The 72,089-nt window shown below is 43.9% G+C and overlaps 3 protein-coding genes and 3 long non-coding RNA genes across 8 annotated transcripts in view; 5 read left to right on the top strand and 1 right to left on the bottom strand.

The window, feature by feature from the left end:
* The window catches only part of LOC140582730 (uncharacterized), a 1,637-nt gene extending 1,573 nt beyond the window's left edge, over window positions 1–64 (top strand). The window contains exon 5 of the mRNA XM_072707043.1: window positions 1–64. This exon is cut by the window's left edge and continues 553 nt beyond it. Coding sequence (XP_072563144.1) covers window positions 1–64 — 64 coding nt within the window.
* A 24,926-nt stretch (window positions 65–24,990) lies between these two features.
* Window positions 24,991–25,780, top strand: LOC140582691 (uncharacterized). Its single transcript, XR_011985507.1, has 3 exons — window positions 24,991–25,103; window positions 25,262–25,361; window positions 25,581–25,780. It is a non-coding gene; the product is annotated as an uncharacterized lncRNA (long non-coding RNA).
* Window positions 25,781–36,152: 10,372 nt separating this feature from the next.
* LOC140583020 (uncharacterized) lies at window positions 36,153–39,334 on the bottom strand. The gene is made up of 3 exons (XM_072707604.1): window positions 39,048–39,334; window positions 37,906–38,479; window positions 36,153–36,455 (listed from the first exon to the last, which is right to left on the bottom strand). Exons 2-3 carry the CDS (start codon window positions 38,476–38,478, stop codon window positions 36,207–36,209), a joined length of 822 nt encoding a protein of 273 aa, XP_072563705.1. The 5' UTR covers window position 38,479; window positions 39,048–39,334; the 3' UTR covers window positions 36,153–36,206.
* Window positions 39,335–46,248: 6,914 nt separating this feature from the next.
* On the top strand, window positions 46,249–49,442 carry LOC111859748 (zinc finger protein 862-like). 3 transcript variants are annotated; one of them, XM_072707285.1, is made up of 2 exons: window positions 46,249–47,777; window positions 47,930–49,442. In XM_072707285.1, the coding sequence occupies exon 2, from the start codon at window positions 47,942–47,944 to the stop codon at window positions 49,238–49,240; it is 1,299 nt and encodes a 432-aa protein (XP_072563386.1). In that variant the 5' UTR covers window positions 46,249–47,777; window positions 47,930–47,941; the 3' UTR covers window positions 49,241–49,442. The 3 variants fall into 3 exon arrangements, with proteins under 3 accessions (XP_072563386.1, XP_072563387.1, XP_023698486.2); XM_072707286.1 differs by having other exon boundaries at window positions 46,249–47,593; window positions 47,674–49,442; XM_023842718.2 differs by having other exon boundaries at window positions 46,249–47,593.
* A 16,454-nt stretch (window positions 49,443–65,896) lies between these two features.
* LOC140582854 (uncharacterized) lies at window positions 65,897–71,719 on the top strand. The gene is made up of 4 exons (XR_011985643.1): window positions 65,897–66,565; window positions 66,938–67,081; window positions 71,468–71,575; window positions 71,656–71,719. It is a non-coding gene; the product is annotated as an uncharacterized lncRNA (long non-coding RNA).
* LOC140582853 (uncharacterized) overlaps window positions 71,719–72,089 on the top strand; it is a 1,279-nt gene continuing 908 nt past the window's right edge. The window contains exons 1-2 of the long non-coding RNA XR_011985642.1: window positions 71,719–71,854; window positions 71,940–72,008. This is a non-coding gene — a long non-coding RNA (uncharacterized lncRNA). The remainder of the gene's footprint in view (window positions 71,855–71,939; window positions 72,009–72,089) is intronic.

Here is a 72,089-nt window from a genome sequence, read left to right on the forward strand (position 1 = left end):
ATTTGACTACGGGGTCAAGAAGAGATCCTTTGCTGGCGAGGGACTGGACCTGGACTGGATATGACAAATGCTATGATGCATGCGCAGGATCACGTAGTACAAGGCACAGGACTTCAGGTGATGTATTTCTAAAATAACATGATATTTAAAATGACTGGAGTATGTGTTCATAGTCTAATCTCTCTCTCTCTCCCCCTTTTTCTCTCATGCGCCAAATTTGGCTGGATCTTCAAGAACACTATTGCTGCAGCAACTGAACTTACCGTGGGACTAAAGAAAATTCATAAAGAAAATTCATAGTCCATTAAAATGTAATTATGTAATTCCATGTGAGTGATTTACTTTCTTGTAAAAATTTCCATTGTTTTCCCTGTAAATTTTCCTACAATAAAGCAAGTGTACTATGCACAAACAAACAAAAAGCTCCCTGTTGCTTTTCTTGCTATTAAGGCTCTGCCCCCTTCCCGGACCAGGGGCCTCGCAGCCGCTGGCCGGATCTGGGACTTTGGGCGAAGCTCCCCTCTGAAATATATATATATATGAGAACCACACAACACACTTTGATTCTTACCAAACTAGCTGTTCCAGTATTGGAGGGATAGGGATGGAGACGTTGTCCGTCAGGTCATCAGTGGCAGTGGGATCATGTGGAACGTCGGGCACATTATGCAACGGTGTCCCTGTTTTTATATATATACAAAAGACCCACTCCTGACATGGGGAGATAGTGATGAAAAATAAATATAGCTAAGGGAAAATATATAGATCGTATGAACCGAGATCTATATATATACAAATGACCCACTCCTGACATGGACTTTTTTATACTGTTAATATATATCTATATATAAGTATATATCAGTGTTTATATCAGCCTCCCTGGTAAGGTCTATTTGGGGGTTCTGGAGAGGAGGGTCCGCCGGATTGTCGAAACGCGGATTCAGGAGGAGCAGTGCGGTTTTCGCCCCGGCCGTGGGACAGTGGACCAGCTCTATACTCTCCGCAGGGTTCTGGAGGGTTCATGGGAGTTTGCCCAACCAGTCTACATGTGTTTTGTGGACTTGGAGAAGGCATTCGACCGTGTCCCTCGGGGAGTCCTGTGGGGGGTGCTCCGGGAGTATGGGGTGCCGGGCTTCCTTTTAAGGGCTGTTCGGTCCCTGTATGACCGGTGCCAGAGTCTGGTCCGCATGAGCGGCAATAAGTCGGACTTGTTTCCGGTGAGGGTTGGACTCCGTCAGGGCTGTCCTTTGTCACCGATTCTGTTCATAACTTTTATGGACAGAATTTCTAGGTGCATCCAGGGCGTTGAGGGTGTCCGGTTTGGTGACCTCAGGATTAGGTCTCTGCTTTTTGCAGATGATGTGGTCCTGTTGGCCTCATCGGACCGTGACCTTCGGCTCTCGCTGGGACAGTTCGCAGCTGAGTGTGAAGCGGCTGGGATGAGAATCAGCACCTCCAAATCCGAGACCATGGTCCTCAGCCGGAAAAGGGTAGAATGCTCTCTCCGGGTCGGGGATGGGATCCTTCCGCAAGTGGAGGAGTTTAAGTATCTCGGGGTCTTGTTCACGAGTGGGGGGACGATGGAGCGGGAGGTCGACAGGCGGATCGGTGCGGCATCCGCAGTGATGCGGGCGCTGCATCGGTCTGTCATGGTGAAGAAGGAGCTGAGCCAAAAGGCAAAGCTCTCGATTTACCAGTCGATCTACGTTCCTACCCTCACCTATGGTCACGAGCTGTAGGTAGTGACCAAAAGAACGAGATCGCGAGTGCAAGCGGCCGAAATGAGTTTCCTCCGCAGGGTGGCTGGGCTCTCCCTTAGAGATAGGGTGAGGAGCTCGGTCATTCGGGAGGGACTCAGAGTAGAGCCGCTGCTCCTCCGCATTGAGAGGAGTCAGATGAGGTGGCTCGGGCATCTGATTAGGATGCCTCCTGGGCGCCTCCCTGGTGAGGTGTTCCGGGCATGTCCCACTGGGAGGAGGCCCCGGGGAAGACCCAGGACACGCTGGAGGGACTATGTCTCTCGGCTGCCCTGGGAACGCCTCGGGATTCCCCCAGAGGAGCTGGAGGAAGTGGCCGGGGAGAGGGAAGTCTGGGTTTCCCTGCTCAGACTGCTGCCCCCGCGACCCAACCTCGGATAAGCGGGAGAAAATGGATGGATGGATGGAAATTACCCACTCCTGACATGGACTTTTTTATACTGTTAATATATATCTATATATAAATATATATCAGTGTTTATATCAGTATAAATGTTGTATATAACATGTATGAATAAAATTTTTGTTTTAATTTCAGAATTAAAGGGCACAGTTAAGAGATGTGTTAATGCTTGTATGGGTCAGGCCAAAGCTACACCTTCTAAAGAGAAACACTAAAACGTCAATTAGTCTGTAAAGATGGCCGAAATCCAAAATGGAGCATGTCAGGCAATCATATTCGTCTCGATAGTGATGAAAAATAGCCATGCAGGACTCTTCCGAGGCCTGTGTTAAATTATGATCTTCCATATTAATCTAGGGATTGAAAAACTATGATTTCAGCTCATATTCAGTCTCCAGCAGATATCACTGCAAGAACACAGTTATAGACATTTAGTCATTACACACATCTCAATCTCTTACCCTCAGTTTCAGTGCATTCTTGTCCCCCAACAGACTGTGACGGCACCTATCAGGCAGCTCCAGCAGAAGTGTTAATTGGGCATTCAGTCAAACAATAGAAATGGCCAGCCCTCCCACATAGCCATAGCTGACAGGAATCATGCAGAGAAACAACCGAGAGACACACTGTGGCACAGCAGTCATGTCGTTTAAATTTGTCCCTGCTAGTTTATTTTCTCAGTTACTATATCAGAAATGTTGAGTGCAGCTTTGTAGTACAGATCACATCTTGGGCAGATCAAAGCATATGACTCTGTGGGCCACAGAAACAGAAAATGCCTGGCATTGGTTTAAACTATTTGTACTGATATGTAAAAAGTTTAAAGGAATTTAAAAAATAAAGTCAACAATGCTAGAGAATGTCTCCTAATTTGAAAGACGCCTGTTTCTTCCTACAAGTCAAGGGATTACGAAAAAAGAGGAAGTCACAAAGAATATTTTTTTTGGTCTTTTTTTGTTTTGGTATGAATTCATGACTTTTTTTAAAAAAGAATTTATGGAACTATTTCATTATATTATTCATACATTTTATTTTGTACCTTTGTGAACTTTAAAACATACAGGACTCTTTCGAGGCCCTGTAATGAGAATGACTCACTTTAAATCCTTCAACGAGGATCCATTGGAGGGCAAGTCTGGTGCCAGCAGCCGCGGTAATTCCAGCTCCAATAGCGTATATTAAAGTTGCTGCAGTTAAAAAGCTCGTAGTTGGATCTCGGGATCGGGCTGGTGGTCCGCCGCGAGACGAGCTACCGCCTGTCCCGGCCCCTGCCGGTCGGCGCCCCCTCGATGCTCTTAACTGAGTGTCCCGTGGGGTCCGAAGCGTTTACTTTGAGAAAATCAGAGTGTTCAAAGCAGGCCCGGTCGCCTGAATGCTGCAGCTAGGAATAATGGAATAGGACTCCGGTTCTATTTCGTGGGTTTCCTGATCCGGGGCCATGATTAAGCGGGACGGCCGGGGGCATTCGTATTGCGCCGCTAGAGGTGAAATTCTTGGACCGGCGCAAGACGCACATGTATCAAAATCACATTTAAAATTAGATTTAAAAACATATATTAAATGACATCAGGAATTATATTTCACTGCTTGCAAGATTCACCATGGATGTTTATATATAATATCGGGACCACCACCGACTACCCCGGGAGCCTGGACTTCCATCTGCGCTTCACGCAGTCCAGCACGACCAAGTCCGTCACCAGCACTTACTCCTTGGACCTGAACAAGCTCTTCTGTCAGCTGGCCAAGACCTCCGGCCAAGATTGTACAGCCCAGCCGTCAGGGGACAGGATGGGGGACAGCCAAGACGGACCGGTGAGGTGGCCGATTATTCAGGCGTTAGACTGCGACGGCTGACAAGGAAGCAGTCGTGGAATGTGGTGCTGGCCAGTAAGCTGCTGAAGAAGCTGGCAGGTGACTCAAGGTAGGCATGTTTTCTGTTTGTCAACACACTTACCAACATCAAGACACACAACCAAAGCCCTCACCACTGAACACTAACCTTAACCTTTTGTGTTTTTTATTTTTAATTTTTTTTTATCTCAGCGCTGACTCTGCAGAGGAAGGACCCAGCTGTTCTGCCCGTGGCGCCGCGCAGGAAAAGTAACGTTCCCAGTGCAGCCAAGGACTGGAGACCAGTGGGTTTGGTGGACACTGCCATGGACTCTAGCCACATCCAGGAGCTCATCCACAACCAGAAGTGGAAGGCACTTGTGGCGATGGACATTGCGGGGAAGGGGAAGGGAGTCTGCACACACACATAAATTACCCATGTAATTTGCAGCTAAGGGAAAACATAGATCTTATAAACAGAGATCGATATATATATATATATATATATATGTGTGTGTTTATATCAGTATAAATGTTGTATATAACGTGTATAAATAAAGTATGTGAGATGTGTTAATGCTTGTATGGTTCAGGCTAAAGACTAAAACAACAGTTAGTCTGTAAAGACGGCCGAAATCCAAAATGGAGTGCTGAATGGAGTGCCGAACGGAGCGCCGAATGCAGCGCCGAACGGAGTGCGTCTGCTAAATAAATAAAGTTTGACGGGATCACAAACATTTCCTATCAGTTTGCTAGACCTGGTATCAGTGTGACTAAGCAGGTTCCACCATGGTTCCTTTTATTATGCCTTTCTGTTGACTGTAGCTGAACACAGCTTAGGTGTCCATGAGAATTTTAAATAAATTTAAAGGGAAATACCAAAAGAAAGATTTGGTCCCCCAGAATGAGCCACACGGGACATTTACACATAAAATTACAGCACAGGAGCCTAAACACATGTCCCTGGCTGCTCTTGAGTTAGAGCAATGTATCAAAATGTTAATAGCGTTACAGAGTCAGCCTGCTCCTGCCAGGGCTATTGTTTCGTTGAAGGCTGTTTCACACCTCTGCGGGCCACAGAAACAGTCCCCAGCAGACTGCGAAAGGCATATTCAAAGCAATCACATTGGACATTGGACATTGACACGAGAATTTTAAATAAATTTAAAGGAAAATACCAAAAAAAAAAATAATAATTTAAATGGAGTGCTGAAGGCACTCATATTCATCTCGATAGTGATGGAAAATAGCCATGCAGGACTCTTTCGAGGTCTTTCGATCATGATGTTAAAAAATGATCTTCCATATTAATCTAGGGATTGAAAAACTATGATTTCAGCTCATATTCAGTCTCCAGCAGATATCACTGCAAGAACACAGTTATAGATATTTAGTCATTACACACATCTCAATCTCTTACCCTCAGTTTCAGTGCATTCTTGTCCCCCAACAGACCGGGAAGGCACCTATCAGGCAGCTCCAGCAGAAGTGTTAATTGGGCACTCAGTCAAACAATAGAAATGGCCAGCCCTCCCACATAGCCATAGCTGACAGGAATCATGCAGAGAGACAACAGAAAACTGTATGAGACTTGGGGAAGAAATTGGGATGTACAATGACTGCATTTAATTGATGAGTGTGTTTTTGTTGTAATTTTGATACATTAAATGGTCGTTCATCGAATGTCTGCCCTATCAACTTTTGATGGTATTATAAGTGCCTACCATGGTGACCACGGGTAACGGGGAATCAGGGTTCGATTCCGGAGAGGGAGCCTGAGAAACGGCTCCCACATCCAAGGAAGGCAGCAGGCGCGCAAATTACCCACTCCTGACACGGGGAGGTAGTGACGAAAAATAACCACACAGGACTCTTTCGAGGCCCTGTAATGTGTGATTATCCGTTTTATGTTTCTGTTTTATGTTAAATAGATGTGCAATAAAATTACAGTTTTCTATTAAAAAGCCGGTATACTCGTTTTTGGATATTGTTTAATGCCTTGTAATATCTTTGAATCCTTTGAATCACTTTGCCTTTCCAATGGTTTGCGGCCCGTGGCGGTAGGAAACGTGCAAAAATATTCCTAGAGACATGGGATCATTTTTGGCTTACTCTGGGTGTCGGAGAGAGTGATCAGCCCCCCCCGGCCACTGGCCCACAGAGTATGAGACACGCGCTGTTTTACTTGCAAGGGTGCACACCGCAGTGTAGCTACAAGGGTGTGGCACCACGAGAGGGTTTATTTATACTTTAAGGTGATCAGGTTACATTGTGGGTGTGAACAACATTTCGAGTGGGATAGAATGGGATGTGGAAGTGGGAGTGGAAATAATAACAACAGAACGTACAGCAGAGGTGGGCTCGTCTGCTGCACGTGATAGAAAATTACTACTAAACACTTACACAGTTGCCATATAAAACAAGTTATACATTCATAAGAATACACATGAGTGATAATATATACACAATCTCAACCTAACAGTCCCTCCTGTTTATCATGAACCGTGTATTCTACATCCACCATCCACATCTTGTCTAAACATTTTCTGTGGGCGGCATCACTAAACAACGGCGTCATCATGTTCTTCATCAGCGAGGAACTCTTGTTGGCTCAGGTTAGTGTATGCTACAACAAAAGAATTAACAACCATTCTGCTAATCACAGCTTTACAACATGGTACAATACAAATGGAAAGAATACAAAGAAAAATCAAACATGTGATAACCATTATTGCAAGAAATTTGAGTAGTCCGAGCCAGCCCCCTTGAAATAGCCAATCAAACCAGGATGTGCTAGGGTGAAAGTCCACGGCTAGGACTCTCCGCAGATCCCTGAGATAGTTCATGGCTTCAGTCATATTAGGGGAATGGACATTGTCCAGAATGTATGTACAAGTATTGTTCAATAAAACACAAACACCTCCTTGGGCCGCTGTTAACATATCGAGCACCATACGGTTTTGAACCACCATTTGCCTCGTGACATCCAATTGTGCATTTTGTTGTTCATTAATTACAATAGAATTATTAATAAAGAGCCCTAAACGATACTCTATGGTTTCCAGTCGTAAAGTGTTCTTTGCTACTCCGACCCAGGGGAACAGTGCTAATAAAACCTTCTGGTCTGTGGACCAATGTTTGAACTCTGGGGTCACATCAGTTCCCCAGACGCTGTCATGTGGCTGTAGTGCTGGTGCGGTAGAAGGTCGTCTGCGAGTGGAACCTGAAACAGAACTGGTTGATACAATAAAGGTATGATCTGAAATGAAGATGGGCGCGCAAACCCCATACCAATTGGGTGGCAGCACAAAGTAGGCACGACTACCACATAACCAGGCTACACCTTGCACCCAATAGGACCCATTGCTGGGGCCTGACATGTTGACTGGTGCACCTTCACCTGAAACAGCGATTTGGTCACAGTTCGTGGTGTTACCTAAAGGACGTGTACCATACATCTGGTCATAACACATTGTATGGTTAAATGTTCCTGGGTCCTTGTTCATGAAAACAGAGAATGGAAATGAGGAAGTGGATTTAGTGACATTGAAGTCGATCCAGAACAGAAGATTACAAGTACCATTAATAAGCCCTCGGGCATAGGGATTCGTATTATTAATAGTGATACCAAAATGCTGATATCCAACCCCTCCAAACGAAGAAGCACATTTAGCCTGGGATTTATTCATGGGCTTAGCAAATATTGCGGGACCTTCCGCATGTGTGGGCATATGTGAGCATATGTAACAGTTAGAAACATTGGACTTCGTAACTGTGTCGTGTACGTAGCGATACCAGTAATTTTGCATATAGGGATGTGAGTGGTCAGTTGTAAGAGGTCTCAGGTGGGAGCCATCGTGCGTCCACCTGGGGACGCGGCGAGTGTTATCCGATGCGGACCTCGTCCACAAAAGCAACCCGCTGACTACAGTCAGGAGGATCAGAAGCCATTGTATAAGAAACCGCTTACAGTCAGCCATTCTAAAAGTGAGTGCAGATCAGTTGGTTTCTTCACCGGGTTGAGACGTCGGCACCCTATTGGTTGCCGCGCCTTTGTAGCGGACTTCCACTGCTACTCCGTCGGTTGTACTGGCTCCTGTAAGGGTTTAATGAGCTTGCAGTGACTCCTGTGAATCCACGATGGTCGCTCCGCTATCTTCACGGCTGTCGGGGTCGTGAGGAGCACTTGATATGGGCCGTCCCACCTGGGAGAGCTCCAGTCCTTCCGAAGGAGGACCTTGACGAGAACCCAATCTCCAGGTTTGAGGTTGTCCTGTAATTATGCTTACAACAGATAAGGCATGATCTACAAAGGTTCTTTGCATAATCAGAAAAATTTATAGTATAGAATTGTTGATGTATTATATGTACCATCCCTCCTGTTGAGACATGGGTATTCCCGTGGCTCACCAATACCGCTGTTTTGTATAAATTTTTTGTCTGGTGTCAATGAATTGAGTAGGAGATGGGGATTTGGGACATCTGGTGCTGCATGTTGCACGATGTCATTGATTGGTCTCAGATCCTGTACCATTCTCCATTTACCCGTATTCGCTTTTTGCACTGGGAAAATAGGGGTATTACACGTGGACTCTGGCGCCCCCCTCAGTATCCCTGATGCCAGCATGTCCTGCACTACTGGGGCTATGCCTTGTTCAGCTTCAGGCTTTAATGGGTACTGGCGTACCACTGGGCGGTGATCTGATCTCAGGGTCACTTTGTAAGGAGGGAACCCTTTAATCAATCCTACATCCGTAGGGGAGTTGGACCACAATCCCTCAGGGATGTAGCTCAGTTCTGGGTCCTCCGTTGCCTCGGCTGATAATAAATCTTGTCATTCAGGTTCGTCTAAATGTGTTACAGATGTGACTTTAATTCTCCATCCGAGGGGGAACCTCCAAACCCCTGTGCTTTTATCATGTTTCCAATCTGAATTTGGGTCAGGCTGGTAATATGTAGATCTATAAGAGGCATCTTCCACAAAATACCCAAGATCTTGCCATCTACCCTGGAGTGGCTTTGATAGTGACACATGAGGTACCTTTTCCCTGAATAAATTTTGTTGTTTGGGACCCAATAACACTGAGGCTGCAGCGTAGCCAGTTGTGGGATTAACATACAGATACTGCAATGTGACCTGGGGTGGTCCCATAGCGTGAAACTGCCGATCATATCGGTAGTCGGGGCCAGGTCTGGGTTTGTACCACATGGTCACATGGAGGCCATCGTCGGGCATAAATTGAACCTTATCTGCTTCCTGCTTTACTCTAGTTTTCCTTAGTAATTCCCGAGCTTGTGGTGTCTGGCCTAGGTCTAGAGACCAGTAATACTGCGGAACTGACGATCCATGGACCACTAAAGCATGCCTGTCTATTATTGCTTTCATGCCTATGGGTGTGGTAACAACGCTTATGCCCATCTGGACCATAAGGTCTCTTTCTAGTAGGTTTACTGGGCATGACGGGCTCACCAGAACTTGAACCTCACACCCTGTCCCTGTCTCTTCATCTTTTACCGTTATGGGATTAGTTAATTGATGGGTCTCAGATTGCCCTCCGGCCGTTCTCACATATACTGTTGAAGTAGAGAACGTTGCTTTTGGCGGAGTTGTAGTTAATACTGTTCTACAGACTCCCATGTCACACAAACAATCATATGTCTTTTCATTTATAATAAACCGCCGCCTAGGCAGTTCTGCAGGCTGTTTAAGCGCTATCAGCTGACACACCGCTTGAAGGTCAACCTCCTCCTCCTCCCTATCTAGTGAGGGCCCTAGCGGGGTGGAGAAAGTGGTGCCTGCAACTTCTCAGCTTGGCGTCACTGATCATTCTCTGTGGAATTTGGATTATCTATGCGCTTAGTTTTACAATGCCTGGCTATATGTCCTGGTCTCCCACACCTCCAGCAGTTGTTATCATACTGAGGCGAGTTTCCTGACCTACCACCTCTTCCTCGACCTCCACCTCTTTAACCGCCCCTGCCCTGGGGGTTTGAATAAACTACTGCGATTGTATCGCCAGAGGCTGCGAAGGTTGCTTCTTTTTGTTTCTGTGCCTTTTGTGCATGCTGGGCGTACTCTATAGCTTGCTGCACTGAGCCTGTATTCTGATGGACCCAATACTTATCTATATACCGTTTAAGTTCAGGCCTTAGACCGTCAAGAAATGCCCTTTTTAATTGTTGTTGGTATACTCCGGCCTCATCATTATCTGGGGAAATGCCTGAATTACTTCTGAAAACTGGTCTCAATCTGTCTAGGAAGTCTTCTGGCTCTTCCCCTTCTTTCTGACTGCATTGTGAGATTTTACCATAATCTGCTCTCCTCGTAAATCTTTCTCTGACTCTTTCTTCTAGCTGCCTTAGGCTATGTCTCAGGGCAGTTGAATCATGCGGGAGGGGTGTTCTGTCATACGCATGCCCTGTGAAATCTCCTGCAACTCTGCCCCATTTGTGAGTAAACAGTTGCCTCAGGCACTGGAACATTTCTCTCCCATTTAAGCGGAAGCTGCTTTGAAGTTCCTACACCTTCTTCTACAGGGGGTATCCCTTTTAAAGCAGCTGTCCTATCCTCAGCTGTCCAGGGTCTGTACACTAACATTGTTTCGGGACCTGTTCCGTCCTGCCCCCTATCAGGATTCGCAACTTCCACCATGGGGCATTGAAACTCTGGGGTTGATGCCCCGTCTTCACTACTGGGGTGAAATTTAGTTTTATATGACTCTAAGTCTTTCACTGGTTACAGTGAAGAATCCTTACTCCGGGTCACCATTGGATGGAAAGGAGATTCTGGTGCCAATGACACTAATGGAGCAGAATGTGTTATCAGTGTTTTAGGCGCTGCTATCTGCTTATCTTTTAGTGCTACTCCCGGTGTCTGCTGCGACAGCGTGGGAGTGGCAGATGTTTCTTGTCTATGTGGGGCCTTTGCTACATTTTCCTCATCAGGAGTAACTAGTACTGCGGCCGCAAGCTTTTCTTTCCTTTTACCTTTCTTTTCCTGTCTAGTTGCGTCTCTTAACCTACTTTGTTCCAACCATTTTCCTGACATTCTATACTCCTTCTTCCGTCTGTCCAACTTTCCGCTATTCTTAGTGCGCAACATTTCTAGTTTTAAATCACTCTGTAGCTTAAGAATGTCTGGCGTATGGAGGCTTCCTCCAAACCCATGTTTTCTTTTCCACCTTTTGTTACTTATAGTCCCTGCTCCTTCCACATATCCTTCCATAAACTTTTCATCTCCCTCTAAGGATGGCTGTTTACTTTGCCCCTTCCCCATCCTTTTACTTGTCGATTGTTATTACTACAAGGGTCCTGAGCAGAAATTCTCTGGCATGAGATTAGGGAGAGGACACTAACACGGCCTTCTACTGCACACTATCTGTGCAGCGGTGTCAGTTTTCAGGGATGAAACCCGTCCTTGATCTCCCAATCGCCAGTACGTCTTTCTTCCCAGGCAAAGAAACAAAGGACTAGTAGAATCAGCCTAGGATTCTATAAATCACTTAGTCCTCCACATTCACACAAACATTCATACCCGGTTGATTACGGCCAACTCTAGCCTTTGTCAATTAACAGGTCAATTAAATTCTAATTCAACTATTTCCTTTCGGCGAAATATAACCAAATTTAGACTATTTCCTTACGGCGAAATATAACCAATTTAGACTATTTCCTTTCGGCGAAATATAACCAAACTATTTCCTTTCGGCGAAATATAACCAAACGTCTCACCTCTGGGGTCAGTCACGACGGTCGGGGTCCGTCAGGCATCACCAGGTGTCGAGCGCAGTTCTAACCACCGGCCTGGTCACGAATTCTCACGTTCCAGGACTTTCTCGACCCGTCTTAGACGAGCGGCTGTCGACAGACTTCGGTGTCGCTCCTCTCGGCGCCCTGGTGATGTCCTCAGGATTCCCGATCCTCACGGATCACTGGTTTATGGATCCGGCTCGAAGGACCAAGTTTTATGTCGGAGAGAGTGATCAGCCCCCCCCGGCTGCTGGCCCACAGAGTATGAGACACGCGCTGTTTTACTTGCAAGGGTGCACACCGCAGTGTAGCTACAAGGGTGTGGCACCACGAGAGGGTTTATTTATACTTTAAGCTGATCAGGTTACATTGTGGGTGTGAACAACATTTCAAGTGGGATAGAATGGGATGTGGAAGTGGGAGTGGAAATAGGAACAACAGAACGTACAGCAGAGGTGGGCTCGTCTGCTGCACGTGATAGAAAATTACTGTTAAGCACTTACACAGTTGCCATATAAAACAAGCTATACATTCATAAGAATACACGAGTGATAATATATACACAATCTCAACCCAACATAATTAATACCACTTTTGTTTTCACTGTAAAAATAATTCCCATGGTTGTTCATATTCTCATTCTTACTTAATATTTACTTTTTAATAATATATATAACGAACCGAATCAAGCTTAATCAAGATAGGTGATCTATCACTTTAACGATCCCCAAAATTAACCTCCTGGACCGGACAAATACAAATTAACGAATGATTAAACATTATATGCGTCTCTTTTTGTATGTTTTCTAAATAAGACCGCGTGCCCATACCCAACTGTAATAGCGATTAAAGCGATCTATTCTTTTAGTATTTATGTTAAAGCAAGACATTTATTTTATTACTGTTGTGGGATTAATCTTTGGAAACACTTAAATTTAATAAGCACAAAAACACATGACATAAACACGATTGTATTTTGTGTTTTACGGCTTTTTTGGAGGTCACCGACTCCGCTGTTTTGAGAATTACTGACTGTCTCGTTCGAATTCGTGATTCCCCCCGCTCCCTCGCGTACCCCCTACAGCCTCTTGCGTACCCCAGAGGGTATGCGTACCCTAGTTTGGGAACCGCTGCACTAGAGCTTTCATTGATCATTTCATTTTTTTTTTCATAAAATTAATATTTTAATATATATAAAATATTTCTCATCTGGATTGCATACGATAATTAGGGTATATATACAAACGTATGACATATGAAAGAAGTGCTAAAATCTCATAAATCAGTGAAGTTTACACATTAGTTGTAGTCAAACCATTAAGTCTTCGCAAGGCTGCCATAATCACGGAGCGGAGTTTCGAATTGGTCCTGCCCATCCATGTACCCATATAAGGCTACTGCGTGACATCTCGCCCCGCCCCATCCCGCAGGCTGCAGCGAACACCTTCTCGAATCACTCAGCTGTCCCAGACACGTAATGCGCATACGTTCTATGGGACGTCAAACGCCTCGCTGTATGATTGGCCGAAATCCTCGCACCCCTGCCGGCTATATAAAGGAAAGCGCAGCGTGCACAGTGTAGATCCTCTGATAAAGAGTAGAGTCGCACTTGTTTATTTCTCTGTTTTCCGCCAAGAAACAGGGTTATTCTTTTACAAAACCAAGTGCAGACGTTTTTTTCAACCGAAGGTCACCTAATCTTCGCTGGTGTGATTTTCAGGCGACTGGCTGAGATACGGAATCAAAAAGGTGAGCTTTATTTTAACACGGTAATTTAATTAGATAATTGTACTTACGATTTATTGTCTAATAGATATGTGAGTATTATAGGATAGTCCGACATAAGCCAGTCAACAAAAATGCTGTCTGTTAAATAAAGGAGGCTGTTTTTCTTTAAATGTCTGCGGCGCTATTTAGAGACTAATACAATGTTAGTATTGTAATGTATTGGTTTTTCGTTTGCCAGTCATATATGATGCACTTTATGGGCGGCGTAATACTATGGAAGATCGTAATATTGCGACATGTTCGATTTGCGACGGTTTTTAACCAATCCGTAGGTTCCTATATATGCGAAAAAAATTTTGTACCAAATGTTCTTATGCTCAGTTTGGTTAAAATTTAATTACTGAAGCTTGGTCTAGTGGTGGAGTACTATTATCCTGTTTCGGACGTTTTTTGTTTGGTTTATTGGTTACCGTGGTTTTTTTCTTCCCCAGAATGTCTGTGGATATCGTCAATATCAGTGAGTGGCCGACGCAGTTGTTCCAGGCGATTAAGAAGGCCTTCCGACGCCTGAGGGCGGCGCTGTCAAAAATCAAGAGTCGCTGTATAGCAGCCGTGAAGGCTCTGCGGCCTGAGGTATGCCCCCTGCCGATCGTTACTCTGGGGAAAGATGAGCGTGCGAGTTCCCCAGATGAGCAGGATGTTGACCCGTCGGAGTGGCTGGAATGGGACTCCTGTGAAGTCTCTTCTGATGAGGCCCATGAAGCTGTTCCTGGGAAATCCAGTGTGTCCTCAGAGGGGCCAGGCTGTGACAGTGATTCAAGCTGGTCTGATGACGACGGTGATGACAATGAAAACTCTGAGAATGCTCAGCTCTGGGAATCCTTCCGCAGTGATGACCCATACAATCCGCTGAGTTTCTCCTCTGTGGTGACGTCTCAGGCCACTTGCCCACCAGAGGGCTGCACTCCAAAGGCTGGAGGGACGCAGGTGGAACGTCTCTGTGATGAGGAACAGTGGCGCCCTCTGCAGGAGGAGATGCCCACTACAGGTCACAAAAAGGTATAATTTGGATGATATCACTGTGCCTCTGTGTTCCAGTCCCACAGGGAGACGCATTCTTTTTGGGTTTCACAACATCTTCAGTAATGCGTTAATACAAATGCAGTGAACAGCTAATGTATGTGGTTGGTTATGTGTTGCGCTCTTTGTGTAACACTCCAGGTTTCGTTTAACGCCTCCCCTTTGTTATTGCAGGTGACCTTCAGTGAGAAGGTGGAAGTGCGCCCTCTTGTGGCCTGGGCGTTTGCCAGCCGTGTTGCCCGTGATGGATCCTGCTGGTTGCAGATGGCCAGAGACAGAGACCGGTTCCGGAGGAGGGTGGAGGCAGCCAGTGATGTCATTGGGCCTGTCCTGCTCCCCCAGCACAGAGCAGCAGTTTGGGAGGGGCTCCTACTCTCGTGTTTATGTCTGACTGACGCGCGCCGCCATAGTGAGATTTAACAGCATTAACGTTAAAAAAGCTCTTACTGAGCTCGTTTTACTGTATCCTATGCGCGGTAATTTTGCGCTAGTGCTCTGTTTGAGTCCATGAATTATGTCCTGCATAGAAATGTGTAGTGGCAGTACATTTAAACAACTGGATCGCATTTTAAGACACAATCTTATGTAGACATCACACCTCTCCCGGAACTTCCGTGAGTCTCCCGTAAATGGACCACAGCTCCATCACACTCCCGAATGATGTGCAGCATCCCGGAAATCTGTCCACACAGAAATAAGAGCAATCAAATGCAGGGAAGTGGCCACGTGCCTATGGATTGTATGCTGGGCGTGGCTACGGATCGTCTGCCGCCGCCCCCCAACTTTCACAGCCAGCACCCCCTCCCTTCCCTAAGGGGGGATAATTCAGACATCCCAACCTGCAAAAACTCAATTCAGGGAAGTGCCCCAAACCCCCCAACAAGGAGGGAAATGTAACTTCAACAAACTTAATTTCACAGTTTAATTTGTTCATTTATTTCCTCTAGTCAGCACACTAAATTACGAAGGTCAATATTATGTATTATTTTGACAATAATATAAGTAGATTATTTTACCATTTATGCAAATTCCTTAATTATATTCCATTGCTACTTTACAAAATCTTCAAGGAGTCATTCATGACAGCATTGGCAACTAACCAAGTGTCTAACTAGTGTAGACCTGAATAATACAGCATATGAAATGACACCCGTTAAACTCACCTCAACATGGCTTTTACAGTCGTCTAAACCGTCATGAGCAATGCTGAAATCACTGTTGCAAACAGTACAGCGCGCAACATTGTCATTATTTTAATCCTTATTAAACAAGGATTTTCACTTTTGTGTAGTCTGAAGTGAAATACGTTTTATATTTTCGTTTTTTGGGGCACTTTCCCTCAGTATAGGCCCTTTGTGATCACTGCAAATAAAAAAAATGGTATTCTACAGTTTAATACCATCTTTACTACTAATTTAAAGATAATTAGTATAAAATACATTTTATTTGCATTGCACTTTATATTTTAGCAATCTCAAAAGTGCTATAGAAAAAAAAATAAAGAGATAAAACAGGAGAATTTATAAAGTACCTTAAAATGTCTTTTTTAAAAAAAGTTCTTCGAAATGTTGTTTTCGTTCTGTAGTGGATGCAATTTAAGTTTTAACAATAGTAGTCAGTTTATGAGACTTAAGCACAGTGTCAGTAAACTACATACAAGGATGAACAAGTTTATCCACAGTTAATTCAAATGCAATCATAAATTGATCATAACTTACGCCTTGGAAGCCATTCTTGACGAGCTGTTCGACAAATGATGAAATCTTGAGCAGAATCTGGAGCTCTTGTCTCGCTGGAAGCAGAGGTAGAGTAACTATACATGCGGAGGTCTCCTCTTAATATACCATTCTGACCGCGTCCCCTCCCCCCCTCGTAGCCCCGCCCACCCCAGCCCCAGTGTCATTCTGAGGGACACTTTGAAAGACAATTTCAAAAAATGTAACTTTTAAAAAGGATAAGAACTGAAATTATATTTCTAAATAAAGTGATAAATCCATAGTGCAGTTCTAAAACTTCTGCACCAATTCGCCACCACACCACAAATATATAGTAGGCTCTACAGTATAATATAATTTACCCAAACAACAGATCCCTTATGTTGCTTGCTCATATACATTTGATTTGTGTCTGTCTTTGCCATTTCAAAACCATGTTGTGACTCTTGGCTGACTTTAATATAAGCTATTGGAGCTGTAATAATTTCCGTTTTACAATATCTTGATTAATGTGGAAGATCGTAATTTAACATACATAGGATGATAATAAAGAATGTCTGCTTTCTTATGCGTCGGTCACGCTAAGCAACCGCAACGCCCCGCATACTCAAATGATATAGACACCAATATATACAGTAAACTGGTGAAATTTGCAGATGACACCAAGGTGGGTGGTGTAGAAGATACTGAACTAGCGGCTCAGCAGCTACAGCGGGATCTTAATTTAATTAGTGACTGGGCTGACACCTGGCAGATGAAATTTAACACAGACAAATGTAAGGTACTCCATGTAGGGAGCAGAAATATAAAGTACAGGTATTTTATGGGACCTACTGAAATAAAGGTAGCTGATTATGAGAAAGACCTTGGTGTGTATGTTGATGCTTCCATGTCTCATTCTCGCCAGTGCGGGGAAGCAATAAAAAAGGCCAATAGGATGTTGGGGTATATCTCCAGGTGTGTGGAGTTTAAGTCAAGGGAGGTAATGCTAAGATTATACAATTCCTTGGTGAGACCTCACCTAGAATATTGTGTACAGGTTTGGTCACCATATCTTAAAAAGGACATAGCGGCCTTAGAAAAGGTGCAGCGTAGGGCCACAAGAATGATTCCTGGTCTTAGAGGAATGTCATACGAGGAAAGGTTATTTGAGCTAAATCTGTTCAGCCTCAAGCAAAGGAGACTGAGGGGGGACATGATCCAGGTCTATAAGATTCTAACAGGTTTGGATGCTGTTCAACCGAATAGTTACTTCAGCATTAGTTCAAATACAAGAACTCGTGGCCATAGGTGGAAATTAGCGGGAGAACATTTCAAACTGGATTTAAGGAAGCACTTCTTTACACAGCGTGTAGTCAGAGTATGGAATAGTCTTCCTGATAACGTAGTGCAAGCTGAATCCTTGGGTTCCTTTAAATCAGAGCTAAATAAGATTTTAACAACTCTGAGCTATTAGTTAAGTTCTCCCCAAGCGAGCTCGATGGGCCGAATGGCCTCCTCTCGTTTGTATATTTCTTATGTTCTTATGTTCTTATACCATCGGAAAGCTACAGCGATTCTGAGCAATTGTAGAGGAGAAATTTCGCCCCGCCTTGTTAGGGGAAAACTGGCGGTTATTCTACCCAGGGAGACCAAGTAATGAGAGGATCTGAGTCCCTCACCCCGAGTTCTTTTAGTCCCAGTATTTGCGTGTGCAAATATGTTTTACCCGTTCTGCTGCGGGAGGGTGTTGGAAGGCAGGTTCAGGGGACAAAAATGGACACGGTGGCACCCTGAAATATATACGTTTTCGGCCGGGTACCGATATAATCTGCCGACAACCCTGCACTCCCAAAACCTAGCACGTCGGGTGCGACGCCCCTACCCCCGGGTAGTTACACAATGTTTGAACGCATAAACCACCCTAAACACAAACGAGTCATTTATTGTAAACGTAAAGGTCGCTTTTCTTTCCGCTGTCCTCCAACCTTAAACAGCAAGCTATAAAACGGACGGCATGAAAGAAAATACTTCAGGCCACAGAGATGAATTAGGCACCGATGACGCAGAGGAAATTGAATAATTCAAACATCCCCCTTTTTAGCAATTCACCAATTTGTCCCGTTGTCATCAATAACAGAAAAAAACTGCTTTAACTCAAAACGGAAAAAAAAGAAAGAAAACATCTCAGGGTTACACAGAAAAGCATAGCACAATACCAATCGTCATTCACCTATTCAAAATACAGTGCGTAAATGACATTAAACAAACACTTCGACTGCGCTTAATTACATCCAACACACACTTATGCATAAAATTGTCCAGATCTGCAACTTTGCCGAGACCTTCACCCGATTGAGGAGAGTGAAGAAAAGGAGCAGGTTTACCAGTCAACGACGGAATGGGTCGAGATGAGTTGTAGGGGGAGGCCTCTGTATGGCAAGGTCACTCACTCGCGCTGCATCCGAGGTCGAAATCGCCCGAGTATGCGCCCGTGTAACACAGCTCCGGGGCCCTGGATCACAAAACCGGCGCGCGCTGCCTCCACTTCAGCACCGCTAATCCGGGTGCCCTCCTCCACGATATTCCCCAGCTCCTTCAGTTCCACCGGATGCCAGGACACGACTTAGACTCCCGAAGATGCCACTCGTCATACCCGCTGTCGTCGACACCACTCAAACAGCCCCTCCGCGTCTCTGTCTTCCGCTGCAGACCGAGATCGCGTCCGGCGTATGCACACCAGGCTGCCCGCCACGCTCTCCGTTTGGGATGGCGCAGCCCCAATAATCCCCAACTCCAACACAAAGAAAAAAAAAAACAACAGACTTTCGCTCTGTCAAAACGAAGCCGGGCTCCAACTATACTAGCCGCGATTCCTTGTAAAAAAAAACTTCACGCGACTCTGCTTCCACTTCGCCCAACCGACCTTTTTTTTACCGCTCCCCTCACTACCAGAGACTCGCCCAGCAACGCTACTCATTGGATAGGCTAAGGCATGACTGCATGATCCACCGAGCCCAGAGACTAACAGGAAAACTAAAATAAAAACTACGGATCTTTAAATCCGCTACACAATATTGGCAGTATGATCCAATTTCGATTTCGCCGTATTTACCCTGAAATTTCTGCACGAATTCGCCACCACACCACACCACATATATAGTATACTATAATATAATTTACCCAAACAACAGATCCCTTAATTCTGTTGCTTGCTCATATACATTTAATTTCTGTCTGTCTTTGCCATTTCAAAACCATGTTGTGACTCTTGGGTGACTTTAATATAAGCTATTGGAGCTGCAATATTGTCCGTTTTACACTCTCTTGATTAATGTGGAAGATCGTAATTTAAAATACATAGGATGATAATAAAGAATGTTTGCTTTCTTATTTGTCGGTCACGGTAAGCAACCGCAACGCCCCGCATACCATCGGACAGCTACAGCGATTCTGAGCAATATTGGCAGTATGATCCAATTTCGATTCCTGAAATTTCTGCCTGAAAGCACTCGCTCACTAATTGGAGCGAGCCAGCCTTAAAGGGCCCAGATCGCATTACTGATGGTACCACATATTGTTCTAATCCGTACTGTTGTGACACAGACATTTGACATACAGTGACTACTAATATTAGCAGGATAGGCTCAATGTATAATGTTCCGAATATTTTGGTATATTGCTCGGCATTACTGGTTCTTTAATACATTTATTTGAGTCACTCTGTTAACGTGACCTGATGTTTACGTGATCTCAGCCTAATTGTTACGTTGGCAGATTGTTGGGGGATGGGTAGCCCTGCATGTGCATCGCAGAGAAGTGCAAAACAGCTATCAAGGAAACAATAGCCCTAGGCTGGCAAGCCCAATCCAGGTATTTGTCCCCTCATGTCAGAAGCTGATGTTAACGGATTGAGTAACTGACCTGCTTGATTCAAATGCTGATGACTCCCAGGCTGAGGAATTTGTAACTAAATAGTTGGATTAAAAATATTTGCATCATTGTAATTTGCTCACAACTACAGCTAACTTGCATGTGTGGCCCTGTTCCCTGTTCCCTGTTTTCTTCTGCTTATCACTTACTTTTAGTTGAATTTCCAATTGTCATCTCCATTGTTTAGTGCTCAATGTCTTTGATAAATATCATATATATAATATGTCTAATATAAGTTTAATAACTTTATAATTTAATATAAGTTAAGACAAGCTTAATACTAATTGTATATCAACTATATATATCATAATTAGCCCTTCTGAAGTCTGTTACCCGTCATCTCAGATGTTGATGTTAACCGCTTCAGTAAGTAACCTGTGGGTCGCTCTGGTAAAATAGTTGAGGTTATTTTTCCTTAAACGGTCATCATGTTTTTATGCTGTACTGTAGGTTGTCAGCTTTATTTGCCTGTGTACATTTTATATTGTCGGTCATTGCTTTGACCTCTGTGATTTTGCTAAGGTTATCCTGCTAATTCCCTTGCAAACTGTAAAATAAAAGCGTGATTATTTGAGTAGACGGGCTGTGTGTTTCAGTTCGTCACGTGCTTTGGTGTATTTGCGGTGTATTACAGGTCAGTGTGCCATGCATCAGATAGGTAGTAGCCCAGTCTATAATGCTCCAAATATTTTGAAGGGTTACTCTAAAACTGCTGGGGCTATAGACATGTGTCTGGTCTCTGTGTGGACCACAAATGTTGTGCTTTAATTTGATGCTTAATTTGGCTTTATAGCCTGAGGTAGGACCTGAAACAGACCTCATTCCAGGCATCCGTACAGACTGTAAGGCCCTTCCGAAGTCTGTTACCCCTCATCTCAGATGTTGATGTTAACCGCTTGATTAAGTGACCTGTGGGTCGCACCTAAAATACTGTAATACTTGGGGCAACGACAAGGTCTTAAACTTTATACATTGTCAAAAAAACAAAAACAAAACAATTATACCTGGATATTACTAGAAAAGTGTCACTTTATTTCACATTTAAAGAGTTATTTCACATAAAAACTGCATACAAGAAAATAGTACAGTGCAATCAGGATATACTTGGGCCAATAGATTAGAAATTAAGAGCTTTAAATTTGATGAATGAATAATCTTTTTCAAAATCAGTCGCCCTATTCTTAGGTAATAAGAAGCCCACCAATCAATCTCCGTCTTTTCCCTTTAAATGCTCTGAGGATGGTTTTGTATACTTGGGTATTCATGTGACCCCTACTTTTGAAGCAATTATATAAAGTCAATTTCACACCATTGTTAGGAAATATCCATGATGATTTGAATAGGTGGATGGCTCTCCCTCTGTCATGGCTGGGGAGGGTGGCTCTGATAAAAATGAATGCCTTACCCCGCTTACTGTATCCATTGCAAATGATTCCTATTTTATTGTCTAATAAGGCTATAAAAGAGTTAACTGGGTGGCTCAGTTCATTTATTTGGAGCAAAAGGAAACCCAAATTAAAACTATCTAAACTTCAGCTCTCTAATGCAAAGGGTGGCTTGGACCTCCCAAATATTAGATTATATCAGTTGGCTTGCCATCTTAGATTTATTAATGAATGGCTTATTAAAGACCCTAAATCAGTGTGGCTTGATCTAGAATCTTTACAGTGCAGCTGCCCCTTACAAAACTTATTATTTGTTTCTAATTCAAATTTATGCAGAACTCTGTATAATAGTCCTTTAGTACCCAATACCCTCAAGGCATGGCGTGCTATTCAAAGGATGGAAGGCAAGAGCGATATAACCTCACCTCTTCTGCCTATTTTGAATGATCCAGAGTTCCTGCCAAGTGTCACAGATTCAGGTTTTAATCTTTGGCCTATTCTTGGTATTTGTAGGATGGGTGACTTGTTTGAGGATGGATCTCTAATGTCTTTTGATAATTTAGTTTCTAAATATAATCTACCTAGACCACTTTTTTAGATTTTTGCAAATTAGAAACTATATATTCAAAAATACCACACTTATCTCTAAATACTCTTTTTCTGTTATTGAGGAAATCCTCTGGAACTCCCCATCACACAGGTTGATCTCCCTTTTCTATAAAGCTCTATGCTCCTATGGTGCAGATAGCACTTCATATCTAAGACTGATTTGGGAAAGAGACCTGGGGGTGGATATTCCAGTAGAGGAATGGGAGACGGTTTGGTCTCAAGCTAACAGGCTCTCGGTTTGTAATAGGGCAAGAGCCATTCAGCTTAGAATTTTACATAGACTACATATCATGCCACAATTAAGACATAAATATAATGCAAGTCACTCGCCACTCCGTCCTAAGTGTAAGTCTAATGTAGGAGATTATATTCATTGCATTTGGAACTGTTATAGGATCCAGGCATATTGGTCCAAAGTTGTGGCTCAATTGAACAACATCTTTGGCCTGGATCTGGATCCTTTGTTACTTCTCTTGGGCTTTCCTTGTAAGCTCATTCCAAATAAATTTGAAAGACGACTTTTTAGTTTGTTGTCTTTTGCTGCCAGGAAGAATTTGCTGATGTCATGGATCAGTGATAAGCCTCCCTCCATCAAAGGCTGGCATTCAATTATTAGGGAGATTATCCCTCTGGAACTCTTGACCTGTATTATTCATTTGACAACTGATGCTTTCATTCGCATATGGACTCCATACCTTAATTTCATAAATGCTTCTACCTGTGACATCTTGTGGTTTGGAATGTGTTACTAGTGGTGTATAGATAATTTATGTATTCTCCCCGGTTATTGTCGATTTTGATCTGTGATATAATACTCTGTTTGTCATTGTATGTATATTTTTTGCTTTCCTTTGTGTTGTATTCCAGCCAGTGTGTGTATGGTTTTGTCTTGCTAAAATAAAATTAAAAAAAAAAAATTAGGGGGTGCAGTTCGGGTATGAGGGCCCCACCACCACTGCTAATTAAGCTGCTAATTTTGTTACTAAAGCTGCTTTTGTTTGGTGGTATTAAGTAATTTTGTTTTAGGGACCAAAGAGCAGTCAGCTCAATTCATTAAAATGAGAGGTGAGAATGACCACCTCTTCACCGGGGCCAAGAATTCGGCCACCATGGCTTGGAGGTATAAAAACAATAATCTGTCAGTTTAAACATCTTATGCTTATGAATGCAGTTTAACCCTCATCCTGTATGGAACCCATGACATCAAGACAGGCAATATATGGGGCAATCTTGTGGGCAGTGGTGGCTTAATGGTTAGGGAAGCACCCTTGTAATTGAACGATTGCAGGTTTGAATCCCCAACAACAAATAATTTATTTTTGTATAGCGCATTATCACAACATTACATTGTCTCAAAGCGCTTTACAGCATCCCCACCCAAAGCTCCCAGTGAGTAAGCCATAGGCGACAGTGGCAAGGAAAAACTCCCTAGAAGGAAAAAACCTTGGGAGGGACCAGACTCAAAGGGGGAGCCCATCCTCCAGGGGCCGGCAGGGAGAGTCAAATACAGTTAAATCTGAGACACGAACAGGGAGCAGGTGGGAGATGGCAAGCCGGTGCCAACGCTCCCTCCAATCGCCAGGCAGCCAGAAGGCAGGGAGCGGGTCATACAAGGAAGATGACACGGGCAGAACGGCGAACTGGATGCACGGACGTCATTGTTAGAGGCGACGTCACATGTAGCAGGGTGTGCTGGACATCTTGATAGATTGAGGGCTCCAGGCAGCACCCCCCAGGAGAAGTAGGGGAAATAAATGCAATTAGTCAAAGTAGGGGAGACTATAGGCAGTGCTAAAAGGTAGATCGGCAGATATGGCTATGGCAGCATAAGTAGGAGGGAGAGGCAGGTGGGAATGCAGGCATGGGGAGTCCCTGAAATGTCAGCACTCCAATCCCACAAGCGATTGTGAAGCTAGAGTGACAGCACTGTCAATTCAGTTTATCCAATGCCAATGGCACCGATCCCCACCCAGCTCAACACCTCACACTATAGGTTAAACTGGGAGTGAGAAGTTAGCTAGAGCTAGAACTAGTGTCCCTAAAAGCTAAACTAAATAGGTGTGTTTTTATTCTAGACTTGAATATTGAGAGTGAGTCTGAAACCCGCACATCTGGTGGAAGACCGTCCCACAGCTGAGGAGCTCTATAGGAGAAAGCTCTGCAGCCTGCCGTAGCTCTTTCTACCCTGGGTACTAACAGATATCCTGCACCTTGAGAACGAAGCAAGCGTGGGGGATTGTATGTGGTCAGCAGATCACTAAGGTATTCTGGTGCAAACCAGTGAGGTACTCTGAGCAGCACTGCCAGAGACTCCCTTATTAGCCGAAAATCAGGCCTGGAGTCCTGCTGGTTAAAGAAGCGGTCCAGGACTGGGACGCTAAGTTTAATCCTGCAGAACAAGGGTCTGATCTGGTTAGGGAAAAGATGGACAATAACAAAAACATCTAATGGGTTATTTTAAATGATCAAAGCATTATTCAGATTATTACACTTAAGTAAAACATACTAATACACTGTGGAAACACTCCAGTCTCATATACTTTATCTGTGTAAATCAGCTTTGTTTGAGCCCGATATCAGCTTTGTGACATTTTTCAAGCCAATCTATTCACACAGGCCAGCTAGAAGATCAAATGAACTTTAGGAAATGTTCTAGTTTATTCTAAATTTGAAAGTTATTTAGTTTATACAGCTACAACGTGTATCCAATCGTGGGTCATTCAGTTTCTGAAATTATCCGTAAAATTAAGTAACTAGCTATGTTATAATTTAATATTAAATAACATAGTAAACTCTCCAGTCGTTGTCACCACAATGTCAGAAATTTTAGCCAGTAGCAAGCAGGACCATTAAAGCTTCAAGGAAAGCTGAAGAGAGCTTAACAGTGGACCTTTCTCAGCATTTCCCTGAAAGTGAACCTTAGCCCAGTGTTGTAAGTATTTGTATTTGGTATGTTCCATACAGCTGTGAGCATCGTGGCCCTTTTTTAAACATACTCACATCTACAGATGTGCACACTTTGAAACGTCCCATTATTGACAATTCATCCCTGATGCACACACACACCCTTTCCATCCTCCTTTCTACTAGGACCACTCCTATGCATTGGCCGATTCTCCCACTCGTCTAAAGGCTGGACTCGGTGACGCTTTGGCTAGAGTGGAAAGTCTGGAGGGGGAGAAGCGGAATGGTAAGGCCCGAGAATAGAAGGCAAAGATAACGGTGAAGAGTCTTTGCGAAGATCTGAATAAAAAGAACCTCATAAACAACAAGTAGAAAGAGAGGCTTGATTTCTACCCGGGTAAAATAAATTGATGAGTACAACTTGGAACGTCATGTATATGTTATGTTAACACTCTTTTTAAAAATTCATATACTGTAGGTATTGTTTCAATTAATTGAATTTCAGATCTTCAGATAGACCTCTTTGGGGGCCATGAATACACAAAGGACCAGAGAGTGTCTGCCCTTACACTCGACCTCCATGGTCCAAAAGCATACAGCTGCCTGAGGGAGTCTCTGCATCTTCCCCTCCCACATCCACATACCTTGCAAAGGTATTGTTCATGTTATGTGATTAAACGTTTTTTAAACATACTGGTCCAACTACTAAACCACTTCAGCCCTACATATTATGTTGTACGACAAACAGCGAACTGATGTATACGCTGTGAGCTTGTTGATCTGCTATTTTCACTACTTTTGAAAGTCTTAGAAAATGCGAACAATTTCAGAAAAAAATGAGAGATAGAAAAAGTGCCTGAAATAGGGATGCCAGGGTTAAAATGCTGAAATATGCTATTTGTTTTCTTTTTGCAAATGTGGATGTAATCAGTGGATGCCAAGCCTGGACTCAATACGATGATGTTGGACATGTTGCAGAGATGACTTACACAAGACCCACCTAAATATGGTTGTGTGGCACTCATGTTGGATGCCATGGGCATCATAAAACAGATTCAGTACAACCCCCATAGGCGAAAAATGTCTAGATTTGTTGGTATGGGGGATGGCAGGGATGAGACTGATGTAGCCACAAACATGCTTGTTTTCATGGCGGTTGGCTTACAGCAGGGGTGTCCAATCTTATCCGCAAAGGGCCGGTGTGTATGCGGGTTTTCGCTGCAACTCCCTAATTAGATTATTAATTAGAGGACTGATTGGCTGAAGAGTCCTCACACCTGGGTTTGAACAGCTGACCTACAGGTTATCCCAAAAACCTGCATACACCCCGGCCCTTTGCGGATAAGATTGGACACCCCTGGCTTACAGGGTCATTGGAAAGCTCCAATTGCCTACTACCTCACAAAGTCGCTGTCACCAGACACACAGAAGGTCCTGGTTGTCCATCCTTTGGAGGAACTGCATGCACGCAGGGACGGATTACGGACCGGGCCAGCGGGGCCGCTGCCCAGGGGCCCTTGGGGTGCAGGGGGCTCGTGGGGCCCCTAGCCCAAAACAATTTGCAACGCTTATCAACAATGTATTTTCGTTTGTCTATTTTAGAGGGCCTACATTCTTTGATCCTCTGCCTACAAGGGCCCCTGACCCAATAGGGCCTCTGATGGAAACATGGAGGGAGGGCGTTTGGCTGCCAAGGGCCCTTGAATTGTCGTGGTGGTGCTGGTGGTGCTGGTGGTGGTGGTGGTGCTGGTGGTGGGGGGGGGGGGGGGGGGGCTCGCAAACGTTTTGCCCAGGGGCCCACACAACCCATAATCCGTCCCTGCATGCATGTAGCATAAGAGTGGTCTGCATGACAATGGATGGGCATGCCTGCAACATGAACATGTGCAAGCACAAAGGGGCAAGTTAAAAGGAAACCCTCATGAGCCATTACAAACCTTCTTTGAACATCCAGTGACTGGTGACAGGGTTTTTGTGTTGGTGGATGCTTGTCACATGCTGAAGCTGGCATGCAACATGTTGCAGGCTTACAGTCCAATAACCAGCACTACTGGAGAAATCAACTGGTCATACATTGTTGATCTCAAAAATGTCCAAACAAAAGATGGACTCTGTAGCAGTAGCTCTATACACATTGAGGGACCTTGATATTCACACTATAAACACTGTGAAGAAACAGTTGAATTCATTGAGGTAATACAACATGAAAACATTGTTATATAACATTGCATATTCTTCATGAAACCCAACTCTGTTTATACTTACCTTTCATACTTACCTGTAGGTGGAAATCCAAGCAAAGCTTAGGACTTAAATGTTTATTTGTTGTATATATTGAAATTAGATATTAATTTGATCTCTTTGATACCTACAGACACCCTGTTATGGTGATATTTAAGATGGTTTTGGTTAATAGTAATTTGTTTTCTTAGATAATTGACAGGCTCTTTGACATCCTGAACAGTTGCAATCCCTGTGCCACAGGTTTCAAAGCTCCCCTGGGTAGAGTTCTTCTTGAGAGGCAGTTTGGTGATGAAAGATGGCACACCCCTTCATCAAACAAAAAGGTCTTTTAAAATAGTGAATGGTTTCCATGAAAAGTTCATGAAATCATAAGTTCAGATTATGCTCTATTATCTTGTTGTGCATCGAGTTCATAAGATGCTCTGTTCTCTTGTTCTGATATTCTTGCTATCTGCAGTTTTGTTTCTGTTGACTTCTGTCAATGTTTTTCAGGTCATACAAATGTCAAAAATTGTATGTATGTGCATATGATGCTGTGAAAAATGGTATTTTCATATGATGCTGTGAAAAATGGTATGTATGTTTATATGATGCTTTTGTGTGCAAAGCCTTTTGATGTCTGCAGTTTTGTTTCTGTTGGAATTTTCTTGTGTTCAGTGTTCTTCCGTTCATACAGGTGTCAATTGGTTTGTATGGCATGTTCTTGTCAAACTTTCCCTTTAGCATCCTCGAGGTAAATCATTGATTTCAAGGACCTTAATCTTGACATTCTGAAGAAGCACCCAGTAATTTTGCAACCAGTAGCTTTGTAGTCATTTGCCAGTCAGGGACATTACTGGAGAAAAAGATGTATTACTGTTACCATCCCTGTCATTACGTGTTGTCACATCTCATGGATATTTGTTGAAAAGTCATATAAATAAAATATGCTAGCAGCTCTCAAGGTGTCTTGTCTTTCCATTATCATATTAATAAAACATTTTTTTTTAAGGTACCTGTCAATCATCGGCTTTGTCATCAACACTGAGACATTTTTGATGATGATTCCTGGCCTCCTCCAAGTTCAGCATTATGTCTGCACATACAGCTTCATTCAGGATCACTTGGAGCTTCTCTTCAATTCTCTCAGGGCATCAGGTAGGAGTTTCACATTTATAGCTACTCTTCTTCTTGAGCTGCCACCTTTTAGTGCTCATATGTTTCAGGGGTCTACCAAGGCAAATTGGTCCTAGGTGAAGGGCCAGACGAAGAGTGGTCCAGAAGACCTCAGGAGGTCACTGGGGCCCTGCCCTGGAGCCAAGCCAGGGGAATGGGCCCGTAGGTGAGCGCCTGGTGACTGGGCTTTTGCAGTAATCGGACCTGTTCCCGGTGAGGGTTGGACTTTGCCAGGGTTCATAACCTTAATGGACAGAATCTCTAGCCGCAGCAGGGTGATGGAAGGTTAGGGTTACATTAAACCAGGTAAGCGGAAGATGCTAATACAGTATGGTAATTAGTCTTTTCTAAAACTTGCCCTATGTAACCCCAGTTCCACTCACTATGGCGAGTGGTAGGTGTACAGGGACCAGTGTGCTAGGTTCGGTGGGAGCAGTGACAAAGGAGCAGACCCGACCACAGATTTAAGAGATTATTTACACCTCACTTTTACTGAGGCGAAAAGGGGAGAAAAAAAAAAACATATATATACCCACCCAAATGCATATACAGAAAAAAAAACAATTGTAGTAAAAGTATTTTGCCAACGGGCACAATGAGTTTACTCCCCTTTTAAATTATATTTCTTCTTTAAATAAAACAGAAATTCCCAAAACCATATAATTACAGCTAATGACTTCCGTACGATACCAATTTTCAACAAAAAAAAAATACAGGGACAGATGTACAAATGTCAATTGGACAAGTAACAAAAAAAACAAACAAAAAAAAAGTAATAGAGGTACACTGATTAATTTCAGAGTCACCGTTGGTGACCTGATGAAGGAAAAACTTAGCTCAATGTCCAAAATAGAGCTCGCCATCGCAGTTAGGCTCTGCAGCGCTGAGGCCGAAGGTTTCCAATGGAAAAAAAACCCAACCTGTATAGTAGTACAGTGCCGTACAAAAGTTGTCAATTACAAAAAAAATAAAATAAATTCAATACCCCATTTCCTTCCACTGCACCCAAATCACATAGGAAAAAAAAATTAAACAAAAGATTGCCGTACACAGCCTCCAAGATGGCAGATTCACGAAAAGGGTAACAGAAATGGCGCCGGTGTTCTGAAATTCTTTCCTACCCATGAAAATGTCCTACCCGAGTTAACTGCACATGCTCGTTCGCTACTTAACACACACCCATAAATATCTGCTGCTTTCGAGTCTCTGCTTTTCGAAGAAGAAACAAGGTTAGTTTTATCGCATTTTTAGTAATATATATATATGTGTGTGCGTGTTTGAGTGTCATACATTTTCGACTTACCATGTGCATGTGTATCAGAGTGCAGTTTGAATACACTCTTGCCTGCAAAGCATCCGCGTGATTTTCACGCTGCTTTAAAACTTGGCTGTGTGCGAAATTAACTCAGGGCTTGCAGTATCCATAGTTTGCATAACAATTTAAGTCTCCATGGTAACTGTTCATCTTTCATTCTGAAACATGTTACATAAAATCGCATTCCTATTATCTGTTAATAAAAATGAATAAATAAGATTTCTATTTCATGTACACGTTTTTACTCACGAAAAAGTGAACAGTATTTCTAATGATCCGAGCATAATGTTTGCATTAACAATCTAATACTGCACTTGGGCCCTGTGAAACGTAATGAAAACAAAATGTATGAATCAATAAAAACAGAATTTACTTAATTTTTTAGTGCTGAAAGTCATGTCGTGCTGAAAGTCATGTCGTGACTATGCAAAGACTACGTTTTATCCCAAGACACATTATATTGGAACACGCATGAATATATTATCCTTTCTGTTACCATTTCTGAAAATATCAGTTTTCTGAAGAGTCATGGGTTATAAGAGTTTTATATTTTCTCTTTTACAAGTATGTGTCAGGGTCAGCTTTGTGTAACATTATAAAATTTCCTCTGTTTTCAGGTGCTGTATAACTAATGAAACTAGTGGGGACATTGTGATTGGACAAAAAAATCAATATCTATACTCTACACCAGGGCTCTTCAAATCTGGACCTTGATTCCAAATCCAGGCCTTGTTTTCAGTTCTCCCAGGTAGTTTAATAATTACTGATTCTGATTGGTCAGAGGCTTCACATCTGGCTCACAGGTAAAGGAAGGCTGGAGAACCAACAGTGCTTGGACCTCGAGGACCGTGATTTGAATAATAGGGCTCTACACTATGGTCATCTTATATGAAATATTCATATTCCCAAATGTTTTAAATATGAAATGGGTTGGGATGGGTTAGGATACCCAGAGATACATTCACTAAAGGGAAGAACGTGGACATTTAAAGATTAACTATGACAATATGAAAGATAACTATATCTATATTTCTGTATCTTTAATAATGTCCTACCACCCTTAACATAGAGGGGAGCAGATATTTATGGAGTGTTTACGTCTATAATAATGTCCTACCACCCTTAACAAAGAGGGGAGCAGATATTTATGGAGTGTTTATGTCTATAATAATATCCTACCACCCTTAACAGAGAGGAGAGCAGATATTTATGGAGTGTTTATGTCTATAATAATGTCCTACCACCCTTAACAGAGAGGAGAGCAGATATTTATGGAGTGTTTATGTCTATAATAATGTCCTACCACCCTTAACAGAGAGGAGAGCAGATATTTATGGAGTGTTTATGTCTATAATAATATCCTACTGTACCACCCTGTGATGGCTGCCCCCATTTTAAGGGAAGTATCATTTATGGTCATTTGTTATTCTATGTTTGAGTTTGTTTAGTTTAAGTTGCAATATATTAGCAATTAACATTTAATTTATGTATTTCTTTATTTGGCACATTTAACCAGTTTACTAGATGAGGCGCACACATTTGGTTAACTGGAATAATGTGCTGAGTATTTATTGAGTTTAATTTGTTTCTTTTGATTTACCGTGTGTGGAGTGCAGGGGAGGATTCCTTGCTGCTCCAGGCAAAAGAGGTGGCCAACATGGAAGCTGGGCTAAATGCAGGAAGTTGGACAACTCCAACTGGCTGTTTGCCGTGGGAGTGGAATAGTTTGCATTTAGTTTCTTTTTATTGTTTAGGTATATTTTTTCGGATTCACTTAATTTGATTTGATTTTGTTTGTTTTGATTGAAACATTATCTGACTTTTGTATGGGTGTATTTGTGGTATTTGTTATTGGTTTTACCCCTTTTGTGTCTTGTGGTTTGGCCAACCAGTGTATATATAGCCCTCATGGTGTCTTGTCTATAGGAGGTCAGTATGTTTGGTTTAGGTTATTTAGTTATTGATTAGTTGACTTTTTTTTTGTGGGCCCAAGTTTATTCTTTGTTAAATTGCTTTCTTTTTGTGAATTAAAAAAAAAGGATTTTTTCCTAATCCGCCTGTGTTCCTCGTGCCTTCCATCTCGGTCCCTGACACACCTATAAAGGGGAGCAAATATTTATGCTGGTAGGAAAAAATTTCAGAACACCGGCGGTATCTGCATGTCTCGGCATATCTCGCGAGCGCGTGTATATACCCCCGTGTACCTCTTGGATGTAGCCTCTGTTTACTTTGTATTAGTTAGTGTACATACTTCTTGTGCTGGGTATCCGGTTGTCGCGTGTGCCTACTTAAAATGCATTTATTCATCCAAACGTTTGTAAACGGGCGGGCGATTTTCTACCCGTGTTTTAAATAAGTTTTATAAAATCGCGCATGAATAGACGATCTGGGGTCTTGGTTTCACTTTAAAATGCCATCGCTTGAATGCCTGCAAAGTTTTTTTGGTCACCAGATGGCACTATCGCTCCATTATACAGATTGCTGTCTGCTTACCTGCATTTTTAACACTTGAAAAGCGCCGTTCATACCCTAATTTGTCTTCTTTCATGAGCAAAATTGTGCACGGGTGTGCAGATGAGATCTAAGTTTGTAATTAAAAATGAAAAATGGCATGTTTTATCTGCCAAAAAATCAATGTGACGTTTCCGACCCGTGTTTTTAAAATTCTTGTAATTGAATTAATCACAAGATTAATAAATGAGGTAGGTCTTGGTTTCATTTTTAAACGCCATTGCTAACGTACCTGCAAAACTTTTTTGGATCACCAGATGGCACCATTGCTCTATTATACAGCGGTCTCCTCATTAGCATTTAGCACCTGATAAGGGCTGTTCATACGTTTCATAAGTTTTTTTTTTCCATACCAAAATTGGTACACATGTGCAAATTAGGCCCCAATTTATAACAAACAAGGGAGAAATCAAATGCCATGTTTCTGTAAAATTTTATTTAATTTCAACTGTTGAAGCCCCATTCACTCATGCAAATATGTGAGTTTGTTCGAAGTCCATGAAAGTACCCTAAAGCTGATTTTTGCACACCCAGAATTTGATCACTTGTCCTAAACCGATCAAAGATTATAAAACAGAATTTGTAATGGAAAAAAAGATCAGGTGTTCCGGGCAATTCAGTTTTCCTATATTTCCCCTGTCGCGCGCTGATTTGTACACGGTTTCGCTGTTGTTTTCATGTCTTTTTACGAAGCTCTTGAGGTAAACAAGCCATATATTTTAAAACATCACATGCCTTTTCGGTGTTTTTTGTTTTTACAGATAATACATGACAGTATTTAATTTGCTGGATAGAGATATTTCTTGATGAAAACGGTATAGTATTGCTTATAAGACTACACTCACCTAAAGGATTATTAGGAACACCTGTTCAATTTCTCATTAATGCAATTATCTAATCAACCAATCACATGGCAGTTGCTTCAATGCATTTAGGGGTGTGGTCCTGGTCAAGACAATCTCCTGAACTCCAAACTGAATGTCAGAATGGGAAAGGTGATTTAAGCAATTTTGAGCGTGGCATGGTTGTTGGTGCCAGACGGGCCGGTCTGAGTATTTCACAATCAGCTCATTTAATGGGATTTTCACGCACAACCATTTCTAGGGTTTACAAAGAACGGTGTGCAAAAGGAAAAACATCCAGTATGCGGCAGTCCTGTGGGCGAAAATGCCTTGTTGATGCTAGAGGTCAGAGGAGAATGGGCCGACTGATTCAAGCTGATAGAAGAGCAACTTTGACTGAAATAACCACTCGTTACAACCGAGGTATGCAGCAAAGCATTTGTGAAGCCACAACACGCACAACCTTGAGGCGGATGGGCTACAACAGCAGAAGACCCCACCGGGTACCACTCATCTCCACTACAAATAGGAAAAAGAGGCTACAATTTGCACGAGCTCACCAAAATTGGACAGTTGAAGACTGGAAAAATGTTGCCTGGTCTGATGAGTCTCAATTTCTGTTGAGACATTCAAATGGTAGAGTCAGAATTTGGCGTAAACAGAATGAGAACATGGATCCATCATGCCTTGTTACCACTGTGCAGGCTGGTGGTGATGGTGTAATGGTGTGGGGGATGTTTTCTTGGCACACTTTAGGCCCCTTAGTGCCAGTTGGGCATCATTTAAATGCCACGGCCTACCTGAGCATTGTTTCTGACCATGTCCATCCCTTTATGACCACCATGTACCCATCCTCTGATGGCTACTTCCAGCAGGATAATGCACCATGTCACAAAACTCGAATCATTTCAAATTGGCTTCTTGAACATGACAATGAGTTCACTGTACTAAAATGGCCCCCACAGTCACCAGATCTCAACCCAATAGAGCATCTTTGGGATGTGGTGGAACGGGAGCTTCGTGCCCTGGATGTGCATCCCACAAATCTCCATCAACTGCAAGATGCTATCCTATCAATATGGGCCAACAGTTCTAAAGAATGCTTTCAGCACCTTGTTGAATCAATGCCACGTAGAATTAAGGCAGTTCTGAAGGCGAAAGGGGGTCAAACACCGTATTAGTATGGTGTTCCTAATAATCCTTTAGGTGAGTGTATGTTTCGTGGTAATTTATGTACTTATCGATGTAACTGAGTTTCGATAATTTAGAAGTTAATTCCGAATTTTTAGCTGGTTAGCTAGTTCTTGCTAGTTGGTACTAGCATTGCGTTGTGTTTTCGTTGGTGTGCCTCTGGGTTTTTTGTGTCTATTAATGTATTAATTACTACAGGGAAATTTACATCGTGTTTGATAGTGAGTCAAAAATACCTCCGTGTAGAGCTGGGCGATATGGCAAAAAAAATTATCACAATATTTATTCCTGTATTGACCGATATCGATAATTATCAATATTATAGTTTCACAATGCTGTTCCATGTAATAATGTAATAATCAAAATAATAAAATTAACCCTATTCTGACAAATAGAATGAATAGATTGAAACAATATTAGTAAACAAATACTTATTTTTCCAACAAATTTTACTGTTTACATACAAAATTCCCTTAAAATTATAAAAGGTTATTCATTTTCAAGTATTCAAAGGAACATAGCTGAAATGAACAAAACCGTATAATAATGTAACAATGTGCAAAACTGTATAATATTGCAAATATGTTAAAGGGCAAACATAAAATAAAGCAGGACAGAACTGACTGCAACAAGTATCTTCCTCTATTCTTGGTCTCTTAACCTTTTAAAATTCTGAGGTAGAAAAGTATCTAAACCAAACAAAAACACTTATTCAAAAAAATGCCAAAGCATGGTTAGATTTTTTTTGTCCAGCGCTGCAAAACGTCAGCACTCGTCACCATGTCACATGGTACAAAATCCTTGCGAGAGCAAGACGTGCAGCACAAACTGGAACTGCCTCCGTGACGACACAACTTTGCCCTTATTGGCTAAAGATTTGTGTCACGCGTATGACGTTTGTATCCCAGGAAGTTCCAATGCGTTATCTGCTATTTCTCCCGAAAAGAACGTAAAGCAGTGAGAACTGGTTTTCAGTTCATTTACCTGGTAAAATAAAGTTTAAATAAGTTACATAAATGCTCTAACAGTACATGTTAGTGGTTTATTTGTTAGTTACTGTAATGTTGCACTGCTTTATTTGTTTAATCGTCCAGTCTGTGAAGGCATTCAAGTAAGAATTGCATTGTACTCTGTACATAAAAAATTTGAATCCTTGAAATACAAGTATTTGATCTTTTTCCTGGCAGCTCTTTTTACACAGAGCCACTGTACACAATAGTTTTATTCACTGCTAACAGTTTGTATTAGGAGTTGGTTATTGTAAAAGTAGTAATGTGCATGCAGGTGATATTTGTATAGATCTACACCCTTCTGGCAGTGCTGCCATTGCAGTCAGGTCTCGCCCACAAGGAGTAGCAGTTGTCCGACTTGGCTGCAGTCGGTTTATACTCCACCCCTGCAGCCGACGGCAGATCGTGCTCCACGTCACGTCAGCTGCAGACAGACCTAAGGCCAACTCAAACGCACCCATTGCTTCTTTAAGGGAGGATGGGCAAAATTACAATGGGGTCGGTGATTGGCTGTTGTGCTAGCGTTCAGTAAACGCTCTGCTTGATAGGCCATCGAGTTGTCTGTCTCGGCGCATTCTCTAAAATGGAGCAAACTTGGTTGATCGAGTTTTATAGTCCATTTATCATCATGATCGTCCTCATTTTTTTAATCGATATAAAATCGAGATCGTTTTATCGCCCAGCACTACGATGCAACATTCAAAAGGGGGTAGTAAAGTGATATGTGGCAGAGCAAAGTGCCAATTCGATGTGGGGCAGTGATTAGCATGTGGAGAATGCTGCAGCAGTATTACAAAAATCAGCAACTCTTTTGAAAATAGTCATATAAAAAAAGTTTATAGAATCAGTACACAAAAGTACTTCTACTCAGAGTCCTCCCGGTATTGGTGTCTGGAGGAGGTGGAGGAGCCCCTCCCAAGCCTCTCCCAAACTGCTGCTCTGTGCTGGGGGAGCAGGACAGGCCCAATGACATCACTGGCTGCCTCCACCCTCCTCCGGAACCGGTCTCTGTCTCTGGCCATCTGCAACCAGCAGGATCCATCACGGGCAACCCGGCTGGCAAACGCCCAGGCCACAAGAGGGCGCACTTCCACCTTCTCACTGAAGGTCACCTGCAATAACAAAGGGGAGGCGTTAAACGAAACCTGGAGTGTTACACAAAGAGCGCAACACATAACCAACCCCATACATTAGCTGTTCACTGCATTTGTATTAACTAGGGATGGCGAAAACTAAAAAATTTCTTGACCGACCACCGAGCCTCAGTAGCCGGTTGAAACCGGTTAACCGATTAGTTTAAAATATGGTACGCTATTTGAAATAACAGCCATTTCGAGCCGCGCCTGCAATTTCGCAACTCTGTCGCATCTCTCTGCCGCTCTGCCTCCCGCACACACACACACACACTGCCACTCACGTCACTTTTTTTAAATCCCCTACAGCGCGAAACATGAGTCCCGCAAACGCGGCGCCGAAGAGCTTGTTGTATGTAATCGTAGGACAAATGGCTCCTTAGTTTCAAATGGTTTGGGTACAAGGTGATCGCTTTGAAAATAAAGGCGTTTGTCTAGGTTAGAAGCTCATTTGAAACATTGCCACGGCTCATTTAAGAAAATGACAGCTCCGAAGAGACGCCGCTTTAGTTGAGGTAGTGCTAACCATAATAAAGAAAGATGATGATCATCATCACCTTATCGGTTACCACTGAAATGTAGATGTAATGTATTTCCAAATCTAAGCCCATCTTATGCGGAATGTTGCCTAATAGACTGCAACATGATAAAAATAATGGATAAAACAGGCACCTTCAGAATGCGTAAAAGACGCACCGGCCAAGGCAGGTCTAACTCACTGTGTGCCTTCTAATAACGGACAGGACAACTCTGTTGTATAATTAATATTATTTTTTTATTTTTCAAAAAGACAAGTGTCAACTTCTGTTAAGGGCAACATCTCCTAAACCATAACAGACAAAAACCTACAGCTATTCTTAAGAATAACATTAAATAAACGAAAAATTATTAGAATCTATGAATGAGAATACTGTAGCCAACAAACAGCTCACAGACAGGTGTTAAGGGTACGTGCTAATTATTAAAACATAACACAACGATTTGGCCATTAGTTATTCTTGGAAAATAAATTAACGAAAAACAAGTTAAAGTTAAATTTCGCAAACCTTGTGAGCGCGCGAACCCAAACGCTGTGACCTCGCGCCAAATGTTTTTATTGGTTTATTAAGTACAAACAGGCGAGTTATGAAAAATTGAGTGTGAGGGATAATTTGTTCACTTAACACAAAAAGATGAGGAATGAGATGGCTAACTGTAGTAGCGTATAGTCCACTGTCTATAATAGCCTAATTTAGATATCACTTTTTTTTTTAACCGACTACCGACAACTTTGACCGGTTAACGTTGATACGGTCAACCACCGGTCAAACGGTCATCGGTTAACATCCCTAGTATTAACGCATTACTGAAGATGTTGTGAAACACAAAAAGAATGCGTCTCCCTGTGGGACTGGAACACAGAGGCACAGTGATATCATCCAAATTATACCTTTTTGTGACCTGTAGTGGGCATCTCCTCCTGCAGAGGGCACCGCTGTTCCTCATCACAGAGACATTCCACCTGCGTCCCTCCAGCCTTTGCAGTGCAGCCCTCTGGTGGGCAAGTGGCCTGAGATGTCACCACAGAGGAGAAACTCAGCGGATTGTATGGGTCATCACTGCAGAAGGATTCCCAGAGCTGAGCATTCTCAGAGTTGTCATCACCGTTGTCATCACCGTCGTCATCAGACCAGCTCGAATCACTGTCACAGCCTGGCCCCTCCGAGGACACACTGGATTTCCCAGGAACAGCTTCATCGGCCTCATGAGAAGAGACTTCAGAGGAGTCCCATTCCAGCCACTCCGACAGGTCAACATCCTGCTCATCTGGGGAACTCGCACGCTCATCTTTCCCCAGAGTAACGATCGGCAGGGGGCACACCTCAGGCCGCAGAGCCTTCACGGCTGCTATACAGCGACGCTTGATTTTTGACAGCGCCGCCCTTAGGCGGCGGAAGGCCTTCTTAATCGCCTGGGACATCTGCGTCGGCCACTCACTGATATTGACGATATCCACACACATTCTGGGGAAGAAAAAAAACCACGGTAACCAATAAACGTCCGAAACAGGATAATAGTACTCCACCACTAGACCAAGCTGCAGTAATTAAATTTTAACCAAACTGAGCATAAGAACATTTGGTACAAAAAAAAAAAAACTTCGCATATATAGGAACCTACGGATTTGTTAAAAACCGTCGCAAATCGAACATCTCGCAATATTACGATCTTCCATAGTATTACGCCGCCCATAAAGTAAATGGACTGCAATTATATAGCGCTTTCCTACTCCTACGAGTACTCGAAGCGCTTTACAATACATGCCTCACATTCACCCATCCACACACCAGTGGCGAAAGTCGGTTTCAGTGCATCATATATGACTGGCAAACGAAAAACCAATACATTACAATACTAACATTGTATTAGTCTCTAAATAGCGCCGCAGACATTTAAAGAAAAAGCCTCCTTTATTTAACATTTTTGTTGACTAGCTTATGTCGGACTATCCTATAATACTCACATATCTATTAGACAATAAATCGTAAGTACAATTATCTAATTAAATTACCGTGTTAAAATAAAGCTCACCTTTTTGATTCCGTATCTCAGTCAGTCGCCTGAAAATCACACCAGCGAAGATTAGGTGACCTTCGGCTGGAAAAAAAACGTCTGCACTTGGTTTTATAAAAGAATAACCCTGTTTCTTGGCGGAAACCAGAGAAATAAACAAGTGCGACTCGACTCTTTATCGGAGGATCTACACCGTGCACGCTGCGCTTTCCTTTATATAGCCGGTGGGGGTGCGGGGGGGCGAGGATTTCGGCCAATCATACAGCGAGGCTTTTGACGTCCCATAGAACGTATGCGCATTACGTGTCTGGGACAGCTGAGTGATTCGAGAAGGTGTTCGCTGCAGCCTGCGGGATGGGGCGGGGCGAGATGTGGGCGGAGCGAGATGTCACGCAGTAGCCTTATATGGGTACATGGATGGGCAGGACCAATTCGAAACTCCGCTCAGTGATTATGGCAGCATTGCGAAGACTTATGGTTTGACTACAACTAATGTGTAAACTTCACCGATTTATGAGATTTTAGCGCTTCTTTCACATGTCATACGTTTGTATATATACCCTAATTATCGTATGCAATCCAGATATGAGAAATATTTTATATATATTAAAATATTAATTTTATGAAAAACAATGAAATGATCAATGAAAGCTCTAGTGCAGCGGTTCCCAAACTAGGGTACGCGTACCCTCTGGGGTACGCAAGAGGCTGTAGGGGGTACGCGAGGGAGCGGGGGGAATCACGAATTCGAACGAGACAGTCAGTAATTCTCAAAACAGCGGAGTCGGTGACCTCCAAAAAAGCCGTAAAACACAAAATACAGTCGTGTTTATGTCATATGTTTTTGTGCTTATTAAATTTAAGTGTTTCCCAAGATTAATCCCACAACAGTAATAAAATAAATGTCTTGCTTTAACATAAATACTAAAAGAATAGATCGCTTTAATCGCTATTACAGTTGGGTATGGGCACGCGGTCTTATTTAGAAAACATACAAAAAGAGACGCATATAATGTTTAATCATTCGTTAATTTGTATTTGTCCGGTCCAGGAGGTTAATTTTGGGGATCGTTAAAGTGATAGATCACCTATCTTGATTAAGCCTGATTCGGTTCGTTATATATATTATTAAAAAAGTAAATATTAAGTAAGAATGAGAATATGAACAACCATGGGAATTATTTTTACAGTGAAAACAATTGGTATTAATTATATTGTATGTTCTTGAGTAATCGATAAAATCAGTATATGCAAGACATATCAATCTGTAATAGTGGAAAATATGTCCAGTTGATATGTCCAGTATGATCTAGGTCTGTGTGGTCAGACACTGTGCAATAAACAGAATTTTTAGGAACATGGCAAATGTTCACATTGCAGCATTGGAGTAGGTTCACTGTCACAACGCTGACCGGGGAAGCAGAGGCGAGGAGACATAGGATTGGGGAAATGCGGGGTTTAATGAGCAAAAGGAACACACACTAGCCGACTAGCGGTAAAGCAGAATTACAATACAATGACAGGACTGGAGAAACAAACGGAAACACGGACTAAATACAATGGACTAATGACAAGTTTGACAACAATGAGGAACAGCTGGTAAACACGGGGAATCCACACAGGGTTAACGAGGGGGCTTGGCACACGGAAGGAGCGGACGATCGGGGCATGACACTCACTGGAGAGCTTTGTCACAGATAACTTAACTGTCTCTAACAGCGTCTAACCGCACATTAAATAAAGTCCTGCATATTTTTCTGTTCTGAAATTCTGCCATGGCATGCACCAGTATGATGCTGGTGCAACTTTCCCAGGACCCTAGTCAAAAATATCTGCCACTCTGGTCGCGGAAAACAAGCGCTAACGGAAATATATGAAAAACAAGGGAGCGGTAGAAGATTTTTTGAAGAGAGAGAGCCGTAATGCTGTGAGATCTCGCGAGAGCTGTGCGTAATCCAACATGGCAGCGTCCTACTAAAAAAAAACAAAACAAAACTTACTTCGATAGCCAACTTAACCAAGCCAAAATATTAATAATAGTATTTATAGTACTTTATCGGATAAATAAGTTCACTCATTTACATCCTGGACGAAGAAAGCTTGGAAGATTTACAGGATTACGTGGACGAGTGTTACGAACGACTCATCATGAAGAAGAACCAAGCGACTCCGTCCACGAAGAGAACACGCTTGGACTGTACCTCAAACAGCCCCTCAAGTAGCCCTTCATCGCCTGATAAGGAATACGGAGATATCCTAGAGTCCATTAACAACAAACTTTCCAGTTTTGACGCCCGACTGGCACTTGTAGAAATCCTACACAAGGAATTTCAAGCATTACGGGAATCTCTGGAGTACAGTCAACAACAGGTTGAATCGCTAGCATCTGAAAACAAGATTCTCAGAGACTCCGTAACATCCCTCACGGAAGGTATGGCGAAACTCTCCACAGAACATAAGCGCATGAAAGAGTCCCTGCTTGATATTCAAGCAAGAAGTATGCGGGACAATTTAGTGTTCGCCGGAATTCCGGAGCGCGCAGAGGAAGACGCAGAAGCTACCATCAGAAACTTCATGCAACAAGAACTTAAACTTCCTCGGGACACCGTCAACAACATCACGTTTCATCGGGTCCACCGCATAGGAGGGGTGAGGAAAGAAGCTCAGCGTCCAAGACCTATCGTGGCCAAGTTTGAACATTTCAAGCAAAAGGAACTGGTGAAAAGCCGAGGCAGGGAGCTCAGAGGAACGGACTTCAGCGTCAACGACCAATTTCCCAAAGAAATCCTGGATCGTCGCAGAATCCTGTTCCAGCTCAGGAAAAAATTCATTGCGGAGGGAGCCCGAGCTGTCATCGCGGTAGACAGACTGTATGTCAATGGACAACTATTTCGCGACCAGAACACCACTGCTTGGCTCTACTGAAACCACTTCCGACTAAGGTAACACGCATTTAACAAACTGACTTTAAAGTTTGGCAGTTAATACAGGTTTTTAGCGCACGCCGCACACTAGACGGCTTTGTCTAAAGACTATTAAGACTGGTTCACTTTATATCCCTTACTGTTCCTCAACCCCCTTGTTTAATGTCTCACTACAGTCGCAGTTGTTGTTGTTGTTGTTATTGTTATGGCCATCATTGTCAATTTGGTTGTTATGTTAATTGTTGCATATCGATATTGACGCTCAAAAATGTTTTATCTGGAAGCAGTCTACCAGATACTATACACCCACACCGACACGTAGGTAGTCACACACTCGCATGCATAGATGCCCACTCAAACATACACGCACCCCCTCATCTTAACATCACACATGTATGCATTCATACACTCACATATACACATGCCCACTCAAGCTCAGACAGATCTCCTCACCTTAATAACACACATGGAGGCATTCACACATTGATATTTGCACACACACTAATCCTGACATATTCAGACTCATTCACACAGAGTCTTTCACATACACACACATCCATCCATTTTAACATTAGATTGCACTCAGGGGGTCTAAGTTAGGACAGCATGAATTCACTACGCTTTGTCACTTGGAACGTGCGTGGTATTGGCTCAATTGCTAAGAGACATAAAATCTTAGAATATCTAACAACATTACAGGCAGACATTGTCCTACTGCAGGAAACTCACTTAGCCAAAACAGGACAGTGTACATTAAATTCACCAGAATTTCCACACGTATACTTAGCTAGTTATAATTCAAAACAGAGAGGTGTAGCAATTTTAATCAACAAAAGAATATGTTTCAACTGTAAAGACACTATCGCAGACCCAGAAGGTAGATTCATAATTATTAAAATTTCAGCATATAACAAAGAGATATGTATTGCCAATATATACGGTCCAAATAGTGATGACTCCTCCTTCTTCCACCACCTTTTTGCTGAAATATCATCGCACTCAGACACAGAACTTATACTGGGAGGGGACTTCAACTTAGTACTTAACCCAGAATCTGACAGACGTAGTACAGCAGCTAGTTACCGTACTTGCCAATCATCTGAAACAGTAAAACAATATATGAATGATTTCGGCCTATGCGATGTCTGGCGTACTTTTCACATCACGCTCAGAGAATACACGTTTTTCTCACCAGTCCATCATTCTTACTCCCGGATAGACTTTTTTCTTACGAGCAATACAGTTATGAAAGATATATCTGACACACAAATTCACCCTATAACAATCAGTGACCACGCACCTGTCACTATGACGGTCACTGTAAAAGTTAGTGCACCACCTTTTAAACGGTGGAGACTGAATACATCATTACTAACGGACTCAGAGTTTCTAGAAGTTATTAAAAAAGATTGGACAACATTTATTGAAACAAATGACCTGCCAGGTATCTCTGCGTGCATTCTCTGGGAGACAGCAAAGGCTGTAATACGAGGCAGAATAATTTCATATTCAGTACATAAAAAGAAGAAAGAAAAAGCACTCGAAACTGAACTAGAACAGAAAATTAAAACTTTAGAATCAGCACATGTTGCCTCCCAAGAAAAACACCTTCTCAATGACCTGAGAAAAAATAAAATTAAATTGCAAGAATTAAGAGACAAAAAAACTCAGTTTTACATACAGAGATTACGCTTGGACAATTTTGAACATAGTAATAAATCAAGTAAATTTTTAGCAAACCAACTAAAACAGAATAAGGAGAAGGCAGCAATCTCTTCAGTTACAGACCCCAATGGGAAGGCAACTCATAGCCTAGGAGAGATAAATAGGATATTTAGGGACTTCTATAAAAAATTATACTCACCTGATATTAATCCAACCAATTCTGAAATAGAAGAGTTCTTAAATAACATCGACCTACCAATATTAAATAATGAACAAATAACGGCATTAGAGTTACCTCTCTCAATAGTGGAACTTCATGATGCACTACAATGTATGCCTAACGGGAAAGCCCCAGGTCCAGATGGATTTCCAGCAGAATTCTACAAAACATTTTGGCCTCTGCTAGCACCACTCTTCCATAGAATGGTTATAGAAATTAAAGAAACTGGCAGCATCCCTCCAAATATGAATTGTGCAGACATTAACCTGCTCCTCAAACCTGACAAAGATCCTGCTCTCCCCTCTAGCTACCGACCAATATCACTTATAAATGCGGACCTTAAAATCATCAGCAAGGCACTGGCTAGTAGAATTGAAAAAGTGACACCTTATATAATACATCCAGATCAAACGGGTTTCATTAAAGGCAGACAGTCCACTAACAACATGAGGAGACTAATTGGCGTAATAGACTACTGCAACATTCAAAATAAGGAAGCCATAATCATGTGATTGGATGCAGAAAAGGCTTTTGACAGGGTCAACTGGAAATTTCTAATGGCAACCTTACTAAAATTTGGATTTCGTGAGAACTTCGTAACCTGGATTAAAATTTTATACAGTTCACCTAAAGCCTGTGTAAAAACGAATGATCAAATCTCCCCAAGCTTCACTCTCAGAAGGGGCACTAGGCAAGGTTGTCCACTTTCTCCATCACTATTTGCTATATTTATTGAACCATTGGCAGCAGCAATTCGGAATAATAATAATATCAAAGGTATTCAAACAGCAAGTATAACCCATAAAATTAGTCTTTATGCAGATGATGTATTACTTTTTCTTCAAAATACACAGGGTTCCCTCACGGAGACGATAAGACTTATAGATAAATTCTCCTCCATATCAGATTACTCTATTAATTGGAACAAGTCGACTACTCTTCCAATATCTTGTGACTTCCAGTCCAATCCAACTATCCCACTTCAATCTGGGAACATTAGATATCTGGGTATTAACATTTCTGCCAAGCTGTCAGATCTGACGCGATTAAATTACAGTCCGCTGCTTAAAAAGATAGAAGATGACCTTGCACGGTGGAACAATCTACCCACATCACTTCTGGGAAGAGTAGCTCAGGGCTAGACATAAGCCGCGGCACCGCGGCCAATGGCCGTCGTGCCTTTCAAAATTGGCCGCACGCCTCCTCAAAATTGAAGTACCTTACGGCCAAGATTGGCCTGCCTTTACTGTGTGTCTGGCCGTATGCCCCCTTTTTACCGAAAGTAACGTTCATTACACAAAAGACTTGCGCACGACACGGTCCACTTTACCTCGTCAACAATCGATGCATCTGAACTGAACCCGAACCCAACCTGCGATACGAGAAACGAGGTCGACCCGCACATCTCGTAATTCCGAACTACTGAATGAACCGCAATGAATTCTGGACTAATACGATCATGTTTTCGTCGCATGATTGGCTGGTACGGTATGTATCGTCCAGCCTACTATGGAGCCACAGCAATGACAATGGTGCATCATCGGGGGTTACGTTTTTGATTGGAACAGCCATCCGACGGTTTCCGAATAACAGATAGGTGTCCTCTTCGGTAATCATCGTGTAGTTGTCGTCTGCTGCTTATGCTGTCACCATGCCTCGCAAAGATCGACAACATAAAAGAAAGCAAGCTGAACTCGCGGCTACTGCAGCAAAATGTTGCAAATTATCTACTTTGTTCAGGTAAGTGTCAGATGGTGTTGTAAAAAGACATTTGCCGAGGCAGAGCAGATTTGACTCAGAGAAGTACCAAGTTCTGCTTGGAGGATATAGGACTGGTAGCGTGCAGTGTGCAAAAAACGAACGTCAAGTCAATTGTCATGTACACTAAAAGAATACGGGTGTTCTGAGCAAACAAATACAAAAATATTGACGGCTCCTTTATTGTTGGATTTTGTTTTTTGAAATAAAGCTATATATATATATATTCTGTCTCAAATCGAAGGTCGTATTGCGTAGGTTGTCTAAACTTGGTAATTACAGTAATTGGTAATTAGTGACTCAGTATTGGCCCAATGCCTTTTTGGAAAGTTTCTGCTTTTTTGAAAATAAAAAAATGCATCCTTTATGGAAATAAAATTCCTCCACAAGGCCTGAGGTGTCCTATGAAATTTAAATAAATGAAAAAAACATTTTTTCAAATTAAAATTTTTAATTTGTCAATGACTTCACAAAAAACAATACCACTGCACACTAGCTAATAAAATTTATGATCAAAATTCGAGAAAAAGATTTATGACCAAAGCTCTAATTTGAATTGGTGGATATTTTTTACAGAGTCGCTGTACCTGCTGATTTAGTTGCATCAACTCCTGAGCCCCTGGCTACTTCAAGCAGCCAACCACCAGCAGAGAAAATCAATCCTTCCACCATCACTGGAAGTGGTACTACTGATGCCACCAAAAGCAAAGCAAAACAACGTAAAACAAAGGTGGAAACACTGAAAGCGTGGAATTTTCCTTGGTTGCAATATGAATTGGACGATAATGGTGTCACCGTTAATAAAGTCTGGTGTTCAATTTGTAGGGAAGTACAGCCTAAGGGGGTGGTTAATGATGGACAGAAGCAACTTTGTGACACAGATGCTTATATTAATGGAACCTTTAATGTTAAAAAGGACACTGCTGTTATTCACAGCAAGTCATTACTTCACAGAGAGTCAATGAAGACCTCTCAGCGTAAAAAAGGCGAGAAATTGGTTTTAAACCTGTTGGAGAACCTCCAGCCTGAGGTTCGTGCAAGAATGTGCAAATTGTTTGATATTGCATATGAAGTTGCAAAATTGGAAATACCATTTACTAAATACAAGGCACTGATTGAAATGGAAACAAAACATGGTGTTTCCTTAGGGAAAGCATATTCAAATGATAGGGCCTGCCAGAGGTTCATCGTTGAAATAGGTAGGACCATGGTGGATGAAATGAAGGCCGACTTTGATGAAGGACCTTTCTATTGCTCAATTATTTTCGATGGCTCTTCTGACAAGACATACTCTGAGAAAGAAGTTGTCAGCATAAAGTACCTTAAAGATGGTGTGCCAAGGATCAGGCTCTTGGGGTAAGTTAATTAAAAAAACAACAAATGATTCTTTTGTTGCATGTTTATGAAGCAAATACTGTAGTTTCTTGATGAGTTCAATGTTAAAGAAGTTCTCAATAATTTTTTTCCTTTGAATTTTTTTTGTGAAAATGACAACCATTCCTTTCTCGCTTGTAGTTTTTATTCCTTCATCCAGCGAGTACTGTTGAGCATAACTTGCTATATGCAGATAGTTATTGGTACCTACTCTTTTACTGAACTCTAGTCTGCGTGTGACCAACTTCATTCATAATTATAGCCAAGTCCAAGTTTAGTGCAAAGTAGTATAATTCAGTGTATTATTTATGATTTATGCAGCCTTCTAACAGTAATCTAGTTCATCTCATTCCCTTCACAGGATAACACACCCAGAGGCAGGTGATGCTGAGAGCATTTTCAATGCTGTCAGTGGTAAGCTGGATGAACAGCAGGTCACCATAGAGAAGTCCCTGATTGCCACTGCTGCTGATGGTGCATCCGTTAACTTTGGCCGGGAAAGTGGTGTGCTTGTCAGACTGCAAGAAGCAGGTGCCCCTTGGATGTTGAAAATACACTGTCTCGCCCATCGTCTAGAACTATCCCTTGCTGATGCTTTCTCAGATACTTATTTCAAGAGTGAGGTTAGAAATTTCTTAATCATCATCCATGCTCCTGTTCTTCAGGGTTTTTATTCAGTGCTGCATTCCTTTTTTTCTTTCAGACAAATCTCCATAAAACCTTTTTCTTCGCATCAGTAAAGAATTTTATCCAAATAAAATTGATGGGCTAAAAAATTGAATGCCTGTACTGTAGTAGCTTCATAAGGTAATGAATGATTGAAGCCCAAAGGCTCTCAAAACTTTTACAGGGCACAAAATAATTTCTCGTTCAAACTCTGGGCTGAATCCCTGAAAAAAATTAATGAATTATCACAGTATGTCATTAGATGCTAAAATTGCTTCTTTATATATTTTCAGATTGATGAATTCATGATGAACCTTTTCTACTTCTTCAAAAGAAGTACAAAAAGGTTCAAACAATTCAAAGACCTCAGCAAGGTATTGGGTCAGGATGTTCTCAAACCTACCCGTGCCCATGGAACTCGGTGGATTGACCACAGACTTAAAGCAGCCAATGCCCTTGACAGGAACTATGACACCCTGGTCAGTCTATTTGAAGACTTTGCCTCAGAGGAGAGGAGGAAGAAAAAGGCAGGGGGAAAGGACATCACTCCAGCAGAGAAGGCAAAGATGAAGGGCTACCTAAAACTTCTCAAGTCTGAGAAGTTTGTCCTCTGTCTTGCCCTCTACCGTGACATTCTTGATGACTTGGCCCATTTGTCCAAGTGGCTTCAGGATGACACAGCTCTTATGGCAGATGTAAGAGCTACTGTTGAAGCTACCCTGGGTCTTCTTACTCGTAAAAAAGAAACATCCAGGTATGTGAATCTTGCAAAAGGAGAGATGAAATCTGATGGTTTCTACAGAGGCCATAAGCTGACCAAGGGTACAGGTAGACGAGATGAAGTGGATTTCATCACAACTGAGTTCATGATGTTAAGAAATGACACCATAGACAAAGTTATATCTTGTGTATCAAGTAGGCTGCAGGATTTCATTGATAATGAAATCATCATTGCTTCATCCATTCTCGATATTTCAAACATTCCTGGGGTCAGTGAGAAGGAGGCCTTGCTAGAATATGGAGTTGACCACTTGACTACCCTTACAAAGCATTTTGAAACTGTCTTGGTTGCTCAGGGGTGTGTTCTTTCTGAAATAGAAAGAGAGTGGGAGAAACTGAAGTTGTTTGTGTCAAGAAACAAGAGTACAAAAATGCCAAGTAGCCTTGAGTTTTGGAAAAAGATGTTCCAGGAAAAAATATCAGAGTATTCAAACCTTTTGCACATAATACACATTCTCCTTGTTGTTCCCATAGCTTCAGCTCATGTGGAAAGGCAGTTCAGTATCATCAAGCGCATCCTAGGTGATTTCAGGGGAAGTCTTAGTTTACCTGTTATTGAGCATCTCGTCCGGATTTGCTCTTCTGGGGTTTCAGTTTCAAAATTTGACCCAAATCCAGCTGTGGAAAACTGGTGGTTGAGTCAGAAGCGTAGGCCAAACTTCCGCTCAAGGAAGGCATCCAAAGAGTTAAGCACAGCCCCCCAAATACCAGCAGGTGGTGAGAAATCTGACTTGGAGCTGTTGTTTGCAGATACAAATTCAGATGCCAATGAAGACAGCAGAAGTGACAGTCAGTCTGAGACTGAATCTGAATCTGCAAATTAAGTCTCCACTTCTGATGACTCAGACCTGATGGATTTGGAGTAAAGCAAGTCTATGAGTGTCTGTCTTCCCATTTCAACCCTTCCCAACTGTGGCAAAATGGAAATTAAAAATTCACAACTTGTAAAATGATAAAAAAATCTATGTAAAATAAGTTTTGTTTGATATTAATTTTATTTAATAGTTTCAACGGTTGGTAATTGTTTATCACATATTGAATAAAGTTTAAAATTAACATGACTGCTGCTTTTTCACTTTATTTTCATGGTTACTCAGTCTACTATACATGTTTGAAAAAGAGCTGGATAAAATCTGTAAAAATCCCCAAACCATGACATGCTAGTATTCATTGGAAATCTCTTGATTTGACTGTTTTAAGGAATACTGACAAGCTAGGGTTAGGGTGATTTTAAAACTTTGGCCAACATACTAGAATGTTCATAAAGCCACCACTGGTAGTAAAAGAGTTAATTGTAAGGTCAGGTACCCTGGACTGGTTACATATAGTTCTGATCAGATGATTACATGGAATCCATTAATTTGAGTTTTGTGTCCTTTTTAGAGTGGTGCTCGCCTGGCAGTGGTGTTTCTAAGGGGTTTTCAGATAACATTAGCCAATTAAGAAATTAAAATCCTCTTGGCCCTTATAGAGTGGTTATTGGCTACAATTATTATTCTTTGTGACCAGGAATTCCAGTTATTTGGGCTACTAACTAAGCCACTTGCTGATATGGACATAATGTACATTTACTTTTGGTCCAGCTGGAGCCTTGCAGTGCACTAGGAAAAGATATCCAGTGACTCATATTTCTTTGTACCAAGAAATTAGATAGGTGGTCCAAATACTTAATTAATGTAAGCTTTGGAAATTGTCAAATTACTACATAGTCTGCGAGCCTCGGATATGTGGCCTTGGTGCCCTGGATTTACTCCAGATTTTGGCCTTGTGCCCAGGCTTAATGGCCTTGTGCCCTAGAAAAAATATGAATAGCCAAGGCCAAAGTGGCTGTGCCCTCCTAAATCCTTATGTCTAGCCCTGGTAGCTACAATCAAAATGATGATCCTACCAAAAATTAACTACATGTTCTCAATGGTTCCGAGTCAACCTGCGCGGACTTGGTTTAAATCATTGGACTCCTTAATTTCAAAATATCTATGGAAATCCAAACCACCACGAATAAGTTTAAAAACTTTACAGAAATCCAAAAACTGTGGGGGTTTGGAGCTTCCCAATTTCTACTACTACTTTCTTGCCAATAGATTGATATATGTCCTAAAATGGACTACGCAAAATAACTTAGACCATAACTGGCTGGATATTGAGCAAACTTTCTGTAATGATATTCGAGTCGAGGACCTGCCATTTATCAGTCATATACTTAAACGACATTGCTGTTTTAAGAGCATCAACATCAGCACATCGCTGACAGTCTGGTGGGAATTTCTTAGAATAAACCAAACTTCAGTGGTCCCATGCGGGGTGGGTCTCTCCCGGTCTGCACCTGGGGGGGGGGGGGGGGTTCCCTGCTGCCGGGCTGCCTATGGCGCCCCTGAACACCTCGGTTGGCCATCCCTGCCGGCTGTGCGGGGTCGGGGATGGGGACTAATTGGGGCCAGTCGGGGATCTGGCCCCGGTGCCGGGGGGGGCGCACTCCTGGCACGCCCTTATTGCTCCCCTGGGCCCAACACCACATTTCACACAACACTAGGGCCTTGAGGGGCGGTGGGGAGGTGCGCCGAGACACTGCCCCTCAATTTTTACTTGCATGTTAGACACCACATGACACTAGGGCTGAGGAGGTGGGTTGAGGCAGGTGGGGCTCTGCCGTCTACCAGCGGGGGGGGGTGCCCATGCCTCAACTGCTCGCCCATTTTTTGCACCTTAGTCATATACACAGTCCATATTACATTAGGGCCTTGGGGGTGCGGAGAGGGGGATAGGGGACTCTGCCATCTGCCAGTGGTGGGGCCCTCATACCCGAACTGCACCCACTAATTTTAATGCATTGTAGACATAAACACACAACTCTCTCACACATGCACATGCACACTTCACTCCAACATGGGTCAGGGAGGGGATGGGGGCCGAGGGGCCCCCCGTAACTCTCTGTCTCTGGCCCTGCGCGGGTGGGGTGGCCCGCCGGGTGGAAGACCCATCATGGGTGTGGGCGGCTTCCGCTCTTGGGCCGCGGGCCGGGTGGTGCTTGGCTCTGCTGCGCTGTGGTGGGGCCCTGGCGGGCAGTCCGGGGAATCTTGGGATGCTCTGGGCCCTGCTAGGCGGATTGGGGGGTTCGGTCTGGGCTGGGCGGGGGGTCCGCTCCCTGGTGGGGGGGTGGGTTCTTTGTATGGGCCCCCCTTGGATCATCCTGCAGTGTTGGGGGGGAGGCATGCCGGGTCGCTGCAGTGTGCTGGGGGGGCTAGGACTCCTCTGGTGTGTGGGGGGCCGTCCGCCGGGGGGGGGGGGGGTGGTCCCGCCTGCCTCGGTGGGGGGGTTGCGGGTGGGGCTGGGGGGCTCGCCGCCCGTCCTCCCTCTGCGGGCCTCCCTGTGCGGGGGTTGGCGCCCCCTAGTCCCTCGCGGACTCCCTCTCGGGTTGGGCGGGTGGTTGTCTCGGGGATGCGTGGCTGTGGGCCCTTGTGCCGGGGGGGCGGCAGGGTGGCCTCGGTTGCCTGGTTCTCCTGCCTTCGCCTTGGGCCTGGGGGGGGGGGGGGGTGCTGCCGCCTCCCCTGACGGCATTAAATGCCAGCACATCCAATGACAAATCAGGTCACACCTACACTTGCACATACATACAAGAATGGTTGAGCGATCAATATCATTATTATTATTACTTTTTAGGGTATGTTATAGATTTAGGAATTGAAATATACATATATAACGGTACGATTACATGTGTGTATGCTACATATATATAATACCGATTTGTATTAATTATTATTAGTATCACTGATGTTGTTATAATTCTTGTTGTTTGACGAGTGTTATGTTTCTTATGGTTGTTTGTATTCTGTATTCCCCTATACTTAATTTTTTTTCCATCCCACCTACATTATTAGTGTTATTATTTCTGTATACCTTTTTTTTTTTTTTTTTTCCTCTTCTCTCTCCCCCTCTCCCCATGTTGATTGAAGTCTGTTATTGTGACGCTTGTTGTTTCTGTATCCCCCCCCTGTTTTTCCTCCTTTTCCACGGTACTGGTGAGTTCGGAGCGGCCACACTGTTTGCTCATGAATGTAATGTAAAATAAAGTTGTCCTCCAAAGAGGGGGGGTGGTGGTGGGCAATTAAAAAAAAAATAAAAAATACTCACTCTTGAAAGATCTCGCCACTGCTGAAACTGACTGCGTCCTCAGACTGCTCAGTCGCCGAGCTCTCCGTTCGCTGCACGGTTGTACCAGCCACCACAGGAACACTGCTGGTCGGCGCCGCTACTGCTGGGGAGGGGGTGTCAGTCACCACCATGTGGCGACGCTCCAGCTCCTGGATCATCTTTTCAGATAAATAATAAAAAACTCTTAGTAAATGTCATACTGAAGAAACGACGCGAGATGTGTAAAAAAGACTGAAGAGTTTTCCCACCAACCTGCTCATAGGATTAGCATCATCCATAATGTCTCACAGGTGCCTGTAGCTGAACACCCCGCCCCACTGCAGAACTTCAAGCACATCCTGCTTTGCCTTCTCCACTACTTCTTGGATGGCTTCTTTCGAAGATCTCTTCATGCACACCCTAGTCAGATGCACCGAGAGGCTTGCCTGTGTCTTCTTGCACATGGGGCAGAGCAGGAAATACCTGTTGGAAGTACTGCGGATAAAAAAAAACCCTCAGGGGCTGTGTAAGCCCCTTGTAATCTGGAATGTAGGTGCGACTGTAACCTGTGAGCCCTAGGAAAGATAACATGTCTTTTACCATGATGGGCTTTGGGTAATGCAAGATAGCTGACCGATGAGCTGGGGAGAGGCCTGTTCCTGCCCCCGACAACACTCGTCCTAGGAAGGTCACTGCTGTCCTAGCAATCTGCAATTTGTCTTTACTGACCTTAAAGCCTTTTTCTGACAGAAGGCGCAGCACTGACTGGGTGGCCTGTAGGGCCGCCTCAGCTGTTGGGGCCGCGATCAAAAGATCGTCCACGTATTGGACGAGGGTGACACCGTCTGGGAGAGGACACCCCTGCAAAGCCTGCTTCAGGACCTGGTTAAAGATACCTGGAGAAAGGGCAAACCCTTGAGGCAGGCGGGTGTACCGCAGCTGGCAGCCCCTGTAAGTGAAGGAGAATATGTCCCTACACTCCTCTGCTAGGGGCAAACAGAAAAAAGCATTTGCTAGATCAATGGATGTGAACCATTTTTGTTGTGGGGTCAGATTAGTTAGGGCAACATATGGGTTCGGAACTGGAACGGTAGGGGTCAGCAGGAGGTTGTTTATGGCACGCAAGTCGTGGGCCATCCGATATTTGCCTGTGCCGGGTTTTGCCACTGGGAGGATGGGGGTGTTCCACTGAGGCGTGGAGGGCTCTAACACCCCGGCCCGCAAGAGGCCCTCTATAGTCTCAGCTAAACCTTCCTCCGCCGCCGGCTTGTGCGGGTACTGTCTGAGCCAGAGGGGACCCTCCCCTGATCGAAGTTGGAACTGCACTGGCGTGCAGGATATTAGACCTACATCTGTGGGGCTGGTGGACCACAGCGAGTCTGGCAGAGACGCCAGAAGGGCCGCCGCCTTTGGGTGGTCCATCTTTTCACACCTGTGATCTCTAGCTATCTGCTCATGTTGCAGGAGGGCTGTGTCCTGTGTTGTGACCTGTATGCGATAGGTACTGCAGGAGGGCGAGAAGGAGACCTGTGGGATCTGGGTCTGTACCCAGTCCTCAGTTTCTCTGGCCTGTTTCACCATCGGGGCCAAATCCTTGGCCTGGTGTTTAGGATGGAGGGCCAGAGAGACATGTGGGACAGCTTCCTGTCCCATCATGTACCAGGGCAGCTGTTCTGGGGTAAGCAGTGTGGCTGAGGCTACCCCTTCGGGACCCACATATAAGTTCTCAGAGGCAACTTGCCACTGCCGGTCTTCTAGTTGCTCAACAAACAGTTCCTCATACCAATCAGTACTATCCCTGTCGTAGGAAAGGGCCACATGAGGAGGGTCAGGTGGGGCTACATAGGGCTCTAGGAGTGAGATCCAGGGCCACCACGCTGAGTAGGCCGCCAGGATGCCAGTCAGGCTGGGTTCCAGTAGGCCCCAATAGATGTCTGCCAGGGCCTGACTGTGGACCGGCTGTACCAGCCACTGTCCCGTGCCCGCGGTGCGGGCGTCGCACCGCAGGCGAGTGCCCTCCGGCAGGGTGACCACCAGTCCGTCTGCACAACACAGGATCGAGGCCCCCAGCTTCACCAGCATGTCCCATCCCAGGAGGTTCACTGGAACGGAAGAAGACACCACAAACGGGTGGAGAAAGGTCTGTTTTCCCACCGCAACCTTCACTGGTTTAGTCACTGGCAGTCTCTGTTCTTCCCCCGAGAAGCCCACAACGGTCACTGTTGAGGTAGACAGATGCTGTTGTTGTGGAACCACGTTAAGAGTGGAATACGTGGCTCCCGTGTCTACCAGAAATGGCAGTTCTTTGTCCATGACCATAAGGGACAGCATAGGGTCTGCCTCCCCTGAGTCCCGGGCCGCTCGCGGGAACCGTCACGGTGAGGAGGGGTACCAGTCCCACTCCCCTCCTTCCACTGCCGGATATTGTCCTGCCGTGGGAGCCGGTTGGGGGTTGGGGGCCATCACCTGGTTCCCAAGAGGGCCCCTGCCGTGCACATTGGCTGGGACCGCTGCTGGGCAAGTCCTGGCCCAGTGTCCTTCCACCCCGCACCTGTAACAGACATCTGACGGCGGTCCCCTTTGCGGAGCGCCCCTTCCCCAGCCCCGGCCCCTGTATCCACGGCACCAACCGCCTCGGCCCCTTCCCCATTGCTGGCCCCACCCTCCCTGTTGGGAGGTGGGTGGCCCGTTCCAAGGGCTGGGCGGGTATATGGTTGGTCCCCCTGGGGACACCCCCACCACCATCTGCTTTCCCTGCTCTTTCCTTTTAGCTTCATTAGCCTTTTGCCTCGCTTCGCCCACCTGCAGCTTCAGCAACTGTGTCTGTAGTTCCTTAAGGTCGCTCTTTTCCTTTTCTGCTTCCTCTCGTGCCCTCTGCAGATGGTGTACTACATGCCGGTCCCACACATGGGAGTCTGCTCCAGGGAGATCCGGGTTGCCCAGTATAGCTGACCTAACTGCCTCTGGGACCCCCTCCATTACTGCCCGCCTAAACCACTCCCGCTGCACCCCTTCCTGCCCCAGGTGGCACCCGGTTCGACGGGTCCAATCCTCTCTACATTTATCCAAATATTCTCTAGGGTGAACCTTAGGGTCCCATGTAAACTTTGGGACGGCTGCTCCACTAGGGGCGGGGAACATCTCCCGCATGGCGTCACCCAAGCGCATCACCACCATCGTCAGACACATATTGTCTGCATATGTAATAGTCCCTGCTCTGTCTTCTACGCCCTGAAGGGACTGTTTAGTCAAGCAACGGGCTGCCACCGCCCGGAAATCTCCCAGTGCAAGTGTCATGCCCTGAGTGAGTTGGTCTAACTTCTCCATCCACTGTCCTCCCCCCTCTGCCGGGGGTGGGGGGGGGGGGGGCATTTTATCTGCCAAGGCCTGCACATCTCCTATTGAGAAAGGTTTATACCTTTGCCTTCCACTGCCTGCTCCCCGCAATAAGGGGAGCTGCTTGCCTCTGGAGCACAGGCCGTATCTATTTCCAGACGGGCCTGGCAGTCCCTCTATGTACTCCTCGCTGAGTCCGTCTATCTGTAGGGCCACTTCTGTCTCCTCCTCCTCCAGTAACCCTAACAACTGGCCCAGCACCTCTACTTTCTTCTGCGTCCGGCCGCTGAGGCCTAGCTCTCTCCCTGGTGTGACGGGTTTAGCATATCCACCTCCCCCTAGGTTTTCTGCCTGTTCCCTCAATACTCTGTTGCTAAATGCTGGCTGCTCTTGTGCCCTTGTATTTTCACGGACATCTGACCTGTCTCTTTTCACTTGACTAGAGCACTCAGATCCTACGCCTGAGTCCCTGTCTGACTCCTCCTCTGCCTTCCCAGACCGGACACAGTCTGAGACTTCCTGAGTATCCTGTGTTCGAATGCGGAGGGTTCCTCCTGTCACTTTGATCATGGGGCACATATGGGCCAGGGGCGCTGTTGGGAGCGCCTCCCTACCCTTATACGCTAAGGGACGATCCCCACCTTTTACTTGTTTTTCTTTCACTATGGAGGTGGTCTGTCCCTTGCCAAAATATGGCTAATCTCGCCCACACTCTCCTTTCCCTCTCATGCCTCTCTTCCTCTTTTTCCACTTCCCTTTCTGCACTATACTGGCTCTCGCCCTCTGCCTTGCTGCTTCGTCCCTTTGGCTCGCATGCTCTCTCCTTTTTCCACAGTAATTCTCCCAGTGAGCGCTTATCCTCTACTCGACACCCGGCGCTTCGAACCGCCCCACACATACGTTCCCTGGCATCAGCTACCTCCTTCTCCTTATCTCCTTCAGCACTTGCCCCTTCTATGGCTTCCTTCACCACCTGGATCTGCTTTACTAGTGGCTTCCACTCTGCATTTTCCGGGAGCGCCCATCCCCCGTCATCTAGCTCCCGATCAAACTCGCGGTCCATTTTCAATCTGTCCTGACTGTTTAGATCCCTTGTCTAGCAGCCCTTCTGCCTCCGGATGTGGGTTCAGCCACCCACACTTAGTACACCTCCTTATCCTAGTCGAATGTCCTACCAACACACACCACCAATACATAAATCAACGACTTATAAAACAATAAGACTATATTCAGAGCAGCTTACTGTTGTGTCCCCCCTGAACAGGGCACGTCCCACAAGGGGGTGTTCTGTACGCACAACTAAGACAACCCAGGTGGGAGTCAGCTTATCGACCGCACTACCAGTGTTCTGACTCAACCAAGGCCGGCAAAATAGCCTTCAGGCGTCACCCACCCTCCCGAGAGTCCAAGCTAGAGGTGAACTCACCCTAGGCGAGGTCCTGCTCGGCAGTTGTAATGAACGCCCGAGGTACCTGTCGGCCCTGCCCGTACTGAGTCAGCGGGTGCGGCCGGGCTGGCACGCTTTTGGGCGTCCAATTGCTGAGAACTCCCCTTCGGTTCTGACAAACTGTAAGACCGCAAGCAGTGACAGCAGAGCCACGGGCAGCTCGACCAACAGAGAGCGAGCGGCGAGCACCCTGAACAGGAAGAACCCACAACCCTGCTCACCCACAACTCAGCACAACACACAAATAGCTTTGAGACTCCTCGTCTCGAGACTCCAACCTGGTACTTTTGGGTTTTAACCCAGGGACTCCAACCCAGGATTTTGGGATTTTAACCCAGGGACTCCAACCCAGGATTTGAGGGCTCTATACCTCAGGAGTCCAACCCGTTTTAGAGAGGGGGACCTTATTCCCTCTACCAATTTAGAGTTCGGGGGTCCTGAATTCCCCGGGCCTCGAACCCAGCCTTTCTACCGCCCGTCAGCAAGTAGTGGGGTTGCCACACCAAGGACAATGCGGGGGGTCCCGTACCCTCCGCTCCTTAAGGTCCTACTTCCCTGCGGGGGTCCCGTACCCTCCGCTCCTTAAGGTCCAACTTCCCTGCGGGGGTCCCGTACCCTCCGCTCCTTAAAATTCTATTTCTCTGCGCACGATACCTGGACACAATTCATACGCAATACACAGACATACCCAATATATAAACACAGTGCGTGCAACCTCTCCTCTGTCTTAATTTACCGACGGGCCCCTGGACACTTCAAACTGCTCAATTTGACATATCCAATGTGCAGATTTTGATATAACAGGCTCTGCTTACCTCTTCTAGTCGGCACCTCGCAGTTCTCTGTGTCCAAGTAGGCCGTCAACACTTAGCCGAATCTTGCGAATCTCCTGGGGATCCTGGACGAGCCCCCAAATTGTTGGAGTACGCCGTCTCCACCGGGTCCGTGGATGAGAAAAGATTCACAGCTGACAGGGGGAGAAGTTGCAAATCACCGGTTTCTTCTCTGACAGATTGCAATCCGGGAGCGGCCGTCTGACATACATTCAGCATGTACAGGAGGAGGCTCTGCCATATGTATCAGCTGTATCCCTTTTAAAGCCCTTTCGGCATCTCCCCCCCCTTTCTCGGTACCTTCCATCTACGTGACAACCACATGTTTGACACTTGCCCTCGTTAGTCGGTTCGTAGTTGTCCTTCTGGAAGGCAAAAAGATAAGTAGGGGCCGCTGATGTTCTCTGTAGCCCCCCCCTATCTGTTCCGATTAGGTAACCTTGCCTTGCCGGCGCGCCAGTCAGTTCTCGTTTTGATTAGTTACAGCCTTATAGAATCATTCCCTTTATTTCCCCTTATAAAATTCCCTCAGTTGTCAGGTGTTGTGTGAGACGTATTAATAAATGTATTTTTGTATTTTAGATACAAGCTGGATCCAGTCCAGGTAGGCATGTTTTCTGTTTGTCAACACACTTACCAACATCAAGACACACAACCAAAGCCCTCACCACTGAACACTAACCTTAAACTTTTGTGTTTTTTTTTTTGTTTTTTTTATCTCAGCGCTGATTCCGCAGAGGAAGGACCCAGCTGTTCTGCCCGTGGTGCCGCACGGGATGCTGCCCTGGCATCCAACCAACAGATGGATGTCCAGGCAGCGTTCGATCAGCTCCTTCGGACCCACCCCGTGACCCTGGATGGTGACGTCCCAGACAAGACCGCAGTCCATCTTCATCTGCTGTTTCCATAGTTCATCAAGCATAACCGCAGTAATTCTATTGCCGGTAACCACAGACTGACACCCTGGTCTTGCACAGCATTCTCTGCCAAGTGGCCCATTCACTGTCCAACCAAGCGAAAGGCCCATCATCCACACTCCGGACAACTTCTATTGGCTCTAGGGCTCTAGGCATATTCATGCCAATCAAAAGCTCCACTTGCGCTTGTATCTCAGGCAGACAAATGTGCTTCAAGTGTGGCCAGCCATCCAGGTCCTGTTGTCTTGGGATGTTGTACACGCTAACAGGCATTCTGTACTGTGTGAAAAGGTCAGGCATTTCACAGTAGACATCACTGAGACTTTATTACATTCTTTAATGGTAAAATAACTAAGATTAGACAGACCATCCAGTGCACGTCCTTAGCTACCTATAACTGCCAGACTCCTGCTAGTCTTACTGTATGCCTATCAATAATGAGACTTTTGAATCTTTCATTCCTATAAAACATCCAGAACTCCTGAGCTTAATTTCCTCCTGTAAATCCTCTACAAGCCTCATAGACCCAATTCCTACAAAATTTTTCAAGGAAATCGCACCACAGATTAGCAATACGCTGTTAAATGTGTTAAACTCTTCTCTTAAGCTTGGATATGTTCCTAAACCTTTTAAATTGGCTGTTATTAGACCCGTTCTAAAGAAACCAAATCTTGAACCTAGTGTTTTAGGAAACTATAGACCAATCTCAAATCTTCCTTTCATTTCAAAGATCATGGAAAAGGTTGTGGTTCGTCAGTTGTCTACTTTCCTACAAAAAAATAATATTAATGAATTATATCAGTCTGGCTTTAGACGAAACCATAGCACAGAAACTGCTCTAGTCAAAGTAATGAATGATTTACTTATGGCTTCTGACCGTGGCTTGATATCGCTGTTGGTATTACTAGATTTAACTGCAGCATTTGATACTGTGGACCATAATATCCTCTTGGACCGGTTAGAAGGTGTAGTTGGCATTACAGGGACAGCACTCTCTTGGTTCCGCTCATATTTAACTGATCGCTATCAGTATGCACATGTGAACAACGAATCAACCAAAGCCACCAAAGTCACATACGGTGTCCCACAGGGATCAGTACTGGGCCCACTACTGTTTACCCTATACATGCTACCGCTTGGTAACATTATTAGAAAACATGGTGTTGGGTTTCATTGTTATGCAGATGATACACAGTTATATATATATCTGTTAACCCTGATGATACATCACTCCTATCTCGGTTAGAAGATTGTCTGTTAGATATTCGGTGCTGGATGGCAAAAAAATTTCTAATGTTAAACACAGAAAAAACAGAAGTACTGGTGATTGGTCCCAAGGCTGCAAGAAATAAGTTTCACCACCTCAGCATTAGTGGCCTTCCTACACAACCTAACACAGTGGTTAGAAATGTTGGTCTTCTAGTAGATTCAGATCTATGTTTTGATGCTCACATAAGAAGTATTACTAGAACTGCGTTTTATCATCTACGAAACATAGCCAAGCTTCGTAAGATGCTCTCACTTCGTGATGCAGAAAAATTAATACATGCCTTCGTAACTACCAGACTAGACTACTGTAATGCCCTCCTTTCTGGTTGCCCGTCTGGATCCTTACATAAACTTCAGCTGGTACAAAATGCGGCAGCCAGAGTTCTCACAAACACTAAAAAATTTGATCACATCACACTAGTCTTATCCTCCCTTCATTGGTTACCAGTTAAGTCTCGGATTGACTATAAAATACTGCTGTTAACCTATAAAGCACTGAATGGCCTTGCACCAGACTACCTTAATAATCTGCTGACCACATACAATCCCCCACGCTTGCTTCGTTCTCAAGGTGCGGGATATCTGTTAGTACCTAGGGTAGAAAGATCTTCGGCAGGCTGCAGAGCTTTCTCCTATACAGCTCCTCAGCTGTGGAACGGTCTTCCACTGGATGTGCGGGTTTCAGGCTCACTTTCAATATTCAAGTCTAGACTAAAAACACACCTATTTAGTTTAGCTTATAGGGACACTAGTTCTAGCTCTAGCTAACTTCTCACTCCCAGTTAAACCTATAGTGTGAGGTGTAGAGCTGGGTGGGGATCGGTGCCATTGGCTTTGGATAAACTGAATTGACAGTGCTGTCACTCTAGCTTCACAATTGCTTGTGGGATTGGAGTGCTGACATTTCAGGGACTCCCCATGCCTGCATTCCCACCTGCCTCTCCCTCCTACTTATGCTGCCATAGCCATATCTGCCGGAGCATTGCACTTCATATTGCACTCATCTAACTTTTAGCACTGCCTATAGTCTCCCTTACTTTGACTAATTGCATTTATTTCCACCACCTTCTCCTGGGTGGTGCTGCCTGGAGCCCTCAATCTATCAAGATGTCCAGGACACCCTGCAACATGTGACGTCGCCACTACCAATGACGACCGTACATCCAGCTCGCCGTTCTGCCTGTGTCATCTTCGCCTGTGTCATCTTCCTTGTATGACCCGCTGCCTGGCAATTGGAGGGAGTGGTGGCACCGGCTTGTCATCTCCCCCCTGCTCCCCATTTGTGTTTCAGACTTAACTGTATTTGACTCTCCCTGCCGGCCCCTGGAGGATGGGCTCCCCCTCTGAGTCTGGTCCCTCCCAAGGTTTCTTCCTTCTAGGGAGTTTTTCCTTGCCACTGTCACCTATGGCTTACACACTGGGGGCTTTGGGTGGGGATGCTGTAAAGCGCTTTGGGACAATGTAATGTTGTGATAATGCGCTATACAAAAATAAATTTGTTGTTGTTGTTGTTGTATCACTGTCCAATCCAGCCACCTCCAGGTCGGGCACAATGAAACTGTCCACCACTTTCTCTTGTCCCATGGTGCGCAAGAGAATCTTTGTCTTCCTCCCAGAGAGATTCAGCTTATCCATAAGACCCACTGTACAAAAAGACGCTGAGCTCCCCTGATCCAGGAAGGCATACGTTTCCACTGTTCTTTGACCTTTCCTTGACTTCACTTTAACTGGTACAATGGCAAGCTTGCAGTCTTGTTCACCGGCCCCAGTAAGACCACTGGTCTGGACTGTAACAGGAGTGCTGTCTACCTCACTGTCAGGCTTGGCCTCATTCTTCTCGTTGTGGAGGATATGGAGCACACTTGGATGTCTGAAACCACAGATTTTACATAAAAGACGTTTTCTACATTCTTTACTGATGTGCCCAGTACACAAGCAGCCAAAACAGATGCCATTCCTTTTAAGAAAGGAAATCTTCTCATTATGAGGCTTCTTGTCAAGCAGAGTACATGACTCAAGTGTGTGTCTGCCTTTACAGAACAAACAAGTCCTTGTAGAAGTATGACCATCTCAAATCTCTGTTTGATTTTTTCCTTCAACAGCAGTGACAGTTGTACCAAAGCTACTTCTTTTAGCCCGTGGACGAAGAGAACATTTCCCTCTGTCGGCGTCCATGGCTGTTACATGTGTCAGTGAAGTGTCACAGAAAATTCCAAAGACAGGATCTGTGATGATTTTAACTTGCCGCTCAAGGAAGACAACCAAGTCAATGAACACAGCTCTTTGGTGCTGCCTCTCCTGAATATCACACGCCACTGTTCGCCATTTGTCTTTCGACTTATAAGGCAATCTTTTAATCACAGCAAGCATATTAGCAGGAGTATTTAATTCAGAAAGACCATGAACTTCTTCCATTGCGTTGCAAAACCCTCGCAAGAAAAGACAGTATATGCCTGAAGAGCCTTTCCATCTCCTGATCTAATCAATGGCCATGAGTGGACTTTGTCCAAGTAAGCAGATGCAATGACGTGCTCATTTCCAAAGTTTTCGTACAGCAAGGTCTCTGCCTTTGCATATCCAGCACCGCCAGACATATGTTGACAGCTCTTGACAAGCTTGTTGGGCTACCCCCTGGTGTACTGTGCAAGGTAATGCAGGCAGTCGTCAGCATCACCAGTCCTTGTCTCTATGACCTGTTCAAATGAGTGCATAAAAGCATGAAAGTGCAAAGGATTGCCATCGAAGACTTGGAATTTCTCTTCTAAATAAAGATGAAAGATTTTGCTGATGAACCAACATACTAGTTTGTTCATTCTGCTTCTCCATAATGGATAACACATATTGATTCTCACTGGATATAGGGTGCGAAGTTCGTTGTTCCAATGGCAAATGTGGAATTGTGCTACATTGTCTTAAGGAGTTTGAAGGCCCCTTAAGGAGAGGTGTACAGACTTATCCCTTTTCACATTTTGTTGGACCATATTTTCCCTTGGCGCTACATTTCCAGTATTTGCATTCCCCTTTGTATTTCCATTAAGTTTCTGCAGCACAAAGGTCTCTGCATCAGCAATAAGAATTTCAAGAGTCTTCTCCTTGGCTTTAAAATATGATTCCATTCCGTCTGTTTTCCGTAAAGAAGCACTTCGCGCAGTGGATCCAGTTCTCAGCACATTCACCTTTGCAACAGTTGCAGCTATATCTGCTTCAAGCTGAAGTTGTTCTTTCTTTCTCCTCAGTTGCTCCTCCTGTTCTTCAAGAGTATGCTTATCCTTAAGCATACGTTGGCGTGCAAGCAAGGCAGCCATTTCAGCCTCTGCTCTTAGACGTGCAGATGACGTTGTAGATATCCTTGAGCTTGACCTACTGCCTTGATTTGAAACGCTATCAGATGGCAATACATCATCCTGGACATCATGCTGAAGATAGAAAAGGAACCTCAATCTTCTCTCTATGTTCTCCTGAGCCCCCATTTCTCCTCCTAATGGAGTTTCCAGGGGTTGCACTGAAGCAAATGTTGACCCTACAGGCCTGCTTGAACATTTACCAACTTCAGAAAGCCATATTTTAACATCCTCGATAAAACCTCTGTTATACTTAATAATGCTTGAGAACCATATAGTTTGATTATCTTTCTCGTCGGATGGCATTATATGCAGCAGAGATTCGTGCAATATACTGGCATTCTTAAACAACTGAGTTAATTCATCAAACTGTGATTTAACTAGTAAAACATTTTTATCATTCTTCATTAACTCCTTGAGAGACGTTATTACCTTCTTCATTTTGTTTACATCCCTTTTTAATTCTATCTGGATGACTTCAATTTTGTTTACAAGAGCTTTCTCGGGAAGGACGATTAGTCTTTTATCCTTTCCAGATTTCCCATCAGTAGAACCAGCCTTTGATCCACTCATTTTAAGCGGTCAAAACAACGAGCATCAAACTTCCAACATAAAACAGTCAATAGGAGCAACAATTTCTTTTAAGTTCGCTGACACGTAAATCCAAGCCACAGACGCATCTAATTGCCAATAACTTCAAGGCCTACACATGACGCAGAACAGCGACAACTATACCAATGCAACAAGTAGTGAGAGGTCTCAACAACAACAATGTCTTCTCGTGGAAGTAACCAATTCAACTGTGTTCCAAACAAGCAGAAAGTATAGAGCTGGTCCACTGTTCCACGGCCAGGGCGAAAACCGCACTGATCCTCCTGAATCCGAGGTTCGACTATCCGACAGACCTTCCTCTCCAGCACCCCCGAATAGACCTTAACCAGGGAGGCTGAGGAGTGTGATCCCCCTATAGTTGGAACACACCCTCCGGTCCCCCTTCTTGAAGATGGGGACCACCAGCCTGGTCTGCCAAGCCAGAGGCACCGCCCCCGATGTCCACGTGATGCCGCAGATGCATGTCAACCAAGACAGCCCCGCAACTTCCAGAGCCTTGAGGAGCTCCGGGCGGATCTCATCCACCCCCGGGGCCCGGCCACCGAGGAGCTTTTTAACCACCTCAGCGACCTCTGCCCCAGAGATATGTGAGTCCACCCCCAAGACCCCAGACTCTGCTTCCTCATTGGAAGACGTGTCAGTGGGATTGAAGAGGTCTTCGAAGTATTCCTTCCACCAACCCACAACGTCCCGAGCTGAGGTCAGCAGCGCACCGTCCCCACCATAAACAGTGTTGATGCTGCACCGCTTTCCCGCCCTGAGACGCCGGATGGTGGACCAGAATCTCCTCTAAGCCATCCGGAAGTCATTCTCCATGGCCTCGCCAAACTCCTCCCATACCCGAGTTTTTGCCTCAGTGACCGCCGAAGCCGCGTTCAGCTTAGCCGCAGATGTTCCCCACAGACCCACACTATACACTTGGGTCTGACTGGCTTCCTCCCCCACCAGCAGAGCCAACCCACCACCAGGTGGTGATCGGTTTACAGCTCCGCCCCTCTCCTCACCCGAGTGTCCAATACATGCGGCCGCAAGTCCGATGACACGATCGCAAAGTCGATCATTGAACTGCGGCCTAGGGTGTCCTTGTGCCAAGTGCACATATGGACACCCTTATGCTTGAACATGGTGTTCATTATGGACAATCCGTGACGAGCACAGAAACCCAACAACAAAACACCACTCGGGTTCAGATCGGGGGGGCCGTTCCTCCCAATCACATAAGAACATAAGAACTATACAAACGAGAGGAGGCCATTCGGCCCATCGAGCTCGCTTGGGGAGAACTTAACTAATAGCTCAGAGTTGTTAAAATCTTATCTAGCTCTGATTTAAAGGAACCCAAGGATTCAGCTTGCACTACGTTATCAGGAAGACTATTCCATACTCTGACTACACGCTCTGTAAAGAAGTGCTTCCTTAAATCCAGTTTGAAATGTTCTCCCGCTAATTTCCACCTATGGCCACGAGTTCTTGTATTGGAACTAATGCTGAAGTAACTATTCGGTTGAACAGCATCCAAACCTGTTAGAATCTTATAGACCTGGATCATGTCCCCCCTCAGTCTCCTTTGCTTGAGGCTGAACTGGTCTCACTGTCATTGCCCACGTGTACATTGAAGTCCCCCAGCAGAACAAGAGAGTCCCCGGGAGGAGCGCTCTCCAACACCCCTTCCAAGGACTCCAAAAAGGGTGGGTATTTTGAACTGCCGTTTGGTGCATAAGCGCAAACAACAGAGAGTGCATAATGAAATAATTCAGCAGACAGTCTCATATACTTTTATATTAGTGGAAAGAGAAGAATGGAGAGGAAAAATAAAGAATGTAGGAAAAAAAGGGAGAGGGCAAATGTTATGTATCTAAATGGAGGCTTGTATAAAAATCTTAAATTCTCTGCAGATTTAAAACGTTTAATAGCTTTTTTATTCAGTGATGTAAAAACATTTTGTATGCAGATTTAAAATTCCTTTTTATATACCGTAGTCAGACCTTGTGGTGACTGTTGCTATCGCACCTACGTTTCGCAACAAAAACACAGAGGAAATTCCGTCTCAGAGTCCCCCAGAATCACTCAAGTACACTTCGCTGCAGCCTGCGGGATGGGGCGGGGCGAGATGTGGGCGGAGCGAGATGTCACGCAGTGGCCTTATATGGTGAAATACCCATACACTCCGATACTGCAGGTGGCGATAGTTGAAACAAGTTGCATGAGTCCAACAAGAATGCGGGAAAGCAACAGTTTTCGCGTTACGATGGATAACCTGTCAGAGGTAAGCAGAAATTAAATGCCAAATTAAAGCCTAAAATGCTTGTTTTTTGACCTAGATGAAACAAAGAAATGTGTGGCACTGGAATAAAGAAATGCATGTTAAGGAACTGTAAGGAAAAACCTTGCTTAGTTTTAACTTAAACTTATACTTCAACATCTGCTGTATTGGCTGTTTGTGCTTCGGTGAAAAGTATTAAATTGTAACCGCAGTATGTGCAGAACACTATACCAAATGTTCCATCGGACAATTTTTAAAACCAAATTATAATGTATATTTACATTTCTTAAATGATGCTTATCTATGCATTGATCTGTTTTTCATCCGTGTTAAAATATATGAATTATGACAACACTGCCCCTTCCTTTCTTACAGAGACACATTTCCATATCTATCAGCCGACAGCCTTGCACTTATTATAAGGCTGGACAGCTTCACTGCCTGTTCTGCCACTATATGTCTGCAGAAGAACACAGGGTTACAATACATGTGCAGAACCATGCCGTGTTAAACATTAAGGTATGCATATTTGAACAAATGATCTGCTAAGGAACAACAAATGAAAATTGGTGTACTTTGACTGCACTTTTCTTGTTAACTTAATGAGAAATTCCCTTGATGCACATTATATTGTAATGATTCCACTGGCATATAAACTGAAAGATCTCAGTTGTTATTTATAATTATATGTCTTTTGGTGGAAAAAATAAAGCATGCTTACAACAAACAAACAAACAAATTTATTTTTGTATCGCACATTATCACAACATTACATTGTCTCAAAGCGCTTTACAGCATCCCCACCCAAAGCCCCCAGTGAGTAAGCCATAGGCAACAGTGGCAAGGAAAAACTACCTACAAGGAAGAAACCTTGGGAGGGACCAGACTCAAAGGGGGAGCCCATCCTCTAGGGGCCGGCAGGGAGAGTCAAATACAGTTAAATCTGTGACACAAACGGTGAGCAGGGGGGAGATGGCAAGCCGGTGCCAATGCTCCCTCCAATCGCCAGGCAACCAGAAGGCAGGGAGCGGGTCATACATGGAAGATGACACGGGCAGCACGGCGAGCTGGATGCACGGACGTCATTGCTAGAGGCGACGTCACATGTAGCAGGGTGTGCTGGACATCTTGATAGATTGAGGTCTCCAGGCAGCACCCCCCAGGAGAAGTAGGGGGGGAAAAATGCAATTAGTCAAAGTAAGGGAGACTATAGGCAGTGCTAAAAGGTAGATGAGTGCAATATGAAGTGCAATGCTCCGGCAGATATGGCTATGGCAGCATAAGTAGGAGGGAGAGGCAGATGGGAATGCAGGCATGGGGAGTCCCTGAAATGTCAGCACTCCAATCCCACAAGCAATTGTGAAGCTAGAGTGACAGCACTGTCAATTCAGTTTATCCAATGCCAATGGCACCGATCCCCACCCAGCTCTACACCTCACACTATAGGTTTAACTGGGAGTGAGAAGTTAGCTAGAGTTAGAACTAGTGTCCCTATAAGCTAAACTAAACAGGTGTGTTTTTAGTCTAGACTTGAATATTGAGAGTGAGCCTGAAACCCGCACATCCGGGGGAAGACCGTTCCACAGCTGAGGAGCTCTGTAGGAGAAAGCTCTGCAGCCTGCCGTAGCTCTTTCTACCCTAGGTACTAACAGATATCCCGCACCTTGAGATCAAAGCAAGCGTGGGGGGTTGTATGTGGTCAGCAGATCACTAAGGTATTCTGGTGCAAGGCCATTCAGTGCTTTATAGGTTAATAGCAGTATTTTATAGTCAATCCGAGACTTAATTGGTAACCAATGAAGGGAGGATAAGACTGGTGTGATGTGATCAAATTTTTTAGTGTTTGTGAGAACTCTGGCTGCTGCATTCTGTACCAGCTGAAGTTTATGTAAGGATCCAGACGGGCAACCAGAAAGGAGGGCATTACAGTAGTCCAGTCTGGAAGTTACAAAGGCATGTATTAATTTTTCTGCATCACGAAGTGAGAGCATCTTACGAAGCTTGGCTATGTTTCGTAGATAATAAAACGCAGTTCTAGTAATACTTCTTATGTGAGCATCAAAACATAGATCTGAATCAACTAGAAGACCAAGATTTCTAACCACTGTGTTAGGTTGTGTAGGAAGGCCACTAATGCTGAGGTGGTGAAACTTATTTCTTGCAACTTTGGGACCAATCACCAGTACTTCTGTTTTTTCTGTGTTTAAGATTAGGAATTTTTTTGCCATCCAACACCGGATATCTAACAGACAGTCTTCTAACCGAGATAGGAGTGATGTATCATCAGGGTTAACAGATATATATATATATATGATGATATATATATGTATCATCTGCATAACAATGAAACCCAACACCATGATTTCTAATAATGTTACCAAGCGGTAGCATGTATAGGGTAAACAGTAGTGGGCCCAGTACTGATCCCTGTGGGACACCGTATGTGACTTTGGTGGCCTTGGATGGTTCGTTGTTCACATGTGCATACTGATAGCGATCAGTTAAATATGAGCGGAACCAAGAGAGTGCTGTCCCTGTAATGCCAACCACACTTTCTAATCGGTCCAAGAGGATATTATGGTCCACAGTATCAAATGCTGCAGTTAAATCTAGTAATACCAACAGCGATATAAAGCCACGGTCAGAAGCCATAAGTAAATCATTCATTACTTTGACTAGAGCAGTTTCTGTGTTATGGTTTGGTCTAAAGCCAGACTGATATAATTCATTAGTATTATTTTTTTGTAGGAAAGAAGACAACTGACGAACTACAACCTTTTCCATGATCTTTGAAATGAAAGGAAGATTTGAGATAGGTCTATAGTTTCCTAGAACACTAGGTTCAAAATTTGGTTTCTTTAGGACAGGTCTAATAACAGCCATTTTAAAAGGTTTTGGAACATAAACTCTTAAGCTTGGATAACACATTTAACAGGGTATTGCTAATCTGCGGTGCAATTTCCTTGAAGAATTTTGCAGGAATTGGGTCTATGAGGCTTGTAGAGGATTTACAGGAGAAAATTAAGGTCAGGAGTTCTGAGTGTTTTATAGGAATGAAAGATTCAAAAGTCTCATTATTGATAGGCATAAGACTAGCAGGAGTCTGGCAGTCATAGGTAGCTATAAGGACGTGCACTGGATGGTCTGTCTAATCTTAGTTATTTTACCATTAAAGAATGTAATAAAGTCATTACTCTTAAGAGATTGTGGGACTTGCGTGTTTAATGGAGAATTCTGTGTTAACCTAGCCACGGATTCAAATAGGAATTTTGGATTGGTTTTGTTCCCGTCTATTAATCTGGAGAGATACACAGACCTAGCAATCACTAGTGCTTGTCTGTATTTAGACAGGCTCTCTTTCCATGCAGATTTGAAAACTTCTAATTTAGTTGAGCACCATTTGCGCTCTAGCTTGCCTGTTTGAGTTCACGTGTATGATCAGAGTACCAGGGGGCAGGTTTCTTATCTCTATGCTTTATCTTCTTAAGTGGAGCTACAAGATCTAGTGTGCTACGAAGGGATTTATCCATGTTTGCAGTCGCCTGTTCAAGTTCATTTATACATGATGCTTCAGATGTAAGGCTGAAGGACTGTGGAAGTTGTTTCATAAATGTTGTTGTAGTTACTGAGGCAATGGAACGTCTGATTCTGTACTTTGGAGCTATACTGGATTTAAGAACATAAGAACATAAGAAATTTACAAACGAGAGGAGGCCATTCGGCCTATCAAGCTCGTTTGGGGAGAACTTAGCTAATAGCTCAGAGTTGTTAAAATCTTATCTAGCTCTGATTTAAAGGAACCCATGGTTTTAGCTTCCACTACAATAGCAGGAAGACTATTCCATACTCTGACTACACGCTGTGTAAAGAAGTGCTTCCTCAAATTTGTTTTAAAATGTTTTCCCGCTAATTTCCACTTATGGCCACGAGTTCTAGTATTTAGACTAATATTGAAATAGTCATTTGGCTGAACAGCATCCAGACCCGTTAGAATCTTATAGACCTGAATCATATCCCCCCTTAGTCTCCTTTGCTCAAGGCTGAACAGATTCAGTTCCGCTAACCTCTCCTCGTAAGACATTCCTCTAAGACCAGGAATCATTCTCGTAGCTCTTCGTTGCACCTTTTCTAAGGCAGCAATGTCCTTCTTGAGGTATGGTGACCAAACCTGCACACAGTATTCTAGGTGGGGTCTTACCAAGGAATTATATAAGTGTAACATCACCTCCCTTGACTTAAACTCCACACATCTAGAGATATAACCCAACATTCTGTTCGTCTTTTTTATTGCTTCCCCACATTGGCGAGAGTGGGACATGGAAGCATCAACATACATACCGAGATCTTTCTCGTAATCAGCTACCTTTATTTCAGTGGAACCCATAAAATATCTGTACTGTATATTTCTGCTCCCTGCATGGATTACCTTACATTTATCTGTGTTAAATTTCATCTGCCAAGTATCAGCCCATTCGCTAATTAAATCCAGATCCCGTTGAAGCCTCTCTGCTGCTAGATTAGTATCTGCTACCCCGCCCACCTTAGTGTCGTCTGCAAATTTAACCAGTTTACTGTATGTATTCGTGTCAATATCATTAATGTAAATTAGGAACAATAGTGGTCCTAATATTGAACCCTGCGGTACCCCACTATAAACCAAATTTCAAACGTTAACAAGTAATGATCTGAGAGCAGAGGACTCATAATAGATACATGTTCCACCAAGATGCCATGGCTAATAATCAAATTACTGCATCTTATGAGTAAATAACAACCAGAAAGTGTCTATATAAACTTGTAAAAGAAATTTTCCTATAAATGACCTGTTTGAGCACTGAAATACAGTATATCAAAAAAATGGCCATTTTGGTAAAATGTTTCAAATTACATTTTTCTCCATTTCAGAGTTTACCATAGTAAAGTGTGGATTAAACTGCAGAAAACACACCCACTTTCACTGCCCCTTTTGTACCACTACAATTTGTGACGGGAGCACAGTTTGATTTTACTGAGGTATGTTGTGGGCAATTCAAGTGAAGTGTGCTTTACCAGTTCACGTAGTCCTTCAAAAACTGAAAATTTTGTTTCTGCAGATGGACATGCACAAAATCAGAAAATGGTGGTGCTTAGTACTTCTGAGGAACTTCCCTATGCTGTATGTATTCATTTTGACACTACATGATGTGTGCCAGCTATGACGCTGGATGCTTATTTGGGTTTTTACTGTGAAATGATAGGTCACAGGAAAGTAGAGAGGGAGACAGGAAGAAAAGGAGAGCTGAAAGACAAAAGGTAAGTATTTTGTGTTGCGTATCAATGTAAGTGTAGAGGGTCGAGATTTGACCATAGAGTCACACTACATGTCTTTTTGAAACAGGAAACAGATGAAGAACCAGCCCTAAAGAAGACTGCCAGCATAGTACTCAGTAGTGATGAATCTGATTTGGTGAATTCTTTTTTTTATCCATTTTATCATACCTGTACTATACTAGCAACAGCAGATAACATGTTTTTATATAAAGATGAT

The sequence above is a fragment of the Paramormyrops kingsleyae genome, chromosome 25 (assembly GCF_048594095.1).
Source record: "Paramormyrops kingsleyae isolate MSU_618 chromosome 25, PKINGS_0.4, whole genome shotgun sequence".
Taxonomy (NCBI): Eukaryota; Metazoa; Chordata; class Actinopteri; order Osteoglossiformes; family Mormyridae; genus Paramormyrops; species Paramormyrops kingsleyae.

Excerpts from the sequence above, each read along its gene's own strand:
- LOC140583020 (XM_072707604.1), bottom strand. The coding sequence starts at position 38,478 with ATGTGTGTGGATATCGTCAATATCAGTGAGTGGCCGACGCAGATGTCC. Across the intron at positions 36,456-37,905 it reads CCACTACAGGTCACAAAAAG|GTGACCTTCAGTGAGAAGGT; the intron begins GTATAATTTGGA and ends TTGTTATTGCAG.
- LOC111859748 (XM_023842718.2), top strand. The coding sequence starts at position 47,513 with ATGTTGAAAATACACTGTCTCGCCCATCGTCTAGAACTATCCCTTGCT. Across the intron at positions 47,594-47,929 it reads ATACTTATTTCAAGAGTGAG|ATTGATGAATTCATGATGAA; the intron begins GTTAGAAATTTC and ends ATATATTTTCAG.